This window comes from Cupressus sempervirens, chromosome 7, assembly GCF_028749045.1.
Source record: "Cupressus sempervirens isolate cs-2001-9-10 chromosome 7, ASM2874904v1, whole genome shotgun sequence".
Classification (NCBI taxonomy): Eukaryota; Viridiplantae; Streptophyta; class Pinopsida; order Cupressales; family Cupressaceae; genus Cupressus; species Cupressus sempervirens.
Window position 1 is genome coordinate 757,300,198 of NC_143124.1, and position 72,089 is coordinate 757,372,286.

The 72,089-nt window shown below is 35.1% G+C and overlaps 1 protein-coding gene across 1 annotated transcript; it reads right to left on the reverse strand.

Annotated features, from left to right (window-relative positions):
• Window positions 1-24,830: 24,830 nt before the first annotated feature.
• LOC149549491 (uncharacterized protein At5g01610-like) lies at window positions 24,831-45,142 on the reverse strand. Its single transcript, XM_089792866.1, has 3 exons — window positions 44,862-45,142; window positions 37,474-37,528; window positions 24,831-25,386 (listed from the first exon to the last, which is right to left on the reverse strand). Exons 1-3 carry the CDS (start codon window positions 44,946-44,948, stop codon window positions 25,007-25,009), a joined length of 522 nt encoding a protein of 173 aa, XP_089648992.1. The 5' UTR covers window positions 44,949-45,142; the 3' UTR covers window positions 24,831-25,006.
• Between the last annotated feature and the right edge of the window lie 26,947 nt (window positions 45,143-72,089).

Consider the following 72,089-nt stretch of genomic DNA (forward strand, 5'->3'; position numbering starts at 1 on the left):
AGATTGGGTGTACGTTGGTATTCTGGGTACTTGCTTCTCTTTCAGCCGTGGGTGATTGCTTGCAGCTCATTTTTTGTTATCATAGTTGCATACTTGGTGGGAGTTTGCAGTAGTGTAGGGTTGGGGGGCTTCTGCCCCATCTTTTCCTTGTATGCTTGCTAAGTCCAGGCTCAGGGTGAATGGGGGATCTTGGTGCCACCTTCCCCTGACCTTCTGATAGAGATTTGGAGATGGGTGAGCTGGCTTCAGAGGTGCATGCCAACAATAAGTCTCAAAATGGTAAATCCCAACTGGGGGAAGGAGAGTCCTTTTCAATTGGGAAGCTTCGATTACAAAAAATTAATGGATGTTTGAAAAAAGTTGAGGTCTGGTCAATTCTAGTTATTCAACCTAAACAAATTTTGGAGGATGTCGAGTACTGGAGTAATCATGCTCTTATCTACAAATTTTTGGGCCTTTGTCTTTCATTGCCTATGTTGGATTCCTAGGCCTGTCAGGTGTGGAACCCAGAAGGAGATATGGAGATTTTGTTAGTAGCTAATAATTATTTTATGGTTATCTTCTCATGCATGTCGGACAAGAATAAGGCTTTTGAAGGTGGCCCTTATTTCTTAAACCAGGTGGGGCTATTCATCAAGCCTTGGCACACGGGCTTTAACTTTGTTGAGGAAATCCCCTCTCGAGTTTTGATGTGGGTTCGCTTGTCGAGACTTCCTTTGGAATTTTGGAGGGAAGATGTTCTTCACTCAATCTCTTTGCTTCTGGGAAAACTTGTGGGATTGGCTACATAGACTCAAGATCATAAGGTAATTTCTTTTGCTCATATTTGTGTAGAAGTTTATTTAAATAATCTATTGCCAAATTCTATGGAGATTTGTATGGGCTTAGTTTCCTGGATTCAACAATTGGATTATGAGACCCTACCATTTAGATGCAGAATCTACCATGAATATGGGCATCTACTTCGCAGATGTCCCAGGTATAAGAACCCCTCCTTGGATGCTACAGGTCCCCCTAGGGAGGACAAGGGAAAGGCTATGGTATCCAATGGACCTATTGAAAGTGAGGGATTTACTCAAGTTAAATCTCATAACAAGGGAAAAGGTAAGAAGAGAACTTGGATGGATAGGTGAATTGACGACACCTTTAACAAGTTTGATGCTCTTGGAAACATGGTCCAAGAGGAAGGTATCCCAATCGAGCTCTCTTCTAAGGCCAAAAGTCAACATGAGATTCAAGTAGGGGATATGTAGAGAGAGGGTTAGATTCTATTTATAGGGGACCTATAGGTCAAGTAGTTGGATGTTGATTTGCCCCCTCTTGTTCAAGATATCGAGGATCTTTGAGGATCATAGGTTTCGCAGGGCCTAGTCTTGGTGGCCCCTGACCCCCTTATGCCTAAGGGGACATCTGATTCTGCAAAGAGTAACAAGGCTCCTCTTATTTTAGGCATTCAACAAAAACCCTTCAAAAAGGGGCCTTTAGATAAACCATCAAAAAGTGGTAGGAAGACTGATCAAGAGAAAGTGAAGATAATGGATGAAAATTTGGTTGAGTTTGGGTTTGTGAAACCCATTGATTCTCATTTCTCTCACCCCCATAAATGGTTGTGCTATCATGCAATGTAAGGGGATCGAACATCATCCCCAGACAAAAGGTTGTTCGCAGATTAATTGAGTCTTAGACTCCTGATATGGTCTTTATTCAAGAAACTAAACTTTCATTGGATGGATTGGCTAATTGTGTTGTGTATATCTAGCCCCAGGGCTCTTGGCAGGGGGTAGGTGCCTTGACTAGTTTAGGAGGGGTGGTGTGCTTCTAGGACCCAAGGAAAGTCTCCCCATTATGGTGGATCTCCAGTCGGTCATCCATTTCTTTGATTGCCACTAGCTTTGAGAATGGAGAAAGGTGCTTCTTATCCAATATTTATGCTCCTATGGAATTTTTAGGTAAATCCCAATTATGGGTCTATATTTCCTTGGAATCTTCTCTCCCATGGATTATGGCAGGAGATTTTAATGCAGTTATTAGCCTGGAGGAAAAAAGAGGAGGGCTAGCTAGGCTAGACCAATCTTCAAATATACTCAGAGATATGATTGGCTCATTGTTTCTCATTGACGTAAGCCGACGAATGGTGTCTTTACATGGAATAATCAGAGATGTGGTGGTGAGGCTATCTCAAAAAGGCTTGACAAAATTTTGGTTTCCTACTATTAGATGGACAACATGTGGATCACCAGTTCTGAAATTCTTGACTAGAGGGGATCAGATCACTGGCCCGTTAAGCTTTCCATCACTTCATATAGAGTCTCCAAGAATCCCTCTTTCAAATTCCAGTTGATGTGGCTCAGAGACTTGTCTTTACCTAATCTTATGGTGGATTGGTGGTATGAGGTGATGCCTAATCATGGTATGGCCATGTATACTTTTAGTAAGAAGCTTCAACATGTGAAGTACAGGCTTAAGAGATGGAATAAACAATGTTTCGGGTCTCTACAGGTTCAGAAGATTGTTGCTCAAACCAAACTGGATAATATTACCTACCAGATTTGTGACCATGGGTTGAACTCTGAGTTGAGTGAAGTTGAGTCCCTAGCTCTTAAGGAGCTGGAAGAATGGGAGCTTCAGGAGGAGATTTTCTCGAAGCAGAAATCTCGTATTAATTGGCTTCAGGAGGGGGATAGGGAAACTGCTTTTTTCCACAACTCTATTAAGGCACAAAGGCATGGGAAATCTCTCTCCTCTCTTGTCTTAACTAATGGAACTTAGATCTTTTCTTGTGAAGATGTTTCTAGGGAAGTAGTCAAGTACTTCTCTGATCTCTTTTCTAGGGAGGATCCTTTAGTTGGGCCTGAGGAGTGATACATCTTGGATTGTATCCCTCACCTAGTTTCTGCAAAGATGAATGGTGCCCTCTTGAGCCCTATTTTTCTTCTAGAATTGAAGAAAATTGTGTTTAATATGAAGAAAGGTAAGGCCCCTAGTCCAGATGGGTTTCTGATTGAGTTTTTCCAAGAATTCTAGGAGATAATAAAGTATGATCTCCTAGATGTGGTCCAGGAATCATACAGGAATAAACAGATGCTGAAGTCTTTGAATTCTATGTTCTTGGCTCTCATACCTAAGAAGGAAGGGGCCAATCGGTTGGATCAATTCAAGCCTATAGCATTATGCAATGTTCTCTACAAGATCATAACCAAACTGATTGCTGAGAGGCTTAAGTCATTCCTTGATTCTTTGATCTCTGCTAAACAAGGTGGCTTTGTTGGTGGAAGACAAATTTTGGATGGAGTTGTGATAGCAACGGAGGTAGTCCAATCTATGGCTACTTCTAAGGAGAAAGCTATGTTCATTAAATTGGACATGGCCAAGGCTTATGATTGGGTGAGTTGGGAGTTCTTACAGAAAATTCTTTTGATTGTTGGGTTTGCTAAGGAGTGGGTTGATTAGGTTCTTAGCTATGTGACCTCATCCTCCTTCTCAGTTCTTATTAATGGAGAACCTTTAGATTTGTTTGGTGCCTCTCGGGGACTTTGGCAAGGAGACCCTTTATCTCCCTACTTATTCATTATCATGGTAGAGGGTCTTGGCAAATTTTTAAAAGCTCAGGTGTGGCAGGGTCTTATCCAAGGTTGGAGTTGGAAAAATAACCTCTCTTCATATTCTCGTCTTTAGTTTGTGGATGATACTGGATTGATGGGCATGGCTAGAATCAGTGAGGCAGTGAATATCAGGAGAGCTTTGGATATCTATTTGAAAGCCTCAGGTCAGAGAATCAATGAGGATAAGTCCTCTATTTATTTCTTTAACACTCCTTGGCTTATGCAGAATAGGATTGCTAGAATTCTTAGATTCCAAATTGGCTCCCTTCCTCTGATGTATCTTGGGGTCCCTTTGTTCTTGGGTGCTCAGCGGAAGGATTACTGGCAAGGGATTTTAGATAAATTCAGGAGTAAGGTTAGTCATTGGACTTATAGATGGTTATCTTTTGTTGGGTGAGTGGTTCTGTTAAAGACTATGGTGTAGTCTCTACCCATTTATAGGTTTTGTGTTTAGGTTCCCCCTTCTAATTTTGTGAAGGACTTTGATGCTTTATCTGAAAAATTCCTTTGGTCTGGTAGTCTTCTATCCTCGAAGTGGAGCCTAGTCATGTGGGAGTATGTGTGTAGGTTGAAACATGTGGTTGGCCTTGGGCTTCACTCAATGGCTCTTGTTGTCACAACCTTGGCTGGCAAATTGTATTGGCAATGGTGTAACAATCAAGATCAAGATTGGGCCAAGATTCTTACCCATAAGAACTTTCCTGGTGTAGATTGCTCTGAGGTGCCACAACTTCCTTTGGTGGGTAAAGGCTCCTGTGTTTGGGATACACTTAAGAAGGGAGCCCAACTAGTTAAGGAGGGTCTCTTTTGGATTTGTAACAGAGGCTCGGATACTTTGTTTTAGCAGGACTCATGGGACGACCATCCTCCCATTCTTTCTAGTTTTCTCTAGCTTCTTCCCCTTTCCCAAACTTTTACTAATGCAGGCTGGCTTAAGATGGAGCATTTTAAGACCATCAAGTGCCTAGGTTAGGTTGAGATGACTTGTTGGAAGGATTCATAGGAGTGGTCGGTAGATGGCTTAGATGAGGATCGTGCCCTTCTCTCTAGAGTTCTGGAGGATAGGTTTTGCAACTCTCTCAATGGGAGGGACAACTTGGCTTGGAGTCCTAGTCCAAAAGGCAAATTTATAGTGTCTCAAGGCTATACTATTCTTGACAGGAACCTACATGGTCTAGCTAAAGTGCACTGGTGGAAGAAGGTTTGGAGCAGCTTTTCATGGCCCAAGTATAACTTTTTCTTATGGTTGTTGGCTCAAAAGAAATGCCTCACTTGGGAGAATCTTTGCAAATGAGGTTTTCAGGGACCTTGAATTTGCTTTCTTTGTTTGCACAATGAGGAGTGTGTCTCCCACTTGTTTTTTCTCTTCCCTTTTTCGAGAGAGATATGGCATAGATGGTGGGAGGCTTGGTGTCATGGTTGTATTCATGCTACTTCTCTTATTGATTTCTGGGAAAGCTTGGACAGAACTCCAATGAAGACTTCTTTCTTATAGGTTTCCTGGATGGTTGGTCTGATATTCATTCTCTGGAACCTTTGGCTAGAAAGGAATCACATAATTTTTTGTGATTCCAAATTAGGAAGCTCCCATCTGTGGAAGAAGATTCTTAATAAGCTTCAAGAGATGATTTATGCAAAGTGTGACATGTCTATTAATATTGATCTTGGGGATCAAGTTGTTGTGGGAAATTTGAACCTGGGAGATAACAGTCGAAGATGCACTCCTAGAAAAAGACCAAGCCATGTTAAGCAACAGGTGTGTCGGGATGGGAGGTGGTCTCCTCCCCCGACTGGGTTCTTGAAGATCAATACGGATGGGTCTTCTCAAGGGAACCCTGGTCATGCTGGTATTGGGGCTATTGGTAGAGGCAATGATGGTGATGCAGTTTTTTTCCCTCTTTGTTTACAAGGGTCAACATTCTAATAATCTGATGGAGGCCCTGGCTATTAAGGTTGCTATTGAGCGCGGTTGTTTGTTAGGGTGGCAAAAAATCATCTGTGAGTCCGACTCTCAGATTGTTGTGGATATACTGAATAACCAGAGGTTGGAAGATGTTAGTTGGCAACTTGCCTCTTTGGTCAAACAAATTCTTAATCTCTATAGTTCCTTGGACTCTGTCTCCTTTCGTCATATCCCTCACAAATGGAACAGAGTGGTGGATTGTTTGGCAAAATGGGCTTCAGAGAATGTGGGTAGATGGTATATTAATGGTAGGGATGAGTTACCTTTTGAGTATTGTGAGATCATTAATTAGATGTTACTAGAGGACAGGAGTATGTAGTGTTGTTTTGGGCCTTCGGCCTTTGCTCTGTAACTTGGATTTGATTGAATAAATTTTTACCCCTTTTTTTCAAAAAAGTTTATTGTAATATACTTGTAAATATATGAAATTTCACATTTAATGATTTTTAAAAAATAAATAATCAATTTACATATTTCTAATTTCAATTAAATAAATTTACTAACTATATTAAATGAACTCAACCAATTATAATCGAGATAATTAATTTTCAAGAATATATTTAATTCATTAAAAATATTTAAACATTAGAAATATTGCAATGAGGTAAAAATAATTGAATATCATTGGTTGATATGTGTAAACTAATTCAATAATAGTGCAAGCTGAATACAATAGTACTTAGCCTAGGGCAAGTACAATAACATTCAATAATTCTGACAATTAAAGGTTAACATAGGAATAGAAAAAATAAAGTGATTAAAAAACTATTCAAAATCTATAAAATGATATCAATCATGTTGACTACTAATTTATTTTTAAATACACCATGTTGGCTTGTACATAGATGCACCATTAAACCATTAAACAAAACAGTTAAGGTAGGAAACAACCAAATTGATAATAAAAATTGGAAAGAATCTAGAATGACAAACATTAAAAGTAGAACTCTTAAAGCATTCTTACTATAGCCAAATTATATATCAACTTTATCTTAATCCTAAGACTCCTTACTTGTTATCTATTTGAACAAGAGCTCTGATAGAGTTAGATGTCCCTGCCTATTGTTTAACAAAGAGATGCTTAGATAATGTAAATGTTAACCTAAATTATATACTTGTTTGAAAGTTGTATACTTGTGTTATTTAAAAAATCATAGCTTCAAAGTTCAAATAACTCTAGATCTTAAGGGCATTAAATCTAACCTTAAAGAATACAAGAGCATTCCAAAAAGTAGTTTTACAAATTATTGTAAGTATGGTTTAAAAAATAAGAGTACGTAGAATAAATAATGTTATAATTTTTTCACAAATCTATATTGAAAAAAAATGATTATATGAAAAAGGAAAATAATATGATTACATTTTAAAATAATTGAATTTAATTGTTAAGTAATAAGTTTTTGAAATTATAATATAATAAATAATAAATAATCTTTATGTTTGTGAGTTTTTTTAATAAAGAAATTAAATATATTGTTTGTGAATAAAATAGATTCAAACCCTAAAACATTAAGAAAATAATGTATCAAAAGTCTAAAATGAAATTGAAAATTAACTAAGCAAAATAAAAATGTAAAGTAAAACTAAACAAAACTTAATTTAAAAAATAATTGTTCAAGCTATTTTTTTCTTAATTAAAGATTAAATTTTCTTTAATCTTTGTTTAGCACAATTTAGTTTTTTTTGAATAACTTAATTTACCAAGAAAATAATATTAAAAAAATCTAAAATGAAATTGAAAATTTACTAAACAAAAGTTAAATTAAAAATAATTGTTCAAGCTATTTTTTTTCTTAGTTAAAGATAAAAATTTCTTTACTCTTTGGTTAGCACAATTTTATTTTTTTGAATAACCTAATTTTTAAAGATTATTATCATTTCTCCAATTCAAATAATGGTAATAAATATAATAAGGTAACAATGAATTAGAAGAGTCTAATTACTTTGAAATTTTAAATTAGAAAACATCATTGACAAAACTTAACAAAAATAATAAGATAACAATGAATTAGAAGAGTATAATTACTTTGAAATTCTAAATTAGAAAACATCATTGACAAAACTTAAAACAACAATCATGAAAATGCAATGAACAATATTTACTTTTTAGTAAGTATATCAATTTAATTTTAATGAGAAGAGAATAATACAAAATCAAAAGAACTCCTTGTAGTGAATAATTTTCTTATTTGAGATAATAAAAATTGCTCATCTTGTTTAATCCATGGATAGGAATCTACCTATAGTAAATTGAAGTAATACTATATAGACACTATTATATTTATTTATTTGTAGTTTCTTCATCCCATCACACATGATAGGCGAGACAGGGCATATAAGGAAAAAATTTATCATGGTGCAGAGGTTGTTTTAGCTCCAGAATTGTATAGGAATGTAAACTATTTATTGACATAGATTAAAGTGTCAACACAGACCTTATAGTGGTAGTCACAAAACCCATGCTTGATAAAACTAGTTTGTGAGAAATTTTGTTGGGTTTAATGAAGATATATGAAGGGTCTTAGGTTTTCAAAAGCCATGTTCTATTAGTTTCTCTATCAATATACTATGGTTGTACCTACCGTGATAAACACAGAATTCAAGAGAATGTATTTCAGAGAGGGAGTATCTTCAATTTGGAATCTTTTCTATTGAGTTCATTGTTAGTAGGCTTTAGTTTGAATGGTGTAGTTTGGTATTGACAAGTTGCAAGACCCAAAGGTTCCTAAAAGTTTCCAACACTTTCTATAGACTGTAACATATATTATTATCAATATTTATAAATTAAAAATAAATAAAACCCTAGAAAAATTAGAAGCAACCAATGAGAAAAGAGAAATTGTGAATTGATAATTAATTTAAAAATAAATCTATCTTAAAACTTTAGAAATGAAATAATATTGATTTAGAAAGAACAACGAGGAACATTAGTTCCCTGCCTATATAGGCAAGGACTAAAAATAGAGCTCTCTCTTCAAGGGAGATTAGTTAACAAAGAAATCAAATGTTCAGTTAGTAAGATCCAAGGTTAACAATCTACAACAAGAGACTCAAAGTGTCGTTCCTGCCATATGTGTCATGATTATAGTATTGTAGAGTGTGGCAATAAAGGGTTGAGATGGAGGAATAAACTTTTTAATTTGAAGGAATGCAAAATGTATCAGAACAACATTCTTTATATCCTTTGATCTTTTAGAGGTTGAACTATCTTTAAACTATATTAAAATTAATTGTAATTGTACATAGAACTTAAGAACTAAAGACATTGGAGAAACATAGATAATTATATTGTGCATTAATGTTTGTAGTTGAATGTGAGCAGATAAGCTATAGCTCTTACCAAGTACAAAATTACTTCTTTGTGTCATTAGAATTTTAACATCAACGCCTTTACAAAAAAAGTTACAACAAGCTCTAAAGTTGGTTAAGAGGACTAAATAATAAATGATATTGTATGGTGTGCTCAACATAATACAAGGTTTGCTTTTCATATTGTAATGAATTTGGTGTTAGGAATTCTTTTGTAGAATAACTAAACAACAAAAATATTGATTTTTTAATTATAAAACAAGAAAAATGGGTCATACATTAGGTCTACTTTGAAATTTATCACAATCAATTGTGGTTTCTTAAAATAAGCTATTATACTCTATACATATACGAAGAGAAGAAATTTAGAGCATTATAAATGTCTAATGACATGATTTAATTTATAAAAATGGGTAAATCTAAACTCTATTGTAGAAAACTCAAAAGTGTACAAGAATTTTAGAACAAAATGGAATTCTTTAACTTCAAGAGTTTTGAGACTGGAAAGCATCTTCATAAGCCCTCAAGAAATGTTGTTCAATTTCACTAAAAAAATCATGCATACATTACAAGGCAACACATTTTTTGCATTATTGGTTTTCCCATGAGAAGTCTTGATACAATAAATAAAATTTCTACAATATTAATTTGAATGCAATTATAAAGTTGTCATAAATGTCTTGTAATGTGTTGTGAACAAATGGATCATTGAGATCTTCTGCAAGGTTGACAATACCAACCAAAAACCTAACAAAAGCATAAGCATGATATAACTAAATTCTACATATAGAAAAGATATCCACAATTTAAATTGCTTATTCTTTGTGTCTTGGAGTCTGTAGTACAATAAATTTTATTTTATTTTTAGCATGTTTGCAATGTAAGAAATTAGAAACCAATTGTTTATTCTAAAAGAAAGAAACTAGAGAAATTGAAAATAATGAAGCAAAAATAATTATTTTATAAATATTTAACATCAAATAATTCTTTATTTTAAAAAAAACTACAATTAAATGTCATCTTTATACACTATTTTTATTTATTAAAAAGAATGTTTAATCAACAACTTGACACTCAAAAATGATATAAGATATTTTAAATTTTAAATACATAAACAATAAACATAATTGTACATACAATAACTACCATTTTAAAATTCTTTGTAATATTATTTAGTTTCTAGTTTCTAAAATTCTTTGTTACATTATTTAGTTTTTATTACTTTTAGTTCTTTTAAAAGATAATGTTTTAAGGACAAAATAAATCAAAATTTTATGAATTAGTACATTCTATTATTATTAATTTGACTAATGGTAAAGCAAAGTGAGTAAAGAATGGTGTGACATATCTTTTATAATAATTATATTAATTGCACAATTAATACAAAAAGTTATAATTTTAAATTTTTATTAATTTTTAGTTTTAAAAATTAAATTTCTCCATTAGTATTTAGAATCCAATAAGATTTCAATTAAATACTATTCTTGTTTCTCAAAAAATAAAATAAAAATGTTCAAACTTTATAAAAAAATTAAATTGTAAAATTCTTGAAATGATAAAGTAAATGTAGTATCACATCATCTTTTATGATATTTTCAATCATATTAATTGCACAATTAATGCTAAAAGTTAGAGCTTTAAATTTTTCTTGATTTTTTGGTTTCGAAAAATAATTTTCTCCCTTACTATCATTAGTGAGAGCCAATAAGATTTCAGTTAAATGGCTTTTTTCCATTTCAAAAAATAATAAAAATGTTCAAACTTCATAAAAAACTTAGAACCTAAAAAAATACTTGAATCTTATTGATTAAACTAATGTATTTTATAGTTTTTAATTGCATCTACTAATAATAGGAGTGGTACGTATATCATTTTAACATTTTATTATTTATGTTTGGTAATTAATCTATGAAAGTGGATATGAAAATAATCAAATCCTCTCAATGAGTAAATGAATACTTCATTACTTGGGCTCTTATACAAGATAACAAAGGATATATAAACTAAGGATAAAATTGGCATCAATCCCAAGGCTTAGGCTTATATATTTATATGCCTCCTGTCTTCAACAATCTACAAGGCTCTCATAATGAATACTATTATTAAGGGGACCAACCCATCAAGAGGCTTTTGACGAACCCATAGAAAATCATCACCTCAACATTGTCTTGCTCAATACAAATTGTTCCATTCAGAAAGCTATATATAGAATCTTGGGTAAATAATTTGCCATCAATTTTGATTGGTATAGAGTTCACAATGATATATCTTCAATATTTGTAGCCCTGAGTTGTCTAATTGAATCAGATAAGTGAAGTGTTCTCATCCTGTGCAAAAGCCTCTTTAAAGCAAATTATTAGGGGAATATTGAAAAAGTTTTTACAAATATTTACAATGACATATACATTTGTAGACCCTACCACTATGATATCCCTCTGCACAATAGGTAGTTGGTTCCCTTATATCCCTTGGTATCCTCTTTTGACTCTAACATACTCATTGCATGGTTTCCAATCATGAAAATGAATTTAATATTTTTGATGCAATATTCCCATGTTAGATCTACGAAAGTCAATAACTGGATGGAACTGTACCTAATAGAAGAAAAAGTGGAAGATTGGGAGAGTGTTATGGCATTAGATATGAATTTGCTAGAGTTACCCAATTTTGTTTTCATGGAGGCTCCAAAGGAGAATGTACCCCAATCTAGAATATACCAAAATCTCCTCTTATTATGTCTAATGAATAAAGCAATTATCTATATATGGATTGTTGTTATAATATAAATGATATCCTTCTATATAGTTCGTAGATGGAATGTAATATGGCTCCTTCCTTTTCAATACTTAATTAGAATTTCTTTGGTAGTTAGTTGACATCAATTCACAATAATTCCTAATTGTATGTATCATATCTAATTCATAAAGGAAAAAAAAATTAGAGTTCTTAAATCAAGATAGTAAATAGGTAGATTATAATCAATAACTTGAAATAAAAATTTATAAAATAATTTAAAAGAAAAAAAAAACTGATAAAGAGCATACCAATATATGATTAGAAGGTATTAACTACGGAATATAAGAAGGTAAACAATCTCTGATACAAATAAAAAGACAAAATATGCTCAATGGCTTATTTAACAGTGAAAACCTAAAAATACTAATAATACTTATTAAAGTATTTCGGAAATCTCAACCATAACAAAGCTAAATTTAAAAACTACAATAAAATGGAACAAAGCAATCACTACATTCTATTCCATTGAAATAAAGGTATCCAAACACACTTAAAGAATTTTGTATAATTAAGAACAAAGACCCCATGTGAAAACAAAATTAGTATTGATTATAGGATCTTTGAGACTAACATTATTTGTAAGCTTGAAGTGTATATGAAGTTGTAGGGATAACGCAAGCTAATGCAGATCATAAACGTATAGAAAATAGTCTCAACTAGATAATGGCTCTAAAAAAGAAGCACCAGCACCTCGGAAAAGGCAATACAAAGGACTTCAAAATTTCGTTAATCCATGCGAAAGAATCATCAATTGTAAAAGGAAGACTTATCTTTCCTAGACCCCAAATATTAAGGGGTGTCTGTATATTCAATAAACCCAAATATTAAGGGGTGTTTGTATATTCAATAAATTTTGATTGCAAGGAAAGTTGTAAAGATGCTTCCAAACCAATTTAAATGTTAGGTAGAGTATGCCCTCCCAAAGACCTTTGTTAATACACAAATGACAAATGTATCTATAAGTATTCATGACATAAAATGTCCTGGGCTACATTGGGTTTTTTTCCCCTATCTACACTTTGAACGAGGTTAATTCTTTTGTTAAGTATCTTAAATAAAATATATATGGCACTTTGCCTTCTACCAATAAAAAAAAGAAACAAATTTTTATGATCACAAGGCCACCAACTCCACAACTTGATGCTATATAATTTTGATCAAGAACTTCTAGCCAAAATAAGCTAAGCAACTATATAGGGACCTACCCTAGCAGATTGCACATTACAAACACATTATTATGAATTTCTTCAAAAATCTCTTTTGAAGCAAATTAAATTCATTTTACTTTTGAACATGCAATGCTTGAATAGTGAAAACCAACAAAAAAATTCTTGTAATATTTTTACTTACCAAAGTTTTCAAACATTTTTGTATTATATAGCCCAAACTATGATCTCACAACATTGTTTGAGGCAAGTTAAATGTCTAGATTTTTTTGGCCTTTGGACTCACATGAATCGGCTTGAATATGGGTCAACTTATCGAGTACCAAGTCCAAGACTTATTCATGGAAGTCAATTGCTAAAAAAGTGTAAGTGTGTGTGTGTGTGTGTGTGTGTGTGTGTGTGTGTGTGTGTGTGTAGGTTTTAGAGGGCATTCCTTCATTTGCAAACACAAGAAAGTAAAAAGACTTGAAAATATTGAATTTTTACAAAGTAGATGAATAGGTCAATTAACTCTCATATATTGATTGTCAATTGTTTGTGCAACTTTGAATCTTGCATGCACACATTAAGAGGAGCTAAAAGAAGCATTTGGAGAAGGCCATTACAAATATAAAGTGCATTTCTTCATTTTGGAGCAAATTTGAAGAGGTGAATTATATTTTTGTGTTTTTTATTTTTTACTTTCATATTGCTATTTTATTTACATTTGTTTTAGTTTTGTTTCATTTCATTTTGATGAAAAACTTAAAAGCAAGAAGCCTTAGTTTTTTAATAGAATTTGTAGATGTTGATTTTTGTTGTTTGTGATATATAGCAACAACAACATAATGTTTGAGACTTGAGTTGAAAGTAGTTCACCTAAGCCTAAGTCTAACCCAAATACAGACCCTGTTAGAGTCCAAAGGGATAAGGCTTGGAAACATGTCATCCCTAGATTTTTTTTAAAAAGTTATATTTTGGCATTGCAATGTTTCATATAGTGGGGAGGGAGGGTATAATAGATTAAAATGTCACTTTGCACATATTTCAATTCATTATGCAAAACCTTGCAAATGAGCACCTCATGATGTTATACGTGAAATACAAGCTCATTTTGAGGAATTTAAAGAGAGAGAAAATAAGCTTACAGAAGAACTGGCAAACTTTGGTGGAGAGGCCTCTTCAAATCTTCATTCTCAATTATCTCCATCTAGTAGTGGTATTATTAGTGAGTGCATTGGGTCATAGATTTATAAGAAGAAATTCATGTTAGATTCTATTTTTGTTCCACACAACTCTAGATGCCCTACCATCACTTTAGAGTATAGATTGGAATAAGGAGAAGCACGAGATCGAGAAAATGACACTTGGAGATTTAATGTAACAAGGTACTTATTCTTTTAATTTTTATGTCTTGGTTTTCCTGCTTCTAAGATGAGTGTGTTGCATTAATTGTATTAATTTTTAAAGGTGAAAGTAAAACTTAATTATATACTTATTATGTTTATGTAATTTGTTTTAGGTCTCCTTATTCACAAATTGCAATAGATGTTGTTACTATTTGTTACACTACTAAATTTTCTTGTCTCCTCATCAGGTAATTGTTGAACTTTTACTTAGTAGTAGTAAACTATTGTTATAGTGATGAAATTGTAATTTTTTATTATACTAATTTTTAAAAAAAATTCTCACATACCACAATATTTTTTGAAATCAATTGGTGTTTTAGGGAAAGAAAAAAAAAAGGTGAGTATCTTAGGGAGGTATTGGAGGAAGTTTTGAAGGAAGAGGGTGAGGAGAATGTGGCACACGGTCACAGATAATGCAACAAATTATGTTGTTGCAAGTAAATGTATTTAGGAGGCACCCCACCTTGTTTTGGAACCTTTGTGTTGCTCATTGCATTGATCATGCGTTGGGGGATCTAGGAAAACTTCATTGGATAAAAATATGTGTAGAGCATGAAAGGAGTATATGTAAATTCGTATATAATCACACTTGGCTCCTCAAGCTTATGTGGAACTTCACAAATGAAAAGGTTGGCTCATCTAGAGGTCACTTGATTCCCAACAAATTCTATCACATTGCAATCCTTGCTTCAATCCAAGGCCAATTTAGAATGCATGTTTGGAAGTGCAGAGTGGAACACATCATCATATGTAAAGAGCAATACATGGATTGAGATATTTGATCTTATTTTTTTATGAAAGTGACTTTTGAGAACTGACCAAGGAGAGTGTGTAGGTAATTTTCCATTTTGTCCTCATTTCCATTTCATTTCATCATTTATGTTCACACTTTTTCAAACATTTTTATTTTTTTAAAGTAAAACTTTTATATTTCAACTTTCACAATGATAGTTCATAAAGCATCCTATTGTTGTTTGGCAAATTGTTAACGGAGAGAAGCCCACAATTGCTGAAAGAGGCCATTAAATCTTCTTGTGTAGGAATCGAGTTAAATATGGTCCCACATGGGATGTCATAAAACGATGATGGCACAATCTACTTCATAGGCCAACATATGCAGTTGCCCACTACCTTAATCTGGCATTCCAATTTAGCCTAGGTTTCAAGGTCAATAATGAGAAGTGGAGTGAGCTCTTTGATGTTGTAGAGAGAGTATTACCTAATTCAACAATTTGAGCAAATGCAATCCATGAAATATAAGTGTATAGGAATTCACAGGGAGACTTACGCAAGAAAAATTGACAACTACTAATGTCAAGTAAAAATCTATGGTTCTAATTTCTCATTCTATTACCTATTATGTTAATAAAGTCAAAGTAATAGAATTTATTTTTTAATTTTCTTGTTTCAGACACATGGTGGGATATGTATGGTACTTCACAGCCAAATCTACAAAAAATTGTAGTTTGTATCTTGAGCTAGCCATGTAGTGCTTCAAGAAGGATTTAAGATTGATGATCTTGTCTTCAGTGAAGAAGACTTGGAATCGGTAACTAAGTGGATCAAGAGGTAGAGGCAGTAGTGAAGGAAGAGGAGGCTAAAGTGCGAGGAGACCCATTAGAGGACTCTGAGGTTGACAGTGAGGGATCTAAGGATGACGGGGATGAGGATGTCACTGAGGTTGAGCTTCAAACATAGAGAGAGGAGATGGTTGCAAAATCTTCCATAAGATAAGATAATATTAATGTCCAACAAGAGACCACAACATGGGTCTATGGGACTGGGATCTTACAACCAAGAAGATAGCACCAAACGGTGCCGACAAAAGAGCAAGCACAAACCTAAAATAGAAGATGAAGAAGACGGAAAGAGTCACCCCGAACAAGATTAGGTTTTAGGGATCCTTCCTCAAAGGGAAGGACAACAATGAATGAGATGGACGAGGGTGACCAAGGGCTCTATTTTTTCGCTGAGTGTTCCGAGAGGAGTGTCGGTTGTGAAGAGGAACACTATGGGGTTTTACTGATTTGGAGTGGCCAGTATCAGTGAAATTATATGGTTGCTTTGTACCCTACGCAGGAGATAAGTACAAGAAGAAGGTTGTGATAAGTTATACCTGGGTCTAACCTGTGGGGGAAGATAGTTGCAAAGTGTAGTCATGAGCTGTATGGATTCACAAAGATAGAAAGATAGTTGCAAAGTGTAGTCATGAGCTGTATGGATTCACAAAGATAGAGTGTAAGGCAATGTTGATTTGTGTACCTAAAGAATTCTGAGAGGGATTTGCACTCTCTAAACAAACAATAGAATCTTCCTATGATCTCATAGTATATGGGGCATTTGAAAAGGAAATGGGTCTCATATTTTGCCTCTACCATGGTACAAAGTCTACAAACCTTATCCTCTCTATTGATATGGTGGTCGATCTGAATCCATTGTCAGTGAGAGCCCACCTTGAAGGAGCCAAGGGAGATACTTAGGGCATGGGTGCACTATCTATGTAAGTAGTCTAGGTGCCAAATGATCTCGTCCCAAATATCCAAGAAGTGTTCGGCATAGAATGCCATCCTTGGGCGTAAACCCCCCAAAGGATCAACCCAAGTCCGAATAATATACTGTATGTGGATGTCTAGTCTAACATATCTGTTCAGCTCTTGCCAAGAGAAGAGCAGGTGGGTTGGAGCGTCCAGTGAGAACTGGTAGGGAGGGAGACAGTTGATGTTTATCCCAATCGATCTCAGTATGATAGTAGCTAGAGTGTACCAATAGCAAGCCCTGGAGGCGGGATCAGAGTTTGTCATAGCAACTGAAGAGTAGTATGCCAAGTGAGGGTATCTATGTTAGCCTTCAACAAAGTACCCAAAGCCACAGAGGCAACAGGGGAACAAGATCAGGTCAAAAATGGTTGTCAATCTAAAAGGGTGGGCATAGAACTCAGCCAAAATAACACTATGGGTGGTGGAATTGTGACATCTGATAATCTGATGCAGGAGCAAAGGAACCCAATGCTTTGCAAATCCAAGGCTGAATGGTTGGTCGCAAACTAAAATAGGGCCAAGAAAACTTAACCCCAAGGTATGTGTAAGATGAAGCAATCTGAACTTCCTAATCCTAGAAGTGGAAATGGAGATGTAAGGTCTTCAAACCATTGAAGACCATAACATGAGTCTTCTCAAGGTTCACAGCTAGTTGTCTCAAGTGACAAAAAGATGCAAGTCTATCAAGGAGTCTTTGAAACTCCTCAAGAGAAGAAGCTAAAAGAGCCTCCTCAAAAATAGCTCGTAGTGTGAAGATATGGTCCATAATCTAGTACTCTGCCCAAAAGCCTGCCTGACCCTTGGCACTGCATGCTCTCATGTCGAGCTCTCTAGATAAAATGGTATTTAAAGTTGTGGCATAAAGTTTGGCAAAGGTATGCCCGATCATGATGGTCCTGTAGTTGTAGGGGTCTAAAACCAACCTAGACTTATGGATTGAGTGGATAGTGTGCATCAACCAAGAGTTTGGAAACCCAACACAAACAACTCTTTTAAAGAGTGTAGAGAGGAAAGGACCCAGGATCGAGGTACCCAGCTTGAAGAGCTCAGCTTGAAAACCCTCCTCATTAGCTGCCCTGTTGTATCTCATAAGTTTGATAGCCTCATAGATGTTGGAGGTGGAGAACAAGTGACAACGGGGAGGCAGGATGGGATAGGGAGCAAGTTGACTAGGGATGTCATAAAGCATGGAAATGTGGGAGGCAAGGGAGCGAAGGTTTGAGGTGGATGGGGGTTGGGAGCAACGAGGGAACATGATGTGCCAAAACAACTTGGGACAATGAGTAAGTGTGTTGTGGAGGGACCTACACTGTGAGGCAATGAATGACCACTTCTTATGGCGAAGAAAGCGATAGTAAGAGAGTTGTAACTCCATGAAAGTGGGGGAATGAGTATCAAAGGCCAAAGAAAAGGACTGGTGGAAAGTTTTACAGGTATCATCATACCATTGGTTCATGGGACAAGTATTCCGCCATGTAAATATGGGGGTGTTGAGAGAGGGGCAATGGGGGATAGAGAGGAGAGCAAACTCCCATATCGTAGAGGCAAGCACGTGGAACATGGTGGACACCTAACTATGATTAGTAAAGCTATCAGAGTAGAGCAATCTTCTTAGGTCTTGGTCCCTCTCATAGAAGCAAAAACGAGTAGGGGGACAGAGCAAAGCATGGGGGGCAATGGGGTGAGAGATGGGAGGTAGAGGATGGGAAGAAGAAGAGACATGAACCGAAAGGCTAAGGAGAGAGTGATCGGCCAAGGGGAAGCAAAAATGGTGAAGTTGTGGATGAGGGGGATGAAGGAAGCAAAACTGAGGATGTAGTCAACCACACTCGCACCCCCAGTACAAGGCCAATAGGTAAAAGTCTCAAATCTCGAGAAACAAGAGAGGTTGTTCAAGATCACCATGTAAGAGGACTCGCAAAGATGGAGAAGGTGGCAACCATAGCTGAAAGAGGCTCACTATGGTCCTCGAATAAGCATTGCAACCCCATACTATACATAGGAAGGTTGCATGGTCAACTGGTTGTTGATATAGGAAACTTCAGCGTTATTCTTGTAGGCTCTAGCTTTTATTTTGATATATGTTTTGACCTTTTGATTCCATGGATTTTATATTCCATGAATATTGTAAACATTTAACAATAACACTATTTATATTTCTAAAGCATTATTTAATTTGGCTTATTCCCTTTAGAAATCTACATTTATACTTATCTGATCAATGTAAACGTGTGTATTTGTGCAAAGTACCTTTTATTTATCTCAGTTATTATGCTTGTAATGTTAATTAATTTTATGATGTTTTAAAAAAATAGTTTTAAGTCTTGAAAGATCTTTAGATTTCTTGGGTTTATCAATTTGCCAAGTCCTTCCTAAGTTTTTGTAGAGACTACAAGTTGAATCTAGGTTTGACTCAAAAATCAATTTCCCCACGTTGAGGCAAGTCAAGTCTTCTAATTATGGTCGAGAATACCCAATGTTGATGCATACAACTTAAGAGTTTGTTGATGCATGCTACTTTTACATGGTAAACAACTTCCTAGATTTAATTTTAGGATGTGATTTTATTAGTATTGATTGTATGCTTAAATTTTACTTTTGAATATAAATTGTATCATTTTTTTAGTATGGATATGAATTTTTAGGGTGGATCATACATTTAAATTAAGGTTGACAATTTATACTCACGAAATTCATGAAAATTATGTTTTGCATTTCTAACACTCATAATTGATGGCATTTTATTTCTCTTGTTTTAATTTGATTCTTGGACAACATGATTGATGTTCTTGCATGGTTACTAGGAGACTCATACATGACTCCTAGTACCTATCATCCATATTAGAAACACATTCATGACTCAAAAACCTATATGGAGATGTTTCCAAACATTAAGGGCTCATTTGTTTGTTGAAATTGAACCAAAATTGGTATTTGCTAAATCCTAAAATTTCTAATCCACAGTTTGGATGTACCAAACCAGAATTGGTATTTGGGTTTCATATTCTCATTTTGACCCAAAACAAGGATTTGTTGATTTAACCTCAGGAAGTGAAATTATAATTGGCAATTCCAATTCTCATTTTCCCTAATCCATATTTCATAAACATTTTGGGTATGGTGCTAGGAAATTAAATTTATCTAAGAATTGCAATGTAATTTGGGGATCCATTGCTGAGAAAAGTTTACAATGCCATTGTAATTATCCTCTAGTTGCTTTGTTCCACGACAGCGAAATCTGGCAAATCGCAGGTCATCTGCATGGAGATGGTCTCAGGGGTTCGAAGCCCTTAGGCTCTATTTGTCTATGATATGTTCCAGAGCTAATAAGAGCATGGAGATTCTTGTGTTTGATGCAAGGGAAAGCTCTTGGAAATGGCTGCCCGTGTTTCTAGGAAATATGAGACATCATGTGAGCATGAGATGCATTCCGCTCAAAATTATGCCCGAGACTAAATTATCTAAAGTCTAATTGAATTGTGTAGTGCATCAACACAAGGAAATCAATTTTTTTATGAATTGGATATGGTTTCTAAACGAAATTTCTTTAATTCTTTATTTGTTTAAAATAAATAGGTCCAGAAAGGCTCAAATAAAGCAATTAAAACCTTCCATTAAAGGGTTGTGGTCCATTAAAGGTTCAATTAAAACCTTCAACTTCCTATCAAGCGCTGCAAGGATTGTAGGTTGATATCAGTTTAAATGTTTCCTTGTCATGCATAATTGGTATTTCAAAGCCAGCAATATGATTGTAATAATTGCCCAACACAAGTATCAAGAGTATTTAGTATTTTTAAGAAATAGAAATAAAAATATATGATCACTTTCAGGATTAATTACTGTTCAAATATATTTGAATATAATTGGAATTTGCATTGTTGAGATAATTTTTTCTTTGTATCAAATTCTAGGTGAACCAAATGGGTACAATCATATTTTCAAAACTAAATTCCAAATTAATAAATTCAGCATTTGACAAATTCCAGTATTAAACAAATGTTGCATTTGTTAACTCCAGTAGCCAAATGAACCCGATCAGTTTGGTTGCAAGAATTGCCAAATTCAACAATCAACTATGTGGAAATAAGCTCACTTGTAGAATTTGCGCATTCTTAAAACGATTTTCAGAATATCATTCAACCTGTTCAGTTGACCTGGAAGGAGAGTCATTAGAATGCATTTTCTGTGTTTGGTTGCAAGAATTAGAATTGGAATAAGTTTTTTTTTGAATTATATTAATAGCTCTGCAAAATATTCTACCATTCTGAAATAAATAGATAAATAGTGGGGCGTGCTCAAACATAATACAAGAAACGCTATAAGAGAAATTGGCAAATAAGGGTTGTTTAGTTGCAGAGAAAGATGGCATAGTGGGATGTTTCGTTGCAGAGAAAGATGGCATAGTGGGACGCCATATGCCACAATTAAAAGGGGATAGCTTGGTTCGTGTTAGCAAGGGTACCGTTTTATTCAGCGAGGACTCCACAATGGCTGCATTTTAATATATTGCAGGTCCCTGACTTTGAAGACGATGTTTTCTTGTACCAACTTAAAGAATATATTGTCGAAGATATTTTCTTGAGTAAAAGGGGAGATATGCTTCTTGATCAATTTCTTGTTGCTTGCTTCTTTGTTCCTTCGTTGAATAAGACTGAAATGAATTGGATCTCTTTGAGATGATGTTTTGTGTCTCATGTTGCCCTTCATTCGATTTACTCGCAATTACAGAGAGTACCTGAGGCGAACTCCCTCGTTTCTTGATATGTTTGTTGTCTGTTGGGGAGGGGAAAGAAATGGGCGACAAGAACATTTCAAAGTTGTCCAATGAAGAAATGGCATTTAACTTGTATGAACTCTTCCTTCTTGTTGTAGACAACACTTCTACTGCCGTAGAATGGGCTCTCGCTTATCTCATAACAAATCTTCATGTCCAAGAGAAAGCTTATGAAGAGATGGTAAGGAAAACTAAAAGTGGATTTTATAGTTTAGATGATTTGAAGAAGCTGCCATACAAAGTGTCGTGAAGGAGACGCTGAGAAAAAAATCGATTGCAACGCTTGGGATGATTCACCCGGCAAAGGAGTGTAAAGTGATGAACATCACCATTCCTGTAAAAACACGAGTGTTGTTCAATCTCCACAACGTGTCGAATGAGGGTTTTCTGTACCACGGATGGGGGTTTTCTCTGCTCCACGAATGTGGCCAACCAAAAATGACTTCCCTTTACGCTCAAACGATAGTAACGCACCGAACCCAACCCCAAATCAAATTGGTTTAGAATTATATGAAATAGGAATAGGTTATTCCTACTCCACCTTTTTAAAGGGATTTTGGACGAACTTGGAAGTTCCCAATTCTAATTCTATTTTTATTCTTTACAACCAAACAACGGAGTTGATAATTCTTGCATTTGCGTTTGCCTATTCCAGCTCAATTCCAGCCACCAAACGGGTCTTCAAATGAAATTTATTTATGTCTCTTATAAGCATTCTTGAAAATAATGGGAAGTCCATAAGCATTCTTTGAAAGAATTGGAACTTTCCATAGAGCTTTTTTCACGTATACTACACTAAATCCAATTGATTTTCTGGAAGTGTTGATATATGGTTGACAATAATTAAACAACTTGTGATTTGTGATATTGCTATCATGATTTAAATGTGTATTTTTTGAGTTTATTTAGTTGAATCTTCAGAGCAATATCACAATTTGACTTGCTGTGGAAAATATCTCCTACTTACAAACTTGTGATTTGCTTTTTCATTCATAAAATTTTTCTAAGTTTTTTGGGGCTAATTTTTTCTCTATTTAATCTCAAAGATCGGTAAGATAATGGAATGAAACAATAATTAAGGCTTCAAACGTATACGTGCATTGAGTTTTATCATTCGATTAAAAATATAGTCATCTTCAAGTTTCTCCATACTACACTTTTAAAAAGGCACTGGCTAATCTCCAGACAAAATGCAACAAAGACAAAAAAAAGTCAAACATGATTCTTTTTCAGATTCACGAAAACACAGCAAAAATTTTGTCATTTTTGATCAGAAAATATATAGATCATGAAGATCAAATGTTGAAAATTTCAAAAAAATCATTGTGTTTTCGTTTTTTGAAATTTGGTCAATGGTGCAATTTGTAAGGAGGATAGCCGCATCCTTTTAAAAATGATGGGATTTCCCTCAGTAGGTTCTTCATAATCTCCATATGATTATGATTTGAAACAAAAAATCAGTCATGATGATGATGATGTTTATGGTATGGTCCTGGGTAAAATGAAAAAATTGTATGGGTAAAATGGTAGCAATATATCTTGCAAAAAATATACAAATTTGGGCATCCTTAAGATAGCAGAATTCCAAAACTTCTTAACATGTGAGATGGCATTAGGTTTATATGTGTATGTATCAGTTCCTTTCGCATATAATGGATTTATTAAGGACGATAAGATAAACAAACCGCACCAGGTTAAGAATTCAAATGATCTAGACCTAATTCCAAATTAAAAATTGATATGATCTGAAATCCACTTCATGTAAAATAAAAAAACTCATCTTGCATTGCCCAATCAAATTTTATTTTATTTTTCAATTTTGCTAAACAAAATTTTCAATATCTCCTATAAAACTCGAACCAAACTCTTCCAAGTGATGACATGCAGTCATTGTTACTATATACATGGATGTTCGAGAACGAGAAAAAAACAATTTTGGTATGCATGCCACATATGGGATTTGTAGGGGTTCTTATAATGAGTGGTAAATAAATGGTATATCTTACAGTGAGTACTTCCTGTTTTATCTATAGGGTTTTAAATTTTGAATTGATACTTGGACAAAGTGGAAATGCCTTGCCAAACCACTGCCTGAAGCCTTGTACGCTCAATCCTGCAGTTTTCTATATACCAGCTAATGGGTGTGAACGGCAGAGTAAATAAAATCAAAAAACACTGACGGAACACCTTGTAGTATAGCTTCATAAAAATCCTATTATATTGTAAGAAATCTTGCACTAAAGTGCTCCTATTAGATGAAAATAAATAGATCTACATTAGATATACAATTGATAACATCTTGCCTCAACACAGACGACAACTTGCCTATAATAACAAAAGTTTAAAACAAAAGCTAACAATCATCTTCCTCTTATGCAGAACACCTGCTCTAGAAAGCAATCTCTAAAAACAAGTATACAAGCTATGATCACAAGGGTTTCCAAAAGAAGTGAGGCAAACCATAGAAGCAAAATATCTTTCTTAGAAATTCCTCAGCTACTCAAAAGACACAGAAATTTTAGTTTATCAGGATGAAATCAGTAAAACATTGAGCTAGGGTCAGGTATAGAGAAAATCAGCAAACGAAAATTCCCTACTCTAGTTTTGTTCAGCTGATTTGTTTTTTCAAATGTGAAAGCTTTGCATTTTATCAGTGATAACTCGAGCAAAAAATAGCTACCAGAACAGCTGAAAGATTCTGACCTGCAAAATTCAATTTCTTGTTATTTTTTGACAAATTTTCAGCAGAAATGACAATAAAAGATATCAGAAAAAATTGCAATAAATATATATGCTTCTATGGACAGCACCTGGCAATGGCTAAAATAATCTCAACCCTTCAGACAATTTTGAAGTATAGAGAAACCTTATGATAGCATTATTGAAGAACAATAATTATGCTCACCAATACAAGTCACCTGAATCCAAAACTATCACACTGCTAGCTCACGTAGCCATTTCTATTCACCAAGTTGAAAGCTGTCCACTATACGATATCTGTCTGCAGTTTATATCAATTTCAATAATATTTTCCAAAATTATTTCCAGACAATAGAAAATCCTAAACGAATTTCTAGGTGGACAAGTTTCAGATTACTAGCTCCATTTCCAGCTAGTTTTATTCTAAACTGCAATTTGGCTGCTCCATCAGAAAGAAGAGTCTTTTATAGACTGTAGACTTCTCACTGCTTTCAGTATGCTTTCTTCAAACAAAATTAAGTATAATATAACCTCGTATGGGATGAGTGAATAAGCACGTAATGGAAAATATTTGAAAGAATTTGGCAAAAAGAAATACAACAATGTTCCAACAGGGATGTTTTTCTCATTGTAAGAACTTTCAAAACTTTGTTCTTATATTTTCAAACCAATCACTATAATGTACTATCTAATAAATTAAGCCTTTTTGTTCATTATAGGCAATATATCCTGATAGTCTCATTCACTCTTTTTGTCACAACTGGCTAACCATTAAAAGTTTTCGACAACGATTCCAGATCTAAGAATATCATAAGCATCCCTTGGTCGTGACTTTTTCACACCAGCAGTGAAATAAACCTTGCTAGACCTTGGACCATCAGCCGAGACAGAGGTAACCTTGACCCAAATTACAACTTTCGTTTTCATTCCTTCAATTTCTGTAAGTTTTCCTTTCTCCAGGAAACCTGTCACTGCTGTTGCATATCTTATTATAGAATTATCTTTAAACCATACTTCACATATAGATGGAATAAAAACAGTGAGCTTTCCTGTCTCTTCATCAAATTCATAATTTGTAGCATCCTGTGGAAATAAACCTTTGGGAAGATCATACTCCTGTAAGAGATCAACTAATGGTTTTTGCATTTTTCCTACAAAACAATGCCACAAAGTTATAAACATCAATGTGCCCACAATAACAGAAAATAACTAATCTAAAAGATAGGGCATTTCTTCAGCCATTTCATAATTTGATAACAAAGTATTCCTTTTCTCTTGCAATTCATTTTCTGGTAAAATTTCCCATCAACTGAAGATGCATCATTAAACATAAATTTATTAAATCCTAAACATGAGATTCCAACAGCTCTAGAGTTTTTGGTATTGTAGCAACCTATTTGGACTCAATTTGATGACAAATTTGATGACAAATGTAATCATGGATTATGTAATATTACAACTTTGGCTTCATTGAAATCATAGCTGTTACATCCCAATTTTTGCCCTAATTTTTTTTAGTTAAAATATAGCCGTTGAACCAAAATAATTTTTCATGTTCAAGTGAAGTTAGTCGTTGTTTCATCATGGTAGTTATAGCCGTTGCTTTATTTATTCATGTTCATGTGAAATTGAAACAATTATCTTAAGACGTTGCATCGATCTAAAGTACTATATGAATTTAAGTCAGTTAAATTTAGCCGTTGTGTTCATATGAAATGAATATAGTTTTTAGCCGTTGTGTTCATGTGAAATGAATATAGTTTTTAGCCGTTGTGTTCATGTGAAATGAATATAGTTTTTAGCTGTTGTGTTCATGTGAAATGAAAATAGTTTTTAGCCGTTGTTCAATCAGTTAGTATTTATGATGAAATTCCTAATGATACTATTTAACAAATTATGAATTATGAATTGATGTTTTGGCGAGAATGATTGTTTTGAAGGTTGCAGGATAAAGACTCGAGAAGGAGGGGAAGCATATTATGAAACGAGGTCATCCGGAAATGGGATGATCATATAACCTAGTTATCAGGAATATCAACTTTGATCTAAAAGTCGCCATGGCAAGATTGTTAGAGCTTGACAACAAATTTCAAAGTGGAAAGTTACATGAGCTAAAAATAGAATAAAATTTTAAAATAAAATAAAATTCTTACCTCTATTTATTAAATAGTAATATTATTTAATATTATATCACTATCTTGATTAAAATCACAATTAAATATTTGCGAAGTGGCACTATTATATTAGTATCTATAATACAATAATGTCACCTTGTATTTACTTAATTAAAATCTAACCAAGATAATAATATAACATTAAATAATATTAATAAAACTTTTTCACCTTTGTTCCAACGATTCATTTTTCCAATCGATGGAATTCAAAACGCATATGAGTCTTGTAACGGCAAAAGCTGAAAAGCCATTCAATATCTTTTTATATGTTGCCTTTGTTGTTTTCGGACATCACCAACAAGATATCCGTCTGTTCATGGTTCCGCCATAGTCTCAGCACTTTACTATTCTGCAACCCGAGTTTGTTTATCAGAGAAAGACTATTCGCCTTGTATCCTGAGATATCCGTCTCAAACTCCTTCTGCACTCACGTTATCACTCTGTAAAATCCATTGACCAACCTACAATTACCATTATCACCTGCGATATCATCCTGTCTTGCCACAATATTATATTCTCTGAGCTTCCACGAAATCATTTTTGCATATTCTAATCTTTGGTTCCAGTGGATAACAGAAGAGGCCACTCAGCAAGATCCAGTAACCCATTTGCATAGCCAAGCCAAGTAAGGATGTGACAAATTGTTTTTATCTTCCAACTTTTACTCGCATTTTGTCCTTTTTGAGTCGGGTTGATTCAAATATAAGAGTTGCATGCATAGTATTGAGACTTGCTGTTACCATACGCCCAGATTATTTAAGAATGCCAACAGAACTTGTTTAAATGGTTGCTAATGAAGTAGTTGATGTTATGCCAACTATGGATGTAATAAAACTTTATGTTCTCATCTTATTCATTGTTTGATATTACTATTTACCTTCATTTAATTCAAAAATACTTTTGAATATAGACTAAACCTTTATCAAACCACGTATGTCTAAAATCTGTAGATTTTGTCATGAAATGTTCTGTTCTCAAATAAACAACTAGTGTTAATGATTAACTCTGAATACCAAGGAAATTCTGAGAATGTAGAGTCTTAATCTCATAAATAGGTTTAAGATGAAACGGTTCAAGCACCGAGAAGACACCGATCTAAAGATCTGTTGATGGTGTGAGGTGTAGATGAATCTGATAAAAGAAAAACAAGAATGATATCAGTAAATGATAATACACAAATTAATCTAATGCAAGTAGCTCATGTGATTCCACTTTGATAATTAGTTGTCAAGCTGAGTGGTGGAGATCGGGTTATAAAAACCCACCTCTGAAATCCCTGGCCAGGGTGATAAAAGGCGAAATTGCCACAACAAAACGATCGCGTTGTTGTCCTGAAGCTTCGGTTATTCAACCGAATAGCTGTTGGGACCTCAACCCACCTGAGTACTCCGATGACTGGATCAATGAACGTCCCAAGCCTGACCTCAAGGTAGGGAGGGTCGTTCTATTAATTTAGAACTTGTGGGGATAAGTAAAAAGGCCCGCGGTTGGGAGGTTAAGCCTACGATAATGCTTCTCCTCTCACCAAAGTCAGAGCTTGGTCAATTAATTGGAAAAGTCTGTCAAGTAAATCAGTACATATCTTTGTTTTAAGTTAGTGTTCTTTATTTTTCAACTGAAAATTTCTTTTCCTAGAAATAGATGTATCATAGAAATATAATATGGTTCTTTTTAGCATGTTAGATGCAACTTTTCATTTCAACAATTCAGATTACGGTTAAATATCAGCATTCAGATTTAATTTCCATATTAGATTAGATTTACTCTTTTAAATTAGATTAAATTTAAAATTCAGTAATTAGAATAGATTTAGTTTCAGTTTAACTTCAGTATTTAGTCTAGATTGAATTTTAGTTTCAGCTGATTTTTTTTTATAATGTAAAAATGAAGAAAGTTGTTGTAGAAAATCCCGATGTTACAATAGCCCATACTCATGTTACGATCCTTTACTCCCATTCATATCCATGTTTCTGGAAACTTCCCCGCCCACTTTGATATTGCATCCAAAGTGTCATGTTCAGGCAACAATTCATTGCAGAAATATATCTGATACATCCTAATATGCTAGGATGTATCTGGATACAACCCACAAATTACTAACACACCCTAAACTAAACATAAACAAGAGAAGAAGTTTCTTTCTGCACTACTTGATTTGCTATTACCTTTTCTGCTGGTTGACAAGCATGTGGGAGTGCTTTGCCATGTGGCTAAAGAGTGTTTTATCATCACTACATCACAGGTAATAGCTGGACAAGTACGTAGCAGCATCTTGTAGTATTTGGACCTGAATTTCATATTTTTGAGTCTTTAATGTGGAAGTACAGCTTCAAGTATTCACGATGAATACAAGTTGAAATTCCTACTTGATTAATAATTCTTAAAGTCTACTTTGAGTCATAATCTTATTATTATTCTTTATTTTTAATTCATACCTATAAATGTTTGATTCTCTACATGTCTCTTTGAAAGATTTCTGTAATTTCCCCTAATAGTAAAGGACTACACAGCTTTTCTCTGTTTGTCACTCCACAAAGCATTTATCTGAGCCAAATATACACTGAAGGTTGCTGAGACAAGTGTCTCTGGAGGTAAAAGTTGCCTCATGACCTTTAGGCTTTGGCCATATAGAGAATTGCAAACATGGAGAAATTCTAAAGCTCAAGACTTAACTGTCGATGATGATGGGAGAAGATGTGCCTTCTCAGATTTTCAGAGCCCTGTCATATCAATTATTCAATTTGTAGATGCACATAAGACCACCCGAGCTTATTATTATTTATGACAAAATAAACAGTAAACAAGACAGGTAACAATAATAAAAAAGAAAGATACTGAAGCCACATTATACAACAAAGTAAAGAAAATTCTCATGAAAAATGTACTATCCTCGGTAACATAAATTTGTAACGAAATTCAGAAATTGTCAACTCTAAAGTCCCTTGTTGGAATTATTTCTAGTTTAAAACCCGCACACATCATTAATCACTTGAAACTTATATTAGTATATTAAATATTAGTAATCCATAATAGAATTGAATTCCATAAATCCATCATAAATATCTACACATTAATATCATTTTGGGCAAGTATATTCCAATAGTCAATCACATATCATTAGAAATATCTTATAGACAGAAATCTCAAGGACAATTATTTTAGTATTGCAAGAGCATGGGCAATCTACCATCCATCCATCCTGAGGAGTTGTACTTAATAAGACTCTCAAGCCCAAGGGCACTTAATGCTGCCTAGCCTCTACAAGCCTGGTGGTACTATCCATCTTGGGGTGGCATACTTGGCAAGACTCTCAAGCCCAGGGCCACTTGACACCTTAGCCCAGAAGTATACTAAGAGTAAGATTGTTGGCAATGGGCCAGCATCCCTCGCAAGGTTTGCAACATGGCTTAACTGCCTCCTGTGGTTCTATAAGACTATTGGTTGTATCGGGCATTAACAAGTAGATCTTTTGGTGTAACGACAACCCTAACCTTTCTAACAATTGGTATCAGAGCTTGGTCACAAGTTTGAATCCTGCAAGCCATAGCAAGTGATGTTGGGAGGGGGATTTTGGCAATGGGCCAGCATCCCTAGCAGGGTTCGCAACATGGCTTAACCGCCTCATGTGGTTCTATAAGACTATTTGTTGTATCGGGCATTAACAGGTCGATCTTTTGGTGAAACGACAACCTTGGCCTTTCTAACAAAGATCCCCTCCATCCCTTAGTCCAACATGGAGGTTGTCCACTGTTGGCTATTTTTGCCCCCATTCAGCCCATCACAGATAAAAGTTCTAAGAGATCTTCAATTGTCTAGATTCTTCACAGCTGATTTAACATGACAAGTTTGCGGTTAACATTTCGTGTGGCCGAGTAGCTCAGTCTGTTCTTTTGCCAAGTTGGCTCGGTAGTGGCGAAGGGTTAACCTTCATGTTATCCCATGTTTTCATTGTTACCACGCATCACCATTCTAGTGAAACAGAGGTGTTTCTTCTTTCCTTCATGCTAGAAGACCTGTGTTGTTGCCACGTATCCCAAATTTTACGTTGGGTGCATCCTTTCAATGGTTAAGTGAGTTGGACCCACATGGCAGGGATAAACTTTTCATGTTATCCCTTCCTACACTCTATTGTGCTAATTTTTCATGGGGAGTTGTGCCATGTCAGATTTGTTGGGGCCTTTCTATGCTAGCAGGTGTTGTGGGCCCATGCCAATGTCATGCTTCACAAGGTAAATGGCATGCATCTTTTTAATGGCATGCATCTTTTTAATGATCAATGGCCATTTTCCTTTCCTATTTCACAAACAGATTTTTGCTTGTGAATTGGTGAAAGTCAACGGGTCAAATCTACAGGTGTATGTGGGTGGGTTAAACTTTATGTTACCCATTCTGATATTTTGACAGCGACTTGATTTGATTTGATGCGGCCACGACATGTTTTCAAGGCTGATTCTTTAATGCTGGACGACTTTTGGGGCCTTGTTTGCACAACATCAATGCATCTCCATGTCTCTTTAATGCTTGTAATGATCAAATCTTTTGAATTTTATCTTTCTACGGCCTAATGCATTCATTTTTTGGCTCTTTCTTGTTACTTCTAAGTTCAGACTGCTTAAAGATCAGATTTTATTCTGATATTCATTTCTTTTTTCTCTGCAACTTTAACTCCACTGTGGTTGGAGTTTGAACTTCAATGCTTCATCAAAGTTATGCCTGATCTATAACGGCAAGTTTGTAATTATTTTTGTTGGTTCTTCTCTATTTGCATTTTGCAATAGTAGTATGCTTTGTAAAATGTATTCCTTTGCCTTCCGATAATGAAGCTTCTCTACTTTTACCTCTTCTTGTCATTCATTAGTATGTGCATGTTTATTGCCTCACCTCGAATGTTTTCTTTTCCATTTTCTTAGATTTGTATGTTGTGTTTAATTTGTTGGTAGTTGTTGCATAGTGAAAATATCTTTCTTTTCAGCATTTGATCAATTCCAAACCTCCGTACACGTTCTTTGAAGGTAGAATAGAGTTAAGATCTATGTAATTGGGTGTTTCAATTACATCCCAAATTTTTTACCTAATTTTAAACTTGCTCATAATCGTTGGATTTAAAGGATTTTTCTTTCATGATCATGTGAAGTAGGTAGTTATTTATATATGTTGTATTAACTGTTAATGAAGATGGTCATTAACCATTAACTGTTATATGATGTTAGCAGTTGCTTGAATTGCAAGAGAAGATGGGGGGTGGTGGGGAAGCATTGCTAAATGAGATCATCGGAATGGGATACTTGCTTAGTCCAGTCAATATGATTGACAGGTATGACCTTAAACTTCTTTGGTAAGGACTTAACAACTTGAACACAGGATAAATCTATGAGACCTGCATGAGCTATTAAAATAAATTAATTTGAAAAACATAAAATAGTTGAGTTAAAATATAAAATGTACCTCAAAGGATTTAAAATGATCTTTGACCATATTATTAAAATATATATGTGTACATACATATAGATATAAAAATGAAGTGGCACCGTTAAATTATTTTCTTATAATATAACGATGCCACCTCACTAATATATTTACATATACATATATAAATATAAATTATAATAATATTCAAATTATAATAATATTCGAATTATAACCTTCCAACTCTTTTTCCATTTTTATTCTTTCCTTGTTTATAACTGATTAAACACTTGGCATAATAAATTGACAAATATTCTTATGTTACGGAAGCCAAGAAGTCACGACTTATTCCTTCTAATTTGGCAGATATCTTTTCCAAACACCCGACTACCCTACTTTGCTACATTTTCCAGTATTCGTTTCCACCTCCCCATAACACCTGTTCTCATATTTTTCTTGTGCCGATTTTTCTGCTTATACCAATCTGCACTTTTCTGCCCATGATTTCATACCATTCAGACATTCTGCTAGAGATTCGTGAGTACTATTCGATGGAAGCCGTGTTAGATATTGCAAGTAAGGTGTGGCGAAATAGCTGGGTGCTAGCAAGACAATACTTTCGACTTGTCCAGGTTATGTGAAACAACCGAACACAATTCTTCCAATTTGAATTCCTTGTTTAGAAACATTGAATTTCATAGCATCAAGTTTAGTATTCGATTTTACAGATTGAACTTCTTTTAAGTTTAGTTTTGTTGCGTGACAAGTGAAAGCCAAGTAACCGTAGTATGGATTCCTAAATCATCATACCAATAGAGAATAGAATTAAACAATAAATTCTGCAATCTTTATTTTACTCAAATCATAGATTGTTTAACCAACGGAAGTTAAAATACAGTGAAATTATTTTTGCAAGTCATTAATCAAGAATGTGAAATGCTGGAAGCAACCATTTGCCATAAATCAATAGAATAGAGCGGGATGCTCTAAAATTCTTAACACCTAAGACTTACCGACTGTTTAGCCACAGAAAAGGTGAAGGGTGAGGTGAAATCTTGCAAGGATAAAGAGAGTGAAATCAGATTTGATACTTTAAATCAAAATAAATAAATCTTACTTAATAGCGCATGCTCGTCCCTAATAATGTACCATGTTGTCAAGTCAAGCGGTGGTGATCGGGTCATTGAACCCATCAGAAATCCTTGGCCAAAGTAGTTTAAAGGCGTGTCTACCATCTATTGATCACTTGATGTCTGTAGTGCCAGTTATGTAGACGTATCTGTTTCATAACTGTGCGGACATTCTAAACACTAGGATGCTCAGGTGGCTGGACTAAGAACATCCCAAGCCCGATCTCGAGGTAGGGAGGGCCTTTCTAATTCAATAGATTGTGTGGGGATAAGTATGGTCCGAGGTTGGGAGATTAAGCCTATGTCAATGCTTCTCTTACCAAAAGCCGAGGCTTGCACAACTAGCTAAAGACCCTCTGGAAGATACTTGTATGTTCTTTTCTTCTTTTATTGATAAACATTTACTTACTTTGTATGTGCAAAGGATAGTTATTTCAGATGATCATGAATATAGTTATTTTCAATTAAGCGTTAATCAATTTATTTTTAGAAGATCATGAATATAGTTATTTCTAGTTAATCATTAATCTAGTTATTTCAGATGATCATGAATACAATTATTTTCAGTTAATCGTTAATCAAGTTATTTTCAAAAGATCATGAATAAAATTATTTCCAGTTAATCGTTAATCTAGTTATTTCAGATGATCATGAAAACAGTTATTTCCAGTTAATTGTTAATCTAGTTATTTCAGATGATCATGAATACAGTTATTTCCAATTAATCATTAAAATAGTTATTTCGGATGAAAAGAGAATTCAGTTATCTATTTAATGAATGTTGGAAAATCTTTACATAGATTGCCTTTGTTTTTGTTATGAAAAACCATTTGTTACAGTTTCATTGATGTGTAGTGCATTCATAGGTAGAGTTGTCACCATAGTTTCAATCTGGTGCATCATCCCCCTTTCCCTTTAGCATTTTAATTTCATGCAATCTCTCTCTCTCTTTTCCCTCAAAGTTTAGTTTAGGTGTGTATTGATTGTAAGGAAGCCAGCCTTCTCCGAAGATTCGACCTCAAAGTGCAAGTCCCACACTTGGAGATTGTTTCCATGTTAGACAAGGTCGCCCGGGGATAACACGTCGGATAGGGGTACAGACTTTTGTGTCAACATCCACCTTGTTCAAGTCTAGGGTAATTTAACATCCTCCAGCCCATAAATATAGCTTCAATCATCTTAGAGTGCATACTCGATGGGACCTTATGTCCACAGGCACTCAGTGCTCCTTGGTCTACAGGCATAACATTCATCTTAGGGTGGCATGCTTGGGTCTCATGAACTCAGATGGTTGACTATCCTTCCTATTTGCAAGATATTAATACAAGTTCAAAACATATTGTTAAAGAAAAATCTTCCATGATAAGGGCTAAGAAATACCTCTTAGTTTTTGAAATCACCTACTAGGAGAAATAAAGAAATTCAGATTGGAGCTGAAGACAATTTAATGAATTTATGAATATGCTGGTCCAATATTGATGACTTCCTTGGATAATAATTAATATCTAATAATGATAAATTCTCTTGTAAGTGACAATAATAGATAAATATTTTTTCTGCTTTTGTCTGTTTTATCTTGAAAATATTTCCTTTTTCTATTTCCTAATTTCACTTCATGCCTCCTCCAACTAATTCTTCCTTTTTTAATACCTTCCAAGGTGGGAAGGGTCATACGCTCATAAGCTTTACCTTTAAAAAGATATAACATTTCCAAATCGTTGCTGAAATATTAACTTCTTTATTTTGTCATGATCGGTCCTTCCTTTTGCCCTAGTAACCCTTTACTACACAATGCAATGCCTAGGTTTAGTTATTAATACTGCTGCAATTGGTTTGTTGAAGTCTCCATCCTAGGGAGCAAGAAAATCACCAATCTACACTTCGTCAATTTCTCATTTTGTTCCTGACTCTCCTTCAATAGTATTACTCACTTTCTAAGGTTAGTTGTTTGTAGTATCAATAGTATGGTCACTTGAACTACCACTACTTACAATAGCACTCATATTTCATGTTTACCAAGGATGCATTCTCGGTAAGTATCTTTAAAGGAGGACCACATAGCTATTGGAATTAGTATATAATGACTTGGCAAAACAATTACTAAAACCACCTTTCAGCAGAGCTCGATATGTCTCAAAATTTGTTGATGACTTTTCTAGATACACATTGGTTTCTTTTCTTATAAATAATTGAGGTCTTTGAGTATTTTCAAACCTATTGATTTGCAGCAAATAGTTCTATATAGTCCTCAAAAAAATAGTGTCGTGGAATCCAAGAATAAATCCTTGAAAGAGATGGTGAATTGTATGATAAACTCCAAATTATTGGTGCCTCAGTACATGGCAAAAGCCACTAACCATGCATGTTACATCCAACTCTAAGTTTCTCATCAAGTTGTGAAGGGGGCACTCCTTTGAAAACTTAATGGTTAGAAATACACAATGAAGTATTTTCAAGCGTTTGACTCTCTTGCATAGGCCCGCATACCAACAAACAAATAAAAGGCTATGGATTTTCTTATGAAGATAAGAGGAATCACAGAATATCAAAGGCTACAAGCTGCTCCATCCCACCAATCATGAGATGTTCACTAACAGGAGTGTTCATTTCAAGGAGAACCCTTCCAATCTTCTCGTACTAATTCTCCATCCATCATCACAGTCGAGACATTGCATCATAATGATAGTTTTTTAGAGAATCTTAATCCTCTCAGTCTTGATTGGGAGTTTTTTCTCCTCTACTTCAGATGGCGACCATGATTGTGTGAATGCACATTTCTCTCAGTCATCTTTCAGATGTCGATGATCTTCCTCCATGCTCTCCAACCTCAAGGCCTCTTTGGGCTTGTCCAACATTGTAGTTGATAGGCTAGGTTGCATGGGTACACATACCCATGAACCCGTACACGTACCCCAAGTACTGGGTACTCAGTGGACAGCATCATAGCTAAGGACCTTGATTAAGATTTCTGATTTTTGTTTTGTTTTTTGTTTGTGTATCAGCTTGTTGTTTATCAAGCTTAATTCAATATGTAATCAGCTTAAAACTTTAAAACAATACTGATTAACAATAAACTTTATCACTGTTCAAGTCAGAAGTTTATCATTTGCAATTTCTCATTGTCATATGATTTTGTGATCTTCTTGTTCATGTTTAAAGTTTGTCTTCTCTGCTATGCATCTAAACATTTATCATATATTATTATTACAAACATATAGCTAATCTTAAACTGAAAGCAATACATTACATTTGCAAACTTTATCACTGTTCTTATTTTGAAAAACCATTGTCATTACTCATAATTTCAGATTTTCCATAAATATAAGATTATAATTAAATTGCCAATAGTGGCATGTTGTGATGGTTAAGTTGTTGAGTTGTTATCCTTGCCATCAAGGTTCAAATCTAATGGGGATGAGGTCCCCGTTTGTGGCCTCATTGGTTCATAGCTCCAGGTCAAAGCATTTACCCCTTCTAAAAAAAAGATTATAATTAAATAAAAAGTTTGACATACCCAAGTACCCCCATCCCCTATTTTACAAAATAGCCATACCCATACCCATACCTGTACCTGTAGCCTAAGTACCCCTGTCCGTGCAACCTTGTTGATAGGTGATTGGGTTGGTGATCTTTTAGATACTTGAAGAAAAAGGTCACAGCTTCAGCATGCTCCACATCTCTTGATTTCCTTATCCATAGTCCTTTTGGGAAGCTTCTACGATCCCCTAGTAGAATGCTACTGTGCAGAAAGAGTTCAGTCCCTAGGAGAGGAACCATACACGGTATCCAGTTGCCGTTTCTAAGAGAATGAAACTTGCTTGATGCAAGAGGATATATCAAACAAAATTTGCAGCAAGCATAAAGCTCATTTGGTCACAAAAGGGTTCTCCCAGGATTGACTACTACAAGACTTTGTTGACAGTTGCCAAAATGAACCCCATTCAACATGTCCTTGCTATAGCCACAGCCTACTGTTGGGCAGTCCATCAAATGTATGTGAAGAGTGTTTTTCTTCACAGAGGACTTCAGAAGGAAAGTTATACACATGAGCACATGCATGCACACAAAGTAACACCTTGAGATTTCAACTCGATATTTGCAGGTAAGAATATTTAAACTAATATAGTTATCTAGAATGTCAAGCCCTCCTAGTTTTCTACAGGCAAAGAAGCCCAGACAAGCATCTGGCAGATGCCTAGTAACAGTTGAATTTCAATTTCCTGCATTTATTTATATTGACACTGTAAATTTGCTTGAGGAGACACTCATGCTCACATTTCTTACCATATGGGTGTCTATAATAAAATAATGTACAATTCAAATTAAAGCACCTTTCTTATCTAGTAAATTAGTAGCCAATTTTCATTATTCAATCGCTAAGGCACATACATGACAACTTCATTTAGGAGTTAAATCAATTAATTGCAAGTGTTTTATGTTGAAAATTGCATCAAAGTTAAATGTCAAAAGAGAATAGATTTAGGATGCTTGGTGCACATAAGAACTAAGCGGAAGAGGTAAAAGGAACCTTTCAGTTTGTTGATCAGCCATTTGGTTCCTCCTTCAACACTGCTTGAAACAGACTGCAGTAACACAAATAAAAAGTTAAAAACATTAAATGGTTAGGAGATCTATAACAAGATCAGAAGATTAGAAAATAAAATATATAGAAGCAAGCATGTCCCAGTTCATGCCCTCCACCATGATCATAAATTTCTTTTGTTAAATATAATTGTTCAGCTAGACGGATTGTTTACTGGTATTGGCATTCCAGAGTTTTGGATATGATCATCAGGGAAACTAATTAACAGACCACATGCTATACAAAGCAATGGAATACTTCCTTACAGTTTTGGTTAACATGGCAGTCAATTGAAAACAAAATTGAAGCAAAGATAATAAAAATTTTGCATGAACAACAAGGAGAATAAACTGTTTGAGCAGTAGTCAGAAGATGCTCACCTTAAGTGCTGTTGGTGAAAACATTACCTCAAGAGCCCACAGGTATGGCATGCATTATAGACTGTAAAGGCCAGCAAAGTGGCATGCTTTTTCAGTCGGATTTATTAAGATCAGTTTACTTTAAGGCTCCAGTATTTTTCTACTTTTGTATATTTATATCTCTGGTTCTCTGTTAGTCATGGTTCAGTTGGACTAGTAAAACCAGTTCACCTTTAAGCCGCCAATATTTTTATACTTCTGTGATTGCTTCTTCCCATAACACATCCAAGTTCCACTGATTTGATGAGTTGTATATGGATCACATACAATATTATTACTGTACGAGCTGAAAGGCTCCACCCTCACAAAACCAAAGAGAACTAAATGAAATTCATTTATCTACTGCTGTAAAACTGCAGAGAAATTAAGTATCATATGAAGATGGATGGTTCGTATTCTTTAATGAAAGCCATCTTCACTGAAAAATAGGTTGTGATTTTGGCAGATACATACCAAACGTTTGTCGGAATGTATTCAACCCTCCTAAATGTATACTCGTGCAACACCAGAACAAGATTTTGAGAATGGCACAAGTGGGCCCACACAACCATGCTCAAACAGTAATCAAACTGACATGGATTAAGAATTTAAACTACTTAATTCTTATGAAGGGTAGGCAGCCCCTGGAAAACAGATGGCAGAAGCATATCTCTTAATTATTTAAAATACCTTAAATTTTCATCTGTATTCCTAACTGTTCCTCAATTGGGCTCACAATGAGATAATAATCAGAGCTGAAAACCAAAATCTTTCTCACTCAGAACTAATGTGTTTATGCAAAATGGAAACAGAATTCCTACATTATATCTTTTTATTATGCCCAATGGCAGATGAACCATGGAACTTAATAAAAAAATCTCTTCACAAGCTGACACAGTTCAAGGGACAGTTCACAATCGGCTAATCATTCATCATGGACCAGTGACATTTGCATCTTTCCTTTGGCCATTTCCTGCTCTGATTGAATTAATAAAAATCACTGAAATCTTCAATAAATTCAATTCGATTCAGAAAGGCTGTTTTTTCTTTCTTTGATGAGGCCTCTAAGGGAAACCCAGGCTATCACATAGCAAGCACCTTCATTCTGTCACATCCCTTCATGGAAGGCACGTATTTAGTTAATTTTGAGGATTATTGATTAATGTAGTTTTATTTTTTTCATTATGAGAATTATTGACCAGTGAGGTTATTTTGCCTAGCTATTGAATTATTGATTAAATGATTGTTTTGTGGAAATGAATATGTAGGGATGAATAATGTCATACACTGACATCTTGATGATAATCTATATTATTTTATTAGCTTAAAAATGTAGTTAAGAAATAAATGTGAGCTTGGTTAATTTCTTCTTATGTCAATGAAGCAGGAGATCACCCTCGCAAAGAGATGGAGAGTATCAACAGAGAGAGAAGGTGCAGATGCATAGTGAACTGTAGGAATTGCCATACCAGCAGGAACCCATAGCTCAGTATCTTTCTCATCAAGTCAATGGGTTAGGGTTAGCCTTAGTCTCCTTTGGTCTTATGGTTGGTTCGGTTCATTTCATTATCCTTGTTCAAATTAAAAGAATTAATTCTTGTTTAAAGAATGATCTTCATGATCTCACTGTCTCAACCAAATAGAACAACCTTCATAAACACACACACACACACACACACATATATGTGTGTGTGTGCGTACGTGTGTGTTGTATGCCAAACATATGTTTCTATAGACAAATGATAAGGACTGCATACAAACATGCATACATAGTCGTAAATTAGTAAACAAGTATATGATGAATTTAGACATCTGAATACATGGACATAAATGTTGACACTAACATAATCAGGCACACATTAGATCCATACATATAAGTATATGTATATACTTATAAATATATATAATATTTGGAGAAATATATTTATCATCATATTGTCATACGTTGATAATTGTTGACAAGTCTTTCTCCCCTCCTTGGTTGGTGAAGGTAACTCCTACTTGCCACGGGGTGACAAGGAGTTACACTCCTTACCACTGCTCTTGCTATTAGATTTTCACAGAAATGCTACTAAGTTGGAGTTGGAATTAACAAAGAAATATCCTTTGAGCTGCTGGTTATCAGCAAGGTCTTTGGGGCATTTCCATTTGTTCTAACAGAAAACTTCCACTGAGAATTGAGTCTTCCTCAAATCACAAACTGAATCAAGCAAGTACATCATCATAATTTATTTCCATGATGAAATATCAATATCGTGTATGTTGTGAATCGATTATAGCACTCAAGTCATCTTTTTGATTGTATGGATTTACCTATTTGCAGTGCATCCAATTTATGACGATTGTCATGATCACTTATTGTAAGAAACATAAATTTTGTGCATTCGAGTGCAGTATTACTACTCATATTGAACGAACCACATTCTCATCATCATCAATCTTGTAGGATGATCACAAATGTCAAGCACTTGAACTGCCATTATCATTATGTTGAAAGAATACAATCTCAGTGCAATTAACATTTCTGCTCATACTTTGGGTTAAATCGAATGTTCATATACAAGTAGAGTTAAATTACTTATTAGTTATTTCGATCATGGAAGCCTCCATTATGCAATAGTAACGAAATGAGTCATTAAGTTGTTTCTCAAAAAGATATCCATGAGAAGAACCATTACTGTTATCTTCACTATTTGTACATGCTGAAAAATCTGACATCCACAGTAGTGAATGTTGTCTGGCATAGATAGCCATTTTCAACATGCACATTGATTGATTAAGATTACTGATTTAATCGAACCTTGAACGGATATAAAGCAGAGGAAATAACTTATATACTGATTTATGAAAGAGGTCTAACCTTAATATGAGGAGTGAATCATGCAATTCTATTGTTATTGACTGAATCAAAGAAGAGTAAAAAATCAGCTTCTTCCATGAATCTACAATTTAACGGTAAATCTGAATTACTAAGAATAATAAATTAGAAAGTGATAACTGGAACAAATCAAAGTAGTTTAATTGTCCAAAGCCTATAGTTATTTTGCAAACCTGGGTACACCCTAAATAGGAATTGAAGTAATGAAACTTTGGGAAGGGTGAATAACCTAACTGATAACATGTGATCGGAAATTATCAAAGGAATGCTTGTCCACCTGCAAGGTCTTTGAAGTTTACTGAACCTTATGGGAAGAGGCTGAGTAGGGACATTAAAAATGTAAGCATTTTTCCTTGGTCAGAGTGACAATGTATATGCCATTTTGGATAGCAACTTTATTCAAGGTTGGGAAAGACCAAAAGCATTGTTGGGCTCTTATACAAGTTTGGTGGGGACATTGACAGCATGAAGTACAGTGCTTGCAAATGGAAACCTTGGCCAAGGTAGTGTTATGCAATGATTTAGTAACTGTCAGTCACTTGAACCAATGGGGCACTCATTCTCGAAGGCAAAGAAGTCTATAGGTTGTGACAACCTGATACAGTTGTGGACTCTAAACACCAAATCTCAGATAGCAAGAAATAATGGATCCCATTTCTGCACCTCTTGTATAGAGCTGAACCATTTCCGAAAGGAAATTGTGGGGGAGACCGAGAGATCAATGGTTGGAACTCGGGAGGTAAAACTTCTGATGATGCTATTCAGAAGCATTTGCCAAAAAACAAAACAAGAACACACACTTCCATCTTATCAGGTTATATGATTTGTGCATTGTTAGTTAATTTAGTTATTGAATTCTTTCTTTGGCTTAAGCAATAATTAAATTGTTAGTTAACTCATTTTGAAGTAAAGGTAGTAAGATGAATATAATGTAGTATCTTATCAGGTTATATGATTTGTGCATTGTTAGTTAAATTAGTTATTAAATTCTTTCTTTGGCTTAAACAATACTTGAATTGTTAGTTAATTTATTTTCATGTAAAGGTGGTGAGATGAATATATTGTAGTATCTTTTACTTACGGTTAGTTAAATGAACTTTACACTTATCGTGTTCATGTGAAAAGGAAAGTTATTCTTTTCTGTACTATGGGTTACAGTAAACAAATTATTTCCTATGAATTGTTTGTTATTTTTTATTATTCTTTGGTAATCAGTTGTAGCTTGTTACACATTTCCAATCACAGGACTAACAGTGTCTTTTATTGATGTCATTTTTTTACCTTATTTTCATACACCACAAAAACCAGTGAACCTTTTTTTCTAGATGAACAGAAACTGGTGAACCTTATCAGAACAAGTTCTTCATGCATTATTTTCCAATGATTTCATTAAAAAAGTTACATTTTTAGTCTGTAAGCTACAGTCTAGTGGATATGCTGTAAAAGAGAAGTAGCCACTTGCATCTTCAGATTTAATGGTATCAGCTTTTCATTAAGAAATAGTTAATTAGAACAATGTCAATTGATAAAAACAGTCAATAGGAATCAAAAGTACAGCAGAAAGTAATAGCATGCAGGGAATGTGTAAGGTATTTGACAGTAACAATACTAAAAAATAAATTAAAAAATCTAGATTTTGAGCTGCAAAGCACAAAATCTTAAGAAAGATGAGTAGGTAATCCTATATGGTGTGAGGAGCCAGCTATCAAAGCACACTTATGGTAATCTAATATAACAACATGCAAGACCTAATAAGAGATAGAAGCTGACTTTCTGAACCAATAGCATGGATAGAAAGTCAATGATAGGACTAAGATAACAGAAGAAGTAATGATCAACAAGACCAAAGGATTGGCCAAGCCCACACAATTCGCTAGGCCCACAACATTGAACAATAAAATAAAATAAAATAAAATTACATAATGGATCGCAAGATCAGCCCTTAACTAGTGCCATGAAGGATATGGGCTAGTTGCACACATTGCACAGTATGAAATGAATGGTGGTATAGTCCAACATATCGTGAAAAGGGAGATTGAACGTCAAATGAAAATATAAATATCTATCACAAATTTACAGATTCGTGCAAGATTGATTTGATAAGAGTATATGCAAATATCTCTTATTGTGCCTGTTGTATTTCGTTTACAAAATACAATAGGATGTCTGTCAGCATGTAGACTCTAGAAGTCTTGACTTACCCTTCACATTACTAGTTGTAGATCTATATATATACACCTTGAAAAACTAGAGAAACCTGGACTGAAATTAATGAAGTTCTGGAAAATAAATATTCCTACAAAACTTTTTAACAAAATTTATGAAATGTTAAAAGTGACAGAATTGCGAAGCAAACTTTTTACTAAAAACAAGCAATAAAAGTCAATTCTGATTACAACCAATAAAGACAACAGACAAGTCGCAGGGTTAAACCACTCCCAAATGTGAACTGCCAATCTTCAGTCAATTCTGAAATCTCAAATCAACAATTCGATTTCAAATAATCTTGTTCAACTCTTATTTCAACTCTTCTTGTCAAATGTATTGGGCTCATCATACAACATGTTAATTGTAACATATTTAGTATATTGTGTTCTAAGAGTTCTATAGAGATTCCTACCCAATATATCTGTCTTTGATCCATGATCTCTTGCCTGTTTGTGGACTTTTTTGTCAATCATGCAATATTGCACCAAACTATCACATGGTACCCAAGCCTAGTGTCTAAGACCTGGTGTTTTGGTCCTTTGCAACCATCTGATGCAAAGAGGAGTTGACTAGCAGCACAGGGGTGTTTGGCTTTACAAGGGAATTGAATTTCTAGAACAAAGATCCTGAGTCAGCATATTTGGTGGATCAGAGCATCATTCTAAAAATAAATTGCAGATTCTGCAAGATATGCAAGCAACGAGGCATTGTTTTAAGGGGAAATTTATTTATTTTATCTCCTGGTGGAAGGATTTGTCCATATAGGAGAATTGAGTATTTCCGAGGTAATCCCCAGCTAGAGGCATAATTTTTCAGATCTAATCACATTTCAATTCCTCATTAAAAAATAGTCAGGGGCCCATTTTTGGGTACTGAGACGCAATTTAATTTAAGACTTCCAGATCCTTAAAAAAATTGAAGCGAGCTAGGAAACTTTAAAGAGCCGGTGATATTTGCATCTGCATGCATAGAGTGTAGTGGAGGACCTAGATAAACAAATGATTATGCATTTGTCAATAAAGGAGCTGCAAATTAGGTGAAATGATAGGTCATAGTACGTAGCTGCATGTTTTGCAGCAATAGGGACTACGGATCAGTCAGCAGAGTTGGTCCAGCACATGGCTGCTTGCAAGGATCTCTCCCATAAAAGCCAAACTCACAAATAGAGTATCGGCCAGACCTCTCCCATATAATCCCCCGTCATACGATGATTGCAAGTGTAAGTTTAAAGTTTAAACAGGCAACTCGGAGCCCTTCAAAACATTTTTAAAAATCCCATATCAAACATCATAACAATCAGCTGCTAAGACATATATCATGTCAATTTCAGAAAGCAGAAACAGTAACTCATCGAAATTTCAGAGAAATCGGATGACAAAATACTCTCTGATCTAGCAAAGATTAAGCTTGTACAGCTAATTGAGAAACAGCGAATATCAGTGACAGCTCTGTTTTCGACGACCCAAAAATTTAAATAATATACCGCAATACAGTTAGCTATAAGTATAACTCAAAAGATGAGACCAAATGCAAGTGCCGAGCAAATTTCTCGGAAGAGATAAAGAGATAATCTGCATCCTATCATCTTATTGGAAGGTAAAAGCCCGGCCATGGCTCAAAGAGGGTAATTTATACTAAAGAGATAATTTCACGGAGAAATGACACTGAGAAACCCTGGGATTCATTATATATGGCCTGAATTTGGATATTCTGACCTAAATCAAAGATTTAAGGCATCGAATTCAGATATCGTAAATGAGAAGCGGGGCTATAAATCACAAAATTTAAATGAATGTACACAAATTTGCATCATTATCACTGAAATTAAAAGCTAGAGAAGTGAGAATTACATTGACATCGTCTCCCAAAGAAGAAATCTCTTTGTTCGCGCGTTGCGAAATCCAGTAACCACCCAATTTCGCCATTATTTGATCCATTCTTTAAGATCCCTCGATTCTTGATCCAAAAGTATAACTCTGTGCTCACGGCCGACCCAGAATTTTTAAAGAACTATATCTTCTTGTCTTCACGAATACGCAGACAAGGAAGTTGTCAATGCTGCGTACCAGACGCAGTTCCTTCCTTGGATTTGTTTCGACTTTGTCCTCGCCTTAATGCTATCTTTCGGAAGATTTTTTAATTATCAATTATTCCATATATAACTGCTTTGAATGTTTTAATTATATGATGTTTTATGGGATTATGCGAAGCATTAGATTGCTTAAGAGCAGTTACTCAAAACTTTCACTAGTGCGTGTTTTTAGAGGGGTGTCTTTTACACGAAACATGTTAAGTTAGCTTTGCGTTTTCGTATGGAATAATTTTATTTTATACTTAGTTATTTATAAAATAATAATTTTGGTTTGTGGGTAATAATAAAGCTTTAAAGAAATTGTTATTTGCTAAAGGGTAGAAATGTGGTTATTTCAAGGTGTCGTTTACTTAAAGATGTTGTAATAATTGTATACTTAAATTTTTGAGCTCTGCATTTGTCCTACTGATTTGTAATTTCTGGCTGATTTTTTCAATTAAAGTAAAAGGTCAATAGATAAGCTTTGCAGTTTATCAAATGTAAAATTTTAGTGAAAGAGGAATCAAAAATGAAAATCACTAAATGCGGATTGGATATGAAAGTAGAGCAGACTACAAGGATGCGAAAGTAGGGTATTCGATGAATTCTCCAAAACCTAGATCAAAACCAATATGTAAGCAGCAGGGTCATCTTCCTTTGACATCGCCTCGAAGCACTAAAGGGGAAACAAATAAGTCCAAGAGAATGTGCATCAATAACCCTCCCTCCATTTGATCTTCGTTTGCAAATATGAGGTATGTTGTGAAGACTACAAATTCTTTTTTGGCTCTAATTGAGACAAATGTTTAGAAAAACGCAAATGTTCAACAGAAGAATCTCAATCATAAGATTTGCGATAAAATATTTGGGGCAACTAATCAAGATTTTCTGAGGAAATATTCAGAGAGATTAGAGTTTTGGTCAATGGTAAATCCAAATGGGATTATCTAGGCCAAGGTTCGAAGGAATTCAAATCAGATCATTTCGCCACAAAATGCCCCAGTTCGGAATAAGGCAAGTAAGTGTAAGTTTTATCACCAAACCTTAAATAGTGATGATTGCCATCAATTTGTCAACGCCGCTACTCGGAAAGGACTGAAATCTAATATCATTTTTTCCATTGAAAGTCTTGATAAACAATTTCACTTTTTTAATCACACCAAATATGCTACTCGTAAGAGATTTCCACCATATACCCAACAGATAGGTTTTCTAGCTGATCCTTATGTGAATTCCCTCATAGAACATTGCAATAAGTTGGATAAGTCAAATTTCAAACCTTCATATAACTCGCTTAAAACATACATCCCCCCTCACTGTAGGATTATTTTGCCCAAGGCTACTTCTCAATCCCTCTTTCTATCCTTATCGGCTCCTGACCCCAATGTTAAAACTGAGGAACATATTCTAATTATTAGCAATTAGGACAATGAAGATCGTTGGCAATATTGCCAGAATTTCAGTGTATTTGCATTTTGGAATGGGCCAAAACAAGAAATGTTCAATCTCATCAACTAGTTAAAGGATTTTTGTCAAAATCAAGTAAGTATATCTCACCATTCGGATAGATTAGTTTACATTCATTCTAGCAATGAATATATCAAAAAAGATTTCCTCTTTATCTCTATTTGTTATTTTTAAGTTCACAATGTTAAATTCTTGGAATAGACCCTAGATTGTAAGGAAGAACTTTTAAATTTCGTCATCCCAACTTGGGTCTCAATTTAATCTCTCCCTTCAGAACTTATGCATTTAGAGATTCTCAGGAATATAGGTTCATCAATTGGTAATCTAATAGGAATAGATGCTTCTTATAAATACAATAATAATATTAATTTTTTGATCAACTTAGAGACTAAAACTCTTGAATGTCAACCTATTATGGTAATAACAAACAGATATATTTATAACTTAAACTTTTATAGATTTGAAGTTAAAATTTCTGAAATAATTAGACTAAATAATGAAAGGAAAATTACATTTAAAACTTGTCAACCAACCTCAGATCTTAAAATTACCTTCCCTATGATGAATATTAAGAACAAAAAGGAATTCCAAGGGAAGAGCAGCCATGTCATAACAGGGAAAGAAGTTTCAGATCTGGAAGATGGAGAAATAAGAAAAGAAAAAACAGCAGTCATAACTCCAATATTAGAAATCAGAAACAAAGATCAAAAGAAAGCTATAGAAATACTAGTAGTAGTAAAAGAAAAAGAATCTCAAAGCACAGGTAAAGGAAAATCTCTAATATCAGATAGCAGTAAATACATGATTGGATTGTTAGATACAAAAGAAAGTAAAGGCACTAGCTCACAGTTGGCAATTGATCCTACCTGTGAAGATTAAAGTCCTAAAGCTATAAACTAAAGAGAAGGAGAAAAAACAAAACCTAATATAGTTAATATTAAGATGCAAAAGATAGCAAATAGAGGGAGAAGGTTAAACAAGAAACTAAAAAGAGCACAGAAAGCCAAGGATACAAAAGAAATCAGTGGAAAAGAAAAAACATCAAGAAAAGAATCTAGGTTTCAGGACAAAAATATCTTGGCTAATTCTAATAGCATTCTTGGAGAAATTGAAAACAAAGGTCTTTTCTCTGATACATCTCCGGAGCGAAGTAAGGATAAATGCATAAAAGAATTATTAGAGACATTGTTGCAATAGAAAGAAGATTTTATGAAGGAGATCATAGATCCTAATAAAGAGGGAGTCAAGAAGTGGTCCAAATTTTGGCAAACACAACATAAGACTCTCTTATTAATAATGTCAGTGGGCACATTATAAGGGAGAAGGACCAGAGTAAGACAAAAATAATACTAACATAGGATTTTCGTGACTTCCTGAATAATGATATGTCAAAGATTGATGATATGGAAATTTTAATTTCGGATGAGGCCTAGAAAGAGAACCTAGAACTTCTAATAGATGAGTTGATCCAAGTTTTTAACCTAGACAATATTGATAAAAATAGTGATGAACAAAAAGAGGAATTAATGTAGCGAGTTCTAAAATTAGGCAGAGATAATTATACCTTTGAAGACTTAAGAAAAGATTTGTTAATCATTGAGGATGAAGATAAGAGAAGTAAAGATTTCTTGATTTGGATAGAACATGGAGTACACCAGACTTAGTAGATAATATACATATAGGTGCTCAGATAACTCTTGCGGATCAAATAATGAAAGAATTAGAAAATGAAGAAAAATATGTGGAAGAAGATAAGTAATCTTTAAGTGCAGTTAATGCTCAGAAGAACATAGAGCTATTAGGTATTATGATGAATCAAGAAGGGATACGTACTCCCAAATATGGCAGAAAGAAAGCTAAGAGAGGAAGGAAGTCTCTTAAAGAACACAAAAAAGAAAATGGATAGGCAAAAGAATAGCAAAAGATAAGTCAGCTACTTAATCTTGGGAAGGGGAAGATCCTTCCCATATCAGCATGAAGATCACCACCTAGAATGCTAGGGGCTTAAATGCACATAGCAAGAAATGACTACTAAAACATAATTTAAAACAATTTGATTCAAAAATTATTATAATACAAGAAACAAAACTGAATAAGGAAGAAGGAATTAAGCTAATAAAGAAATTAGGAAGCTGGAATGTTAACTTACATGAATCTAGAGGAGCCTCAGGGGGATTAGGAATGATTTGGAATCCTAGGAAAGTAACCCTAAATATTCTAAAATCAAAGAATTCATGGATGAGTAGCAGATTAAAAGCATAAAGACTAACTTAAAACTAATGTTAATAAACATCTATGGTCTGAGCCATAACATAGACAAAAAATTGCTATGGGAAAAAATAAGTCTATTTATTAAAAATCACGGTAATGAACGCATTCTTATAGGTGGAGATTTTAATACTATTACGAATACATATGAAAAATTTGGAGGTATCCATCAAATTTCACAAGCATTTGTGGAATTTAAAAAATGGATAGACTTTAACAACCTATTTGATAGACCTATTAATAATGGTAAGTCCACACAGAATAATAGATGGAAATACTTTTCCTTTATCGCCGAGAAATTGGATGGGTTCTTTCTCAAAGGAGAATTTAGTGAACTAGATGTTGATATTCAAGCTTCAATTCTACCTATAGCAGGATTAGACTACTATCCTGTTAGGATTGAATTTTGTGAACCTAATAAACCTATCAGAAATCCTTTTAAATATGAAAAAATGTGGTTTTTAGACAAAAATTTGATGGAGCTCATTAGAGAATGGTGGAATCAAGGCAATTTTAAAGGCTCCAAAATGTATATATTTGTCTCTAAGATTATAAAAAAATAAATTATTGAAAATATACTTAAGTGGAATAAAGAACATTTCAACAATATATTTAAAGAAAAAATAGACATCAAAGAAAGCTTAAGAAAATTAAATATAGAAGTAATCAAAGAAGGTATGAATAATGAGAACTTCTTCCTAGAAAAGAACTTCTCACCAAATAGGAAAACATTCTAGCAAAGGAAGAAGTCTTCTGCAGGCAAAAATCAAGAAAAAAAATGGCTAGAAGAGGGAGACCGTAATACAAAAAAAATTCATAATAGTACTTTAAACAACAAAGCTAAAAAGGAAAATTATTAAAATTAAAGACTCGTCAGGCTCTATCAATGAAAGCCCTGACAGTATATCAAAGATTTTTGTAGGTCATTTCTATAATTTATTAAATAATTTTGCTAGTTCGAATATGATAGCTCAAGCAAAAATGCTTGTAGATATACCAAAAGTGGTTTGTATAGAAGATAATAAAGCATTAAATTCACCCATATCTTTGGAAGAAGCCAGATCTGTGTTATTCAACATGAACCTTGATAGTTCTCTTGGTCTAGATGGATTGCAAGCTTTCTTCTTCCAAAAATGTTGGGGTATTATCGAAATTGACCTTTGGAAAGCCATTGAAGCATCAAGAAATGGTGGGTCATTACTATCAGAAATTAATAATACATTTCTTACTTTAATACCTAAAAGAAATGACCCTGAAAACCTTGGGGATTTTAGAGCCATAACTTGTTGCAACACCATCTACAAAATTTTAGCCAAAATTTTAGTTAATCAAATGGAAGTGCTTCTAGCTAAGCTTATAACAGAAGAACAAACAGGTTTTGTACCTGGAAGATCGATTCTAGATGGGATACTCATTATACAAGAAACGTTACACTTAGCCAATCAAAATAAAATGGCAAGCATGTTCATGAAACTGGATATTCAAAAAGCATATGATATGGTTGATTGAAGGTTTTTATGCAAAACCCTAGAAGCATTTAGATTCTCTCACTAGTGGATTAATCTTATCTATCAATGTATTTCAACAACTAAAATTTCAATTCTTATTAATGGGACCCCCGAAGGCTTCTTTGACACATTAAGAGGTATAAGACAAGGAGATCCCCTATCGCCTTTCCTTTACATTATCATGGCAAAAGCCTTTGGTAGAGCAATTACCAAAGCTCACTCTAATGACAAAATAAGGGGAATTATCATAACCAAAAATGTTTCTAATATAACCCACCAACAATATGCAGATGATACCATTTTACCAGGAGAAAATACAATCAATGAGGCCCAAAACCTCAAGATGATCATACAACAAAATATGGAAGCTTCAGGTCAAAGAGTGAATGCTAAAAAATTAGAAAAAAAATTCATTAAGACCAAACTTGAAATAGAAAGATAGATCTACAATATTATGGGATACAAAAGAGGTACATTCTCATATAAATACTTAGGAATAGAGTTAGAAAAATCCAATAAAACTAAAAAGGATGGCATAATATACTTGATAGAATGGATAAAAGAATAGGAGGTCGGAAAGATAGATGGCTTACAAAAGCAGGTAAAGTTACTAAGACCAAAGCAATTTTATCTGCCCCGCCAACATACCCCCTATCATGCTTACCTCTATCTAAAAGTATCAATAAGAAGCTTGAGGCAAAACTCAGAAGCTTCATTTGTAATGACATTGACGAACAAAAAAAACTAGCTCTTATAAAATGGGAAAACTTATGTAAACCAAAGGAATTGTGAGGCCTGGGTATCAAAAACTTAAGTTGGCAAAATAAAGCATTAGGGGCTAAACTGACATGGCATCTGTTTTTAGAAAGAGAACAAACATGGACTAAAATTCTGTATAACAAATACCTTAATGTAGTTGATCCCTACTCATTGTTTAGAATGAGGAACCTTCCTAAAGGATCTAAAAGCTAGAACTTTATACTTAAAAGTAGAGCCTTGATTATTAAATATCTCATGTGGGATGTTGGTAATGGAGATGAAGCTCTCTTTTGGGAGGATTCATGGGATGGTCATCCACCAGTAGATAGCATGGGCATCCCAACTATCCTTAAAGAGAAATTAGTTAAACTCTAGGGGTATAAGGTCAGCAATTATAAAACTAAAAAAGATATTAATGGTAGTATAAAATGGGAATGAAAATCTTTCGATAATATTGACTTAGAACTAGCAGTAAAAAAGGTTTATGAAAAAATCATTCATAAGAGAAAATTAAAGCAGTTAGAGAGAAATGACAAACTCATATGGGCAACATCAAAAGATGGCAGATATAGTGTCAAAAATGGATATAAAGTAATCATTCATTCCCAAAGGTGGGGAGAAGTGAATATTCCCCTTAAAATTTGTTGGGACTCTTCTTGTCTGCCAAAGGTACGTTTCTTTAAGTGGATTGTCTCCCAAAATAGCATTTTAACTACTTACAGACTTAGAAGGATGGGCATTGAGGGACCATTAAGATGTGTGTTATGTAAGCAAGAATACTGATCATCTCTTATATAAATGTCCATATACACAATATTGTTGGGAGTGGCTCAAGCATATGCTAGATTGGATTGCTCCTTTACCAAAATCTCTAGATGATCTTCTTAAGGGATGTCCAACTGATAGTAATAGCAATATATATAGCAAACTATGGAATATTTTCCCATCTATCCTTGGTTGTGAAGTATGGAAAGAAAGGAACAGAAGAATATTTCATGACTAGGATATGACTGCAAGTGAGATTACTAATAAAATCAAGGCATGTATTATTGAAAGTATTACAGTAAAGTGTTAATTTAATTTTATTTATTAAATTCGCTTTATTTCCTTCTTAAGATTTTACTTTATGCACCTTTTGCATCTTTATTTAGTAATTATTAAATAGCTTTTCCCTTTTAGGTTACTCTTTCGAGTTTCAATCTCCTTTTATAAGGATTGATCTTTTGTAATTATTTTTTATCTCTTTCATTTCTAAGAATACATTTGCATAATTTTTAGAACAAAATCCTTGCCTCCTCTTGTCTTTTTCTTCCATGACAGGTTTTTTAGATGCAGGTGTTCGAAGGCTTTGTGGATTTTATTAATCAAATCCTTCATGGTATCAGAGCTAGATTCGTTGTAGCTTGTTTGTTATTTGGAGAAAAAGGAGAATGAGGGTCTGATAGAATAGATTTAGAGTTTTTTTGGTTTTTTTTTTTGTGAAAAGAGGGGGTCACTAATTTTTGGAGTAGGTTGAGGCCAAATGAACATCATGGATGGATCCAAAAGGCATCAGAGCCCTTGTTTCCTTATAAAGTTTGTCCATTTTGGACAATGTTGATCTGGGAGGCAAAAAAAAATTGCCTAGAAGGTCGTACAACCTCTTGCATGTGTCTCGATACGATTTTTTTAAAATAAAAAAATCAAAATCCAGCCCACAGAGCCATTTTCTAGTTTGCGAAGCCATTTTTCAACATGCCAAACCAGATTCTTGGCCACAGTGCCAGTGTCTTCACATATATCGATGCCACTGCCGAACTACCCACCACTCTGGCCTACCACCTCTAGCCCACCTGTCACTTTGGCCTACCACCTCTATCGACAACTCAGCTCAGACGTCGCTCCACCACCACTCATTGGTGGTAGGAATTTTTTAAAAGTTTATTATTATTATTTTTTAGAAATAATTTTGTATTGCTTCCGGGGGCCCTGTTGGTTTTTTTGCAATAGCTCAAGCATATGAAGGAATTTTTTCAATCCAAAAGAAGTGTCAGAAAGCTAGTTCTGAGATGGAGATGATGGAGAAGGAATTTTTGGGATTTTTTTCCAAATTGATACTTATTTTGGTGCTTGAAGTCTGTTGATGACTTCTATCTTCTAGGGGGCATAACTTCTTCATCATAGCTCTATTTTTCATTTTGAAAAAAGTGTCGAAAAGCTCTTCTTGAGCACTTTCTAGATTCTCTGTCATTTCACCAATATTTGGTACTATGTATTTTTGATTCATATCTGAAGCTTTTTTTCTCTTCTCTCATTTATGCAATTTATTTGTAAGTTGGTGTTCAATTTATTACATTGTGGGGGGCATTTTTATATTATTTTTTGTTATTATATCATTCTATTAGAAAGCTTAAAAAACCCTTTCTAAAATAATGGCTGAGACCACTTCTTCTCTAGAACTTCTAACCCCTCACAATTATCACACTTGGAAGACCTCGATGACTCGAGTTCTCTAGTCAAAAGGGTTGTGGTGATGTTTAGATGTTGTGCAACCTATTTTTTAGAGCCCTTATGAGATCATGCAACATCAAAACAAAATGGATGAGGCAATTAGATTGATTGCATTACAGGTATCAGATAGTCTATAGTTTCATTTGGACAAGTGCAATACTCCTCTAGCAATGTGGACCAAGCTTCATGGCTTATTTGGTATTGTAAATGAGTTTAGGGCACTTTAGATAGAGGCAGAGCTTACATCACTTGTGTTGGATTCTTTTCTGACTATTGATGACTTCTTGATGAAGTTTAATCAACAGAGATCCTTGTTGTAGGGTTGTGGAAAGATGAAGGCTTATGTTGAGTGCATCTATTTGATTCTCTCTAAGCTTCAAGGGAATTTTCAAATATTTGCTTCCACATTCTATTCCACCAAAGATGCTTTGGGGAATAGATTTGTTATGCCTACTATTGAGGTCTTTTGTGATCACTTGACTAGAGAGTAGTCAAAGCTCACACAATTGGATACTATGACTAGTTCTAAGATGAAGGTATTGGTAGCTCAGACATCTACAGGAAAGTTGAAGCATAAACCAAAGCATAAGATAGATTCAACAGGTAGTGAGAGTTCCTCCAAGCCTCCTCCCAAATTAGATGCTTAGAAGCCCTCTTAGAAGGGTAATATTTCTAAGTCTGGTGAGTCTTCCTCCAAGACTAAGAAGTATACAGGTGAACCTTGTAGTTTTTGTGGCAAGGAAGGACATCCAGTTTCCAGGTGTTGGAAACATCTTGAGGCATTAGAGGAGGCCATGCAACATTCTATTATTGCTTCTCTGAAGCCTCCACATCCACCTACAGGGAAAGGACATGCTCTTTTTGCATGAGAATTATCTTCTACAACTGCTTGGATTATTGATTCTAGAGCTTCCCATCATATGACACTCACCTAATTTTGTTACCTCACTTGCTCAGAGTGCTACTACATAGATTATAGTTGGTGATTCTTCTAAGCTTTGAGTCACAAGTTCAGGAACTATCTCTTTAGAAGGTGGTTCACTACAGGATGTTCTCTTGGTTTTGGCCATTTCTATGTACCTCATGTCTGTCTTTCAGATTTGTCATTCAGGCTCTGAAAAGATAGTTGAGTTCTCACCACATGATGTGGTTATTTGAGACCTCCATGATCCTGACTTGGTTATTGGTATAGGGAGTGTTGATCTTTAGTCTCATTTATATCATTTTGATGGCTTTGAGAGCTCTGATTCTAAAGGTGTTTCTCTTATTACTCATGTAGACACAGTGAGCAAGCTTTGGCATGAACATGTTGGCCATGTCAACTACAAATATCTACAACAGATAAGTACATAGGAGCTAGTGATTGGGTTACCTCAGATCTCTTGTACTGACGATGTGTGTCAAGGTTGTGCACTTGGAAAACATCACAAAGATCCTTTTTCAGTAGGTAGATCCACATGTGCTAAGACACTATTGGAGTTGATACATAGTGATCATATGTTATTTCCCACTCCATCTTTTTTAAGTGCTTGATATGTGCTCACCATCATTGATGACTTCTATGGATTCACATGAGTGTACTTTTTGAAGTACAAGTCTGATGTCTTTGATTCATTTCAAATCTTTAAGACATTTGTGGAGAAGCAGTCTAGTCTTTCAGTCAGGCGTATACACACTAACAATAGGGGGAATATGTGGATCAATATTTTTAGAGATTTTTGCATTAAGCATGGTTTACAACATCAATTCTTTGTTCCCCATATACCTCAGTAGAATGGGGTTACAGAGAGAAAGAATAGGACATTATGGGAGATGGCAAATTGTATGATACAATCTCGTGCTATGAGTTCTTGATTTTGTGCTAAGGCTATCAATTGTGCCAACTATATTCAGAATTGGATGCCTCACAAGGCATTGCAACACTTGACTCTTGAGGAGGCTTGGATTCATGTCAAGCCCAATGTTTCTGCTTTCCACATTTTTTGTAGTGAGGCTTGGGAATTTATTTTAGATGCTCAGTGGAAAGCCATGGAGAAGAAGAGTTCACCACTCATTTTTGTTGGCTACTTTGAGGATATGAAGGTGTACAAGTTGTTTGATCCTAATTCTAGAGATGTCTTATTTCAAAGAGATGTTTAGTTTGATGAGTGTTATCCTCTGATGGATCCTCCATCTTTAGCTTCTTCTTCACTACCCAATACTTCCTCTACTCCTCTATAGGATTATGCATCCTCTAAGGAAGATCTTGATATTAACCCCCCTTCACCACCTCCACCAAATGTTTGTGAGTGCCCAAGTGGGCTCATAATACTATTTATGCAATTGGACCTTTGGAAATTGATCCTACAGATGCTCGTCAAACTCATTCTCAGATTGTAGGTAGTGGCCTTTTGAGTCATGCCATTTTAGATGATCCTCATAGCTTTTCATAGGAGATGGGACAATCAGAGTGGGATAGGGCTATGGATGAGGAGTACTCTTCTTTGAGGAAGAACCACACATGGGATCTTTGTCCTCTTCCAAAAGGAAGAAAGTTGGTTCGATGTCATTAGGTGTACCATACCAAGTATGTTGTAGATGGTTCTATTGATAGGTATAAGACACATCTTGATGCAAAGGGTTTTTCACAGGTTGAGGGTATTGATTACTCCAAGACCTTTGCCCCTATTGCCAAGATGAATTATATTCACCTTGTACTCTCTCTAGCAGCTTCATAGGGATGGACAATTTTTTAGATGGACATGAAGAGTGCTTTTCTACATGGAGACATTTGTGAGGAGATCTATATGAAGTGGTCTCATAGTTTTATGTGGGACTCTTCATTGGTATGCCAACTTTGGAAGTCTTTATATGGTCTCCAAAAGGGCCCTAGGGCTTGGTATGAGAAAATGGATGCATCATGGGGTGACTTATTAATCCTTGTGCTTTATGTTGATGACCTCATCATAACAAGAAGCTCATTCTTCATGATATAAGGTGTTCAACAAGCATTGAGAGAGTAGTTTGAGATGACAAATCTTGGACTTCTACACTATTTTTTGGGCCTATAGGTTGTTTAGTCTTTAGATGGGATAGCCATACTCCAGCAAAATTATGCTCTTGATATGCTTCAGAGATGAAGTGTTCAACATGATTCATCTTGTGATCCAATAGATTTCATATTCTCTATTCACATACAATGGGAATTAACATATATTAGTTCTTCTACCATTTTGACTAGACATTTTTTGCTCTATTTGTCTACATGGGAGTTGTCTTTAGATGTGAAGCATTGAAATTGTCTCATAATCCTACTAGATTGATTATTTGTTACTTCATTCTTCCTCCACTTCCCCACAAATCACCTCCTAGACTTGATTGCAAGCCTAACCCCACAACTTTTTAGTCAAGTATTGTTTTATCTACCACTTTCTCTACTCCTACAGTGGATTCCACTCTATACAGACAACTTGTGGGTAGTTTGTTGTACCTGACACACACATGTCTTGATATTTCCTTTGTGGTTCGACTTGTCACTCGATTCTCCCATGATCCTCATGAGAGTCATTGGAAAGCATCCAAACATATCTTGAGGTATATTAGAGGTATAACATGTTATGGCATTCACTACACATAAAGAGATCCTCACTTTTTTGGTTTCATAGATTCAGATTGGGCTAGTGATATTGATGATCACAAGTCTACTTCTAGTTTTGTATTTTGTCTTGGTTTTGGTCCTATCACATGGTCTTGCTCTTGCAAGAAGCAACATGCTCACACATTATTATCTACAGAGGTAGAATATAGGAGAGTTGTATTAGCTAGTCAAGAGGTTTTGTGGCTTTGATAGTTGATGACAGAGTTTGAATTTTCTCCTAATAGTCCCACCTTTTTGTGGTGTGACAATCAGAGTGTTGTACACATTTCACGCAACCAAGTTGAGCATCAATAGACCAAGCACATCAAGCTTCACATGCACTTCATCAGGAATCTCATTCAAGATGGTGCAATGAGCTTGGAGTATATTCCTACTATTGAGAAGGTTGCAGACATCTTCACTAAACCTTTTGCATGCCCATAGTATTTTCAGCTGCATTCAATGCTTGGGGTGAAGGAAGTTGTCCTTAGGGGGTCTCAGTGATGAGTCCTTCTTTTTACTGCTATCTCTTTTTGAAGTAGAGTTTTTCCCACTAGGTTTTCTCCATTTCTATGTTTCATAGAGATTTAGTTGTGATCAAGTACCTCATCAGGCCTTGTTGTTGGGACCTAAGTTTGCTTTCAACATTGCATTGTAGTTTCCTTGCTCTTTCTGCATTATTGTGCATCTTAAGGGGGGGTGTTAGAGTAAAGCATTAATTTCATTTCATTTATTGAATTCACTTTATTCCCTTCTCAAGATTTTTTTTTATACACCTTTTACATCTCTATTTAATAATTAATTAGTAATTATTAAATAGGTTTTCCCTTTTAGATTACCCTTTTCGGGTTTCAATCTCCTTTTATAAGGATTGATCTTTTGTAATTGTTTTTTATCTCTTTCATTTCTGAGATTACATTTGCATAATTTCAGAGCAAAATCCTTACCTCCTCTCATCTTTTTCTTCTGTGACAAGTTTTTTACATGCAAGTGTTCGAAGGCTTTATGGATTTGTATTGATAAAATCCTTCATAAACCTTAAACTCTCACCTTAGGAAAAGCCAGAAAGAGGAAGGATCATTTTCAAAATGGGATGGTCTAGTAAAAAAGAGATGGAAAAATGTAACTAATCCCCCACTCATGTATAAAAAAAAAGAATAAAGAGGCGAGGGAAAAATGTAGATGGTTTCCACCACCTAGAGGTTGGACCAAATTAAATTTTGATGGAGCCTCAAGAGGCAATCCTAGCACTATTGGAATAGGATGCATAAGTAATAATGATTCTGGCAATTGGATTGCAAAAAGGGTTAATTCTATAGGATCTATCACTAACAACCTCACTGAATTAGAAGCCCTTCAAAAAGGTCTATGAATTTTTCTAAGTCTAGGTATCTCTAAACTTATGATTGAAGGAGATTCACAGATTGTCCTAAATTCCATTAGAAAAAGGGAGACACCAAATTGGGTTTTAAATTTTGAACTCAAAGAAGCTCTAAATCTCCGAGATCGCTTTGAAGAGACTTAGATTCTACATATTTTCTAGGAAGGGAATAAAGAGGCAAACCAGCTAGAAAATAAAGATGCTGATGGCGTAAATATATTAATCTATAACTATTAGTAAGATAATCGGAAATTAAATAGTCATCTTGATCAAAACTAAATTATGTAACTCATTCTTTTGAGAGAAATTAGTTTAGACAGACAAATCATAAAATAAGAATACTAACAAATATAATATCTCAATAACTTTTAGATATCTAAGTATATTTATGTATACAATATTGTACACACACACACACACACACACACACACACACACACACACACACACACACGCGCGCGCGCGCGCACACACATACACACACACACGCACACACACACAAAATAAATAAATCTATATATCTATGTTATTGTAGACATGTATAAACTTTGGAGCATAATCCCCCATAGCAAACAAAGGGGTAGTTGGAGAAGAACTCATAATTATTAATTATGATTTTGCAAGATGCAAAAATGTAATTTTAAAAAATAATAATAATAAAGGTTTTTAATCTAAAAATAAAAGCAATTAGTCAATAGTGACTACATATGTGAAAGTAAATCAGTGTAAGAATTAGAATATTAGTAAGTTTATGTGGGTACATATTATTGATCCCTATTAGTTTATATCTTTTGTGTGGCTGCAATTTTGAAATTTTATTTTGTTGCATCAATTTTTTTTTTTATTACCATGAACTTCTCATCATTGCAAGACACTAGGTTTCATCCTATATCACTAACCTTATTTGGAAGTGAGCAGTGTTTTTGATGCAGTTTCTAGCTAAATAACAAAATCTAGAAAGGAAGGTGCAGTGGTGGGCTAGAGTTTCATTTTTTCTCATTTGCTGAAGGAAATATTTTGATTAAAACACTTTTATGTAAATTAAATGAGATGATGTAAACTGGGGTATGCCCCTTTGATTCTATATAGTATAGGACTTCGGTCTCGAGTTAGATTGCAGGTTTTCTTACTCTGTTCTTTCCTATCAGTGCCTGTTTGAATGGAGACTTCATGTAATTTTATTTATTAAATTATAATACAAGGCTTTGGCCATATACTGATAAAATAAAACAAATTTGTATACTCAAAATTGTCAGTATGTGGTCATGCACACATGTCATGTAATGGAGCACAAATTAATCAATTACAAACCAACAAAGTTTAAAATGATTGGTTATTAGTACATATAAGACTTATTAATAGGTCTTTGGTTATCATTTTCTTGGTTCATTTAAAATCAATAATTGGGGGGTTGGGTGCACAATAAGTGAATGCTATTAGATTTAGAAATATATTAAATCTTTGAAATGTTAATGGATGAAATTTGAAAATGGTTATTATCGTATTCTAGCTTAACATTTCATTGGAGTGTTAGAATCTGAAAAGATCAATAACCTAGAAAACTAGTGCAAAGAATATATATCTAAAATATAAATGCAAATGATACAAAATCAAAATAGCAACACATAGTTAGTCTCCAAGAGAGTAATGCAAATGCTAGAAGCAAAATAGCATTAAGAGGATGAAAAATCTAGAGATACAAATACAAGCCAAGTAGCATGCTTATATAGGCTAGGAAGACAAAGGAGGTGGCAACAACAACCAATGAGGAGCAACCATCTATCAGACTAAAGATAGCAAGGTATCTTCCCAAGATAGCTAATGGATGCTCACAATGTAGGAAGGTGACACCTCGCAACCATTCACCTAATAAAACATGCTATATTAACCTAAGCGAGATTAATAAAAGTGTAGGAAAAACCTAGTAATATAGGAAAAAATAAATAACCCACTAGGAAATAAAAAAACTACACTAACACCCCCCATAAGCAAAGCTTAGGTGGATGTAGAAATGGGTCCTCACAAGTTAGGCCTGATGAGGTACCCATGTACATAAAATTCCCCCAAAAGAGAGAGAAAAGAGATCCCCCAAAAAAGTTAGGACTTTGAGTGAGAGGAAGAGGTCCCCCCAAAAGATGAAGCATCTCGCACCCCCAACAAACCTCGTAAATAAAGGAACTTGCTCTCAATGAAGGGTTTGGTGAAGATATCAACATCTTGCTTGGAAGTTAGACAATAGTGAAGGTCAATGACATGACCATGGATGAGCTCCCGGATGTAGCACATGTGGATCTCTATGTGTTTGGTTCATTGATGATGGACCGGATTCTATGAGATCTGAATGGCACTCTGGTTGTCACAAAATATGATTCATGGTCATCTAATCTAGATGCCAAACTTAGTGAGAAGATATTGAAGCCAAATGGCTTCAGGGGCAACATTTACAGCCCCTCGATACTCAACCTTGGTAGAAGATAGACAAATAGCAAATTGCTTTTTGCTTGATCAACAAACAGGACCTGAACCAAGTGAGAAGCTGTAACTTGAAGTAGACTTGCAATCCTGAGAATCACCCACCCAATCTGAATCTATGTATCCCACCAAATCAAGCTCAATACTTGCTGAATAGTGAATCCCATAATTGTGAGAACCCTGAATGTAGTGAAGGATTTGCTTGGTTGCTTTTTAGTGCAGCTCATGAGGCTCCTGCATGAATGAAGAGACCATGCCTACAACATATGAGATGTCAGGTCTCGTATGAGTTAGATAAATGAGACTCCCAACAAGTTGGTAATACAAGGTGCCATCTACAAGTGGAGAAGAACACTGAGCCTTAAGTTTGACTTCAGAAAGGAAGGGAGTTGGAGCAAGCTTACAGTCAGCCATATGAAACCTCAAGAGTAAATCTAGAGCATACTTGGACTATGTCATGGTGATCCCAAAAGGAGACTAAAAGATCTCAATCTTGAGAAAGTAATGCAACAAGCCCAAGTTAGTCATCAAAAAACTGCCCTGAAGGGAAACTTTGATAGGCTTAATGGTGGGTGAAGAACTTCCTGTGATTAGCGAGTCATCAACATACAAAACCAAAAACTAAATCATTTTTGCCATGATAGTAAAATTTCTTTCCCTTACTATTTATTTACCTCCATGAGTAAGGCAATTTCTAGTTTTAAGAAGAAACCTACTATCAACCCTACTCTGCATGAGTGATTGTTACTGCTAATCCATGAGCACTTCAAAGCTTAGATGATTAGCAAAAATCCCTCGTTGGAAGCAGAAGCTGACAATGGTAGCTCCAGCTACTCTTCTGATTCTGATGACATTCAAAGCATAAGCTCAAAGGGGGAGGGGAATATTTCTTCTAGTAAGAATATTAAGGGTCAATTTAAGAAGTCACCCTTTGTCATAACCCCAAGAAGAAAGAGTCCAAGGGATCATGACCAAATCTCTGGAAAAGATGAAATGGATTATAATGAGGATGAGGAGGACATAGATTTTGATGATGTAGGCAAGGAGAAGGAAGAGGAGAATATGGAAGAACATGTAGGGAAAAAATGGAAGAGGGATGGTGCAGATGATGAGAGGATTTCAAATCAAGGGCTAGATGTTATGATTCTCCCTCTCTCCCCTGTACATCCTCAATCTCATCTTGAGGAGAAGGAAAGGTTGATATTGGTGGTAAAGAGAGGGAAGTACTTGTCAAAAATAGGAGAAAAGTTTGGAGGAATTTCAATGTTAGGACTACAACAATGGGAATTTATAGAGAAGCTATGAATCCTCAGATTCTGGTGGATAACTAGGAACAACCCCATCTTGAAGAGCTCATTAACCCTGCTATTTTGGCTATCACTAATAATGCTAGGGAGAAGGGAATGAATCTTTTGAACAATGCTCATAACAACATGATTGATAATTTTAGATCAATCAAGTGGCTTTACCATGAGTTGGAAGAGGTCAGAGAGAAGGTTGGTCAGTTGGAGGGCAACACTAAGAATATAGATAATGAGAACCAGGAGGAACATGAGGAAAGAGTCAATTTGGCTAAGAGGAGAATTAAGAATCTGGAAAACTACAACCATAACTTGGCTAATTAGATTATTTCTCTACTCAATTCAATCAATGATAACATTCTCTCCTTAACTGGTGTGCTCAAAGAAAGAGGCCTGCTGGCAAGTGAGGATGGAAAGGACAGAGGTAGAGCCAGGTCTGATGAAGATATGACCATTGATATCACCTTTACTAGTTTGGACCAGGATACACAGAAAGCCCATGAGCAGATGGTTGAGGAGAACTAGAAGATTTATGAGGCAACCCAAGCCATGTGGGATTTTGAGAGGAACAATGAAGAGTAGCCCTCTTGTTCTATCTTTTTGTTTTTTGTTGTATCTTTTTTGGCTTTTGCTTCTAGCTTTTGCTAAGTTCTGTTAAAGATAGTTTGTTTTTCTAGCCTTTTCATTAGCCTCTATTGTTGGCTGGGCCTTGTGCTTATTTTCAACTGTCAGACTTGTTTTATTCTGGCTGGCCTTCTATTGCTTATTTTCAGCCATGTTTATGTAGCTACTTTTGTGTATCAGGGTCCCTGTAAAACTTGTTTATCTTATCAAAAACATACAAAAACAAAAATAGGAGTGAATCACCCTATTGCAAAATGTAGATATTAGGATCAGAATGGCACTGAGTGAACCCAACACACAAGTGAAGAATCCTAAAGGAAACCTTGTGGTTACTCCATGTAGATCTCCTCACAAATGTCATTGTGAAGAAAAACAATCTTTACACCCATCTGATGTGCTTCCCAATGATTAGCTACAACAATGGCAAGAACAAGTTGAATGGAATTAATTCAGGCAATTGACACAAAAGTCTCAGAGTAGTCAATCCTAGGAACCTAGGAGAATCCTTTGGCAACCAAGTGAGCCTTATGCTTGTTAACTAACCCATTTGCTATAAATTTTGTCCAATAGATCCACTTACATCGAATAAGTTTTCTTTCCTTAGGAAGAGGGACAAGATCCCAAGTGTGGTTCCTCATTAAGGAACTATACTCTTCCTACATAGTTGTATCCCACTCAGGAATACTGGAAGCCTCATGAAAGGATTGTGGATTTGAGGCAGTAGCAATGAGGACATGTGGAGCATCCTAGAATTGTGAACAAATTTGCCTAGTGTTTGATGGATCCCCAACCCAATCACCTACATACTGCAAGGTCTGTCTAGCCCAAAGTGGACCAAAAGATGGAGAATCTAGAGGGGAATCATTAACCTTTGAATGATGACTAGTAGAGGAAGGAGGTGAGTTCTCTAAATCACTCTCTACATCGGAAGTGGAGGTAGAAGATTGCTCAGGTGAATTAGACTCATCATAAGATCTGTCATGTATTCCAAGTGACTCCAATGTCAAAGTAGAAGGAGTGGGAGAAGTGATAGAAAGTGAGCTTAAAGATCCGTCCTCAAACTAAACACTCCTCTCAATTAACAACTCATGTGTAGTAGGGTGGAGCAATCGATAACCCTTCATACCATTAGGATAACCTACAAATATGCAAGGTCTACTCTGTGGATCCAAGGCCTTGTGTTTCTCTACAGGAATGTGGGCCCATGTAGGAGAGCCAAAAATTTGAAAGTGCTTAACTGATGGTTTCCAACCACTCCAAGCTTCAAAAGGAGTAACTCCCTTCAAGGCTCGATGAGGAACACAATTTTGGATATAACAAGTATAGTTAATGGCCTCTACCCAATACTGTGGTGCAAGAGATCTAGAGTGAATCATACATCTTGTCATTTCCTTCAAGGATCTATTCTTCCATTCTGCAACACCATTCTACTAAGGATTGTATGGAACTAAATGTTGCAAATCAATCCCCTTTGAAGTGCAAAATCTCTCAAACTGATGGTTGACATACTCAACACCATTGTTTGTGCGCAAAACTTTGATGGCTTTCCCGAATTGCTTCTCTACAAAAGTTTTGAAGTCTTGAAAATGATCAAATACCTATGACTTTTGCTTGAGAAATTACATCCAAGTATATCGAAAAAAAGTCATCAATGAATGTGAGGACATATCAAGCCCTACTGAAATGGACTAGCTAAATCACTGTAAACTAACTCTAGTATTTGTGAAGCTCTTCATGCCTTACCTTTGCCAAACTTTGCCTTAGCATGCTTACCAAGAATGCAACGTTGGCAAACACCACTTGAGAACTAAACTAAAGGCAACCCCATGACCATGCTCTGTTGGTTGACCTAATGCAAGTAGCAGAAGTTAAGATGGCCAAACCACTCATGCCATAATTTACTCACATCATTAGAGTGAGTGAGAAAAATAGTTGAAGGAGGATCAGGAAAAAAGTGAGAAAATATATAGAGTCATGACTGATAATCTACTCTCCCAATTGCAACTATAGAATCACTATGAAACTTACATATCTCCACTGAATCAGGAGTGAATTCAACCCACTTGCCTGAATCTGTGTGAGTGATCTAGTATACTAATATGAGATTAGTTGATAATGAGGGTACACAAAGAACATCATGGAATGTATCATCCCCCACACCAACAGATCCTCTCCCACACACTTCAACATGAGTATCATCACCCATCAAAATAGAAGGCATGGTACATGGCTCCAAGGATGCAAGTTCTTCCTTAGATGAAGCCATGTGGTGCAAAGCACCCAAATCGAGAACCCAAGTGGATGGTGAGGAAGCAATGACGACAAGGGCCTTGCCATTTCCTTTCTCCTTGCTATTTTCTTTTGCCTTTTTAGACCCTTCATTAGAACTTTGTTTGATAGAATTAGGAATAGTAATGTTATTATTCTCAAGAATGTGTGTCAAGTGATCAATTTGTTTCTTTAAACATTTATGTTCATCATGAGTGGGTCTTTTACAATAGACACATTGGACCTTTTCTTTCTTAGGCTTATTGCCCTTGGAAGATGGGGTATCAATAGTTGCTTTTGAAGCAACCGATATCTGATCCTTCTTCTCCTTGCTATTATTTTATTTCTCATCCTTACTATTGTTGTTACTACTTTGTCCTTTTTGTTCTTTTGTACCTTGGTTGGTAGCTAAGGCATGTGACTTATAGGATGTAAGAGTGCTCATCTGGATTAGCTTGTCCTATTCTTGAGTGAGATTGACAACAAAATCATCTAAAGATGGCATGGTTAATTGAGTACCAAGTGCTTCCTTAGTAGCATAGAAGGTAGAGACAAACACATAATACTCTAAACTTAGCTTAGAGAGAATACTAAAAATTAGTTGTTCATCTTTCTTTTCAATTCCACATTGTTTTAACTGTAGCCTTAGTGATTTCAATTTAGTGAAGAAATCCTAAATTGTGTTGAAATTGCTTGGACTTAAACTAATTAGTTCATTTTCCAACATATGATCCCTGATTGAATCTTGTGTGCCAAAAAGAGTTTCTAGCTCTGTCCATATTTCATTTGGTGTGTCCAAAGATTCAATGTGAAATAGAAAGTCAAGAGAAACAAACAAAACCCAATGTTCCATATGCCTCATCACATTTGTTAAACCACTTAGGCTTATATTCATCTTTATTAGGTCTAGTTTCAAGTCCCATAGTTATCCTATTTAATCCAACTTTTTTCAAGTGAACTGTCAGGTGTGATTTCCACTCAAAGTAATTGTATGGAGTTAGGATGGGCATATTTGTTTGATCCATGAGGAAGAAATGTAGAGAAGAAATGCTAAAAAGAACCCCCCCAAAGAAATATGATTTGGCACTTTATTTTAGTGCATTTACAACTACCACTAGCAAGAAATAATAAGTGGTCTTGATTTCAATGCATTACAAAACCCTCATAAAGAGCATATGCTAAAAGTGAAACTTGGGCATAATACTCAAGGAAAAAAATAGCACCACTACAATCTACTAAAAAAAAATGCACTTTCAAAAAAAGAATCGCCTTGGTATGAGGTTATATGAGAAATTTATGATCCTCTGAAGTTTCCAAAATGAGAATTGTGCAAAGTAACGACTGAGAATCTGCAATTTTTAAAAAAATTATGCATGAAAATTAAAAAAATGACTGCACTAGTGGATAGAGCACAAGAAAATAGCCAAGATCATAACAAGAATCATCAAAATTGGAGTTTGTATGAGCAAGAACGAGGCATTTGAAAATTGTGTTCAAATCTATGACTGCCAACGGAGAGGGGTACAACTATAGCTTTCTATGCTTAATTTTACAAAATATACAGATTGCATGCGAAAACTAAAAGACACCTAAATAGTTTTTTGGTGCTGTGAACAAAACCCAGAAAGCATTTTTCTTGCTGATGTACAAAAGATGTAGCTGTAGTGTAAATCAAATGCCTTTAACAACAAAAAATGGCCCCAACAACCAAGAAATGACTTCAACAACCAAAAGATGACATGCAAAGGTTGAATCAACTACTTAAGTCAATCAATGGCATGCTGAAACCCTAGAGATTAAAATGTTTTTGTCAACCTTTTCTGATTCTCAAGATCATCTTAAGATGCAAGAGAAGAGCATACTATGTTTTTCAAAAACCTACAATAAGATTTATTAGCACCCCCCCAAAATCTCTCAAATAAGGAAACTAAAATCTACTCTTGCACACATAAATGCTTTGATACCATGTTAGAATTTGAAAAGATTAATAACCTAGAAAACTAGTGCAAAGTGTTGAGATAATGGGTGTTGCACACATTGCATAATATTGTTATTTTATTATTTTATTTTATTATTTAATGTTGTACCTAGATAGACGTGCAACATGTAAAGATTCCCATGGAATATTCTTGATGAGTTGTATTGTAACATTGTGAAAATATTTCATGTAACTATTTAATATTGGGAAAAAGAATTAAATGCCCAATATTAAATGTGGGGTCAGTGGGTTAGGTAGCACATGGTTTTAGCACATGGTTTATGTAATACCACGTAGTGATTTTGTGGGACTTGCTACTATATAAGTAGCCACAAGGGTAGTTGTAGAGAGAGAGAGAGAGAGAGTGACAAAGAGAAAGAAAGGCAAGAGTCAAGCGGGACAAGGCTTGACAGGTTAGCCAAGGGAGCATTTGTGAAGGTTGGAAGCATGGCATGGGATGTGTGGATTCATGCTTGTTCACATAGTTTTCTCAGTTGTGGCTATGGCCATGAAGGCTTCCATGGTTCTATGGCAATGGTATTTTTTGTTGAATAATACATGGTGATGGATGCTTTTGGAGGCTGAGTTTTTCCCTCAATGAGGGTTTCCCAGGGTATATCTTGTGTCACAATTTTGTGGGTATGTTGTCTATTCTCTTGCATGTGGATTTTAATTCCATGTTTATTTCAAATTTATTATGGGTTATGTGGAAACGATTATATTTTTTATTGCCAATTTTCCTTACAAGTGGTATCAGAGCTATGGTTTTATTATTATTGTAACCCTAGATTGAATCCATGGGAATGCATGGGAGGATAAAAGAAAGGGCAAGATATATGAATGATTTATTGCAGGTCTGAGGACTTTGGATTTGCTGTTATGATGGGATGTTAAAAGATTTGGGCATGTGAAATTGTTGGACAAAAAGATTTTTTTGGATGTTTCATTTAAATGAGGGTTTTAGGGGGTAGCTTGCAAAAATGACCTCCTGGGTAAAAACAGACCTCACCGTTGGATCCGGGTCAACATTTGCATAAATTTTGATATATAATATGCCCTAGTTTGGCCATGTTCAAAGGAAATGAAAAAGTTTTTTTGGTTTCAGCCCATGATGGCCGTCAAATTTAATCCCGTCGGAATTTTCGTCACTGAAAAAATTTAAAAATGAAAAATCGTACTGAAAATGGTAAAAAGACTGTCTTAGTAAAATGGCCATAACTTTCTCTCAGAATATCGGATTTCAGAGTTCTTATAGGGGTTGGAAAGCTAATTCAGAGCACTACAAGATGGTGTAGATTTGGTTCTATGATTTTAAAATTTTGTTAGGTTTTAAGAGCCCTAAAGTCAGATTTTTTTATTTTGAGCACGGATTAGGGCATAACTTGGGCATACAGAGTCAGATTTTGGACTTTGAGTAGTCAACGGAAAGCTCTTGGAGAGCTCTACACATTGGTTTAGATTTGGTGTAGGTTTGGCATGATTTATTTGGTGATATATTTATCTAAACAATTTATAGATATATTTTGACTATGGTAACATTGTGAGTTTATGGCATTGGAGATTTAAGATTTGATGTCATTGTATACTCAGTTCATTATTCAGATTGGTCTCATGATGATATGGTTATCAGTATTTGATTTGGATATGCATGATGACTTGTTGGGTCTACAAGTTGTGTAGTGTTGTAAGCGGTCTATACTTACAGGTTGCATTTATAGCTTGGTTATGGGTTGTCTTTGCCCATTGATCTTTCATTATTGATGCATATTCAGATTGGTGGCTTGGATTTGGGTTGTCTATGCCCTAAGTCACATGATTTTATCTTCATGTAGAAGGGATGAGATGTTGTTACCAGGTACAGTCATGGCAGAGGATTGTGGTTGACTATGCTGACAGGTTGGACATATTGAGAGCCAGATGCTCGGTTCATGGATGTGATCATGGTGTCATGGATTTTGGCATGACATCATTGGTTGTATAGGTACATCCTTGATGTTCATTAGCTTGGATTTTCTGATTTGGTTATGGTGGTATATCTTCTTGGTTGAGGATCATGGTTATTTGGTTTCTTTTGAGGAGCTCATGATGTGCACTTTGAGTTCTTTGATGGTTTGATGCCTTGATTGATTCTCATGGTTAGAGGATGGTTTTTCATCATGATGTCATGGATAGCTTGGATACATGGTTTAGTGGGAGCTTGTGACAGTGATGGGGTGACAGTGCAGGATTAGTTCCTGGTTTGGTTTATATCTTCTTGGTTTGGAGAGGATGGATTTTATGATGCCATAGGTGACTTGGTACCACGGTTGAGTGGGAGTTGTTGGCATTGATATATTTATTGAGTGTTTGCAGATGTTGGAAGTTTGTCTTAGATCCTGTTGCTGCAGAAGCATCTTTGACATTTGCATGGTGCACTTGTTATCTTCATGGTGTTTGAAGATGGTTAGATCTTGAGGACTCATGGAGTTCTTGGTTATCTTCATGGTGTGTGGAGATGGTTCTTCCTGATATGTGGAGATGGTTTTCTTCATGGTGTGTGGAGATGGTTGCATCTTGAGGACTCACAGGGTTCTTGGCAAAGGTGTGGTTTATGCTTTTATTTGGCATGTTATCCTTGGTGTGAGGATGGTTTCATTATTATGTCATGGTATACTCTTGATATGCGTTTAGAGTTGTGACATGTTATGGTGTGTTCATGTGGAGCATGTTATCTCTTTAGTTGAGATGGTAAGATCATGTTGTCATGTTTATGTTCCTGAGACCATGGTTGGAACTTTGACATTGATTTTGGTTTAGTTTCTTGGTATTGAGTACACTGATCATAAGCTGGATACTTCATGATATTGCTATGTTGCATTTGGAGTTGGCATGGATTGATTGGTTACAGGTGCTCATGGATACTTAGAGATGGTGGTGACGCTGATTTCTCTTGGATTAGAGAAGTATTTGTTGGGACGGTTGATGGTTTCAGCAGGAAGTCTGAGGGGCAGTCACCTGATATGGACTTGAGAGGAGATTGTTCTTAGATGAGTCTTGGTTGGAGACTTGGGTATCTTGATGAGCATTCTCATTCCCCACTCTTGGTCTACTTGGCGGTTTGCTACTTGAGAGGTATAGCCCATTGTTTCTCTCAGTTGCATTATATTTTTGCTTGTCTTTCATGGATATGGATCTTCAGCTATGGTACATGAGTTAGTTCTGGAGGGTTCATTTGAGAGATGGTTTAGCATTGGTTATCTCCATGTGCATATGTTGTTATGTTGGTTGAGTTTGGGAGATGGTTTTATATTTGGGCATATTCCTTGGATTAGGAATGGTTATTCCTTGGTTCAGGAATGGGTTTATGAGTTTGATCTTTTTGTGAGAGGCTTACATCCATGATTAGTTATATGGTATGGTTTGGGTGTTGTTGAGGCTTCTTGTTGGGGTTTTATGGAGGAGATCATACTTACACAGTTTACATCTAGAGGTGTGTGTAGAAGGACATGATACAGGTTATGATTTGCATGGTTTCTCGGGTCTTGGTTATCTTCCTGGATGTTCAGTTTTGCTTACATTAGATTTGAGATTGGTTAGAGATTGTGATCACTGGTTTGTGCTCATGTATGTCATGTGAGAGATGGCATGGTTATTCCTTTATATCTTTCCTTTGTTGGTTGTGGTGAACTTGGGAGAGCATTGGAGACTTGTTATGAGAGTTGTTCTTGTAGGATAGCAGTTTATGTATTGTGGATGTCCTTGATACTACATGGATTCACTTCTTTGAGATGTGTTGAGTGGATTGGTTATAGATTTGACATTATCTTTTGCAGTGGGAGCTTTTTGGTATATATGTGGCATGTATTGCTCTTGAGGCTTGTGATTGCAGGTTATAGATTGGATATGTCGGTGATATGAGATTCACTTGTTATACCTTTGAGGTATGGATAGTTGGATGGGTTTGGCACTTGCTGTGGGTGCTATTTCAGCTATGGATATTTTGACAACTACGGATACATGTGATTACCTTTGGATCAGGTTTTTTGTGCTTGGAATTTCAGTTGGTACAAGATTTTATGATCTTCTAATGTGACAGGTTGGGTGGCTTTCTCTTTGGATGGCTTCTATGTATGTCCAGTAGCAGTGGTATAATAGGAGGTGAGATCATTCATGTTTGAGATGCTGGAGACTTTGATTTTGTTGCGGGTACCAGGATGGAGCACTTGGTGTATTTTGATCCATGATGGTGGATGTGTTGGGAGGGATTGTTCCCTTGTTCATTTATGTGGCTACGGATTGACCCTATGCAATGTATACAACAAGTGGGAGATTGTTGAGATAATGGGTGTTGCACACATTGCATAATATTGTTATTTTATTATTTTATTTTATTATGTAATGTTGTACCTAGATAGACGTGCAACATGTAAAGATTCCCATGGAATATTCTTGATGAGTTGTATTGTAACATTGTGAAAATATTTCATGTAACTATTTAATATTGGGAAAAAGAATTAAATGCCCAATATTAAATGTGGGGTCAGTGGGTTAGGTAGCACATGGTTTTAGCACATGGTTTATGTAATACCACGTAGTGGTTTTGTGGGACTTGCTACTATATAAGTAGCCACAAGGGTAGTTGTAGAGAGAGAGAGAGAGTGACAAAGAGAAAGAAAGGCAAGAGTCAAGCGAGACAAGGCTTGACAGGTTAGCCAAGGGAGCATTTGTGAAGGTTGGAAGCATGGCATGAGATGTGTGGATTCATGCTTGTTCACATAGTTTGCTCAGTTGTGGCTATGGCCATGAAGGCTTCCATGGTTGTATGGCAATGGTATTTTTTGCTGAATAATACATGGTGATGGATGCTTTTGGAGGCTGGGTTTTTCCCTCAATGAG

Bases quoted from the DNA above. Each gene is read 5' to 3' on its own strand.
- LOC149549491 (XM_089792866.1), bottom strand. From the start codon at position 44,948: ATGGATCAAATAATGGCGAAATTGGGTGGTTACTGGATTTCGCAACGC. The intron at 37,529-44,861 runs GTAATTCTCACT...GTGTTACTGCAG, and splicing joins CTTTGGGAGACGATGTCAAT to TCTGTTTCAAGCAGTGTTGA. The intron at 25,387-37,473 runs GTTCCTTTTACC...ATTGTTTTGTAG, and splicing joins GCTGATCAACAAACTGAAAG to GAAAAATGCAAAAACCATTA.